We start from the raw sequence: 72,089 nt of genomic DNA on the forward strand, positions 1-72,089 counted from the left end.
AGCAGATTTTTCTGGTTTTTGTTGTAGAAGTTTACTCTTCGCAGCCGCGAAGAAGACCTGGGGCAGGAGGGGAATTGCTCTTTATGTTCACGAAGATGGGACGTGTTCGTGAAGGTTTGTCCATCAGTGTATCGTGAACGCGTGAAGGACATCGCGCTCGCGTAGAAGAAATGGATCAGCTGGGACCCCAATGGATTGTTCTACGCGTTTACGTAGCAGAGGTCGCGTTCGCGAAGCTTCAGGAATCAGAAAGTACGCGTTCGCGAGAGGACCGTCGTGTTCGCGTAAGAGGGATATTTTATCAATAAAGTTTTGTCCTACGCGAAAGCAAGAGTGAGGCCATGTTCGCGAAGAAGAAATTTGGGTAGACAGTATAAATATTTCAAAAACGAGGGTTAACAATTTTTATAAAAACTTGAGTTTGGGAGCTCCGATTTGGACGGAATTTTGAGTGATTTTCAAAGATATAAATTGGGTAATGATTCTTAACTTGATTTTGGTTATATCCCACTAATTTATCATTAATTTTATCATTTAATTTCGAATTTAGGGTAAAACATTAGAAAAAATGGAAAGAAGCTCTTCAACTAAGATTTCGAGTTTTGATTGGATTTTGAAAATGCATTTGGATAATTTTTGTACGCTTGAACTCGTGAGTGAATGGGTATTTATAATTTGTTACGTTTACCCGATTTCGAGATGTGGGTCCAGGGAGGCTTTTTGTGTGATTATTCCAATTTCTTGACTTAGCTTTGATTTCATTAGTTAGATTAGTTTCATGTTGCTATATTTATGTTATGTAATTGATTGGGCTAGATTTGGGCAATCCGGAGCCGGATATTCATGGAAAGAGCATTGTGACGGATTAATTTGAGCTTGGTTCGAGGTAGCTTGCCTAACCTTGTGGGGGGCCTCCCCTTAGAATTTGGCACTGTTTTGATATGTGAGTGCCATGTACATGAGGTGACGAGTACGTAAACGGGCTATTTGTTTTAAAACCCCGTATTCACTAAGCCATAACATATTTCTCCTTATTTGAACTACACTAGCATATGTAACTATCATGTATTAGTTAGAATAGCATGCCTACGTGTTTTAACTACCTATTTGAACTATGTGAAGCATGTTTACTGAAATTACCTGCTTTCTTTGCCTTGGACTGTCTAAAGTGTAGGTTTTCTTGCTGTAACTGTTATTTCTACTAGTTAAGGTGCATATTTCCTTTGGGACTACGAAATGGTTTTCTGAAAGATCCCCCCTATACTGCATATTTACTTTGGGACTACAGAACGGTATTCCGGGAGATCCTACAGCACTACATATTTCTTTTGGGACTATGGAACGGTATTCTGGGAGACCCCCTGCACATTTACGCTTGGGACTACGGGACGGTATCCTGGGAGATCCCCTGTTGTTACCCTTGTGTTTCTGAGCTATTGTTCTTCTATGCTTATATCATGGTTAAATTTCATTAGTTATTCTTACTGCGATATTTCTTTCTATTCAATTTTATTGTATATATACCAGTAGGGCCCTGACCTGACCTCGTCACTACTTGACCGAGGTTAGGCTTGGCACTTACTGGGTGCCATTGTGGAGTACTCACGCCCTTTCTTGCACATGTTTTTCGTGTACAGATCCAAGTTCATCGTATCGGCATCATTTTTAGTGGAAATCGATGATGCTTATCGAAGACTTCAAGGTACATCTACCCATGCCCGCAGATCCTCGGGGTCCCCCTCTATCCTTCTATGTTCATGTTTCCCTCTTTCTTTAGAAAAGATATATAAACAGTTAACATTTCTTAGTAGCTTGTGACTTGTGGTATTTCGGGTTTTGGGAATTGTTTGGGGCATTTGAAAGGTGATATTTGTACATGCCGAGTGGCATTCAGTTGTTTATTAGATATTTTCTATTGTTAGTGGTTTATGTTCAAGCTTTTATTTCATTTCTGCAAAGTGTTAGGCTTACCTAGTCGTAGAGACTAGGTGCTATCAAGACAACTCTCGGAGGGAGGAATTGGGTCGTGATAAGTTAGTATCAGAGCTCTAGGTTCATAGGCGTAGTGATTCACAAGCCGATTTATTAAAGTCTCATGGATTGATACGGAGACATCTGTACTTATCTTCGGGAGGCTATGGATCTGTTAGGAAAATTCCACTTAATTTAATTCCTTGTCATGCGAGATTATTGACTTTGAAATTCTAAACTTTTGTTTTCTATTCTCTCACAGATTGTGAGGACACGCACTACCAGAGATGACCAGGCACCCGCGCCCCCTGCTAGAGCCGCCCGGGGCCAGAGCCGAGGCTGGGGCCAGGGCCGGGGTAGAGGCCGAGGAGCATACGTGGTGTAACTAGAGAACCCGAGCAAGCTGCTGTAGAGGAGCCACTAGTAGCTCCAGTTGGAGCACAGGCACCTGATATGCCTACTACTACTACACCAGCTCTCCAGGAGACCTTCGCACAGTTCATGAGCATATACAACACTCTAGCTCAGGCAGGGTTGATTCCCCTTGATGCAGCCACATCTCAGGCCGAGGTAGGAGCATAGACTCTCGCCGCCCGCACCCCAGAGCAGCGAGTGCAGGTTGATCAGATCCTAGAGGTTATACCGGTACCACATGTAGCCCCAGTTCAGCCCAAGTGTAGGGCAAAAGCTTCAGAGGAGGAGCAGCGTAGGCTCGAGAGGTATAAGAAGTACAACCTTCCTACATTCTTTGGTCTACCATCAAAAGATGCTCAGGGATTTTTGGAGGAGTGCCACCATATCCTCCATACTATGGGCATAGTAGAGTCGAGTGGGGTTTTTTTCACTACCTTTCAGCTTCGAGGAGCAGCCTATCGGTGGTGGCATACTTATGAGTTGGACAGTCCGGCTGAGGCATCTTCCCTTACATGGACTCAGTTCTCAGACATGTTTTTGAGAGAGTATCTCCCTCAGAGCCTCAGCGACGCATGGCATGCGGAGTTTGAGCAGTTGCGCCAGGGTGCTATGACTATTTCAGAGTATGCAGTCCATTTTAGTGACATGGCTAAACATGCACCGACCTTGGTTTCTACAGTTAGAGAGAGGGTTCACCGCTTTATTAAGGGACTCATTCCTAGCATCAGGACTAGCATGGCCCGAGAGTTGGAGATGGATATCTCGTATCAGCAGGTGGTGAGTATTGCTAGGAGGGTGGAGGGCATGCTTGCTTAGGATAGGGAAGAGAGAGAGGCCAAGAGGTCTTGAGAGTCTGGCCATTATTCTAGTGCACGTTCCCTAGCTGCAATTCGTCATGGTAGGGGCTATGTGAGTCGCCCCGTTCAATAGCTCTTCTAGCCGCCATTGGTATTCCAGCTCCTCCTAGACCTCAGGAGCCTTATTATGCACCGCCAGTATCTAGTGTGCCTCCTGCACGGGGTACTATCAGCGGTCAGTCCAGCAGACTTGGCCCGAGCCAGTCAATGCCTCCACATCCTCCCAGAGCTTGTTTTGAGTGTGGCGACACTCGCCATATGGTGAGGGATTGCCCCAGACTTAGGAGGGGTGCACCACCATAGACTTCTCAGCCACAGCGTGCTCCACCAGGTCCTCAAGCTATGATTACAGCACCAGCTGCCACTCCACCTGCTCAGACAGTCCGAGGTGGAGGTCGGGGTGGTAGAAGTCACCCTAGAGGGGGAGGCCAGGCTAGATACTATGCCCTTCCTACTCGTACAAAGGTTGTTGCTTCTGATTCTATCATTACAGGTACAGTCTGTCATAGAGATGCATCAGTTCTATTCGATCCAGGCTCCACTTATTCTTATGTGTCATCTTATTTTTCCCCAAATTTGGGTGTATCTCAGGATTCTTTGAGTTCCTCTATTTACGTGTCTACTTTTGTGGGAGATTCTCTTATTGTGGACCGCGTGTATCGGTCGTGTTTGATTACTCTTAGTGGTTTTGAGACCAGTGCCAATTTATTATTGCTCAGCATGGTAGATTTTGATTTAATCTTGGGCATGGACTGGTTGTCGCCCCATTATGCTATTCATGATTGTCACGCCAAGACCATGACGCTGGCTATGCCAGGTTTACCACGATTAGAGTGAAGGGGTACCTTAGATTACACTCCCAGCAGAGTTATTTAATTTCTTAAAGCTTAACGAATTGTTGAGAAGGGGTGTGACACGTATTTAGCCTATGTGAGAGATGTCAGTGTTGATACTCCTACATTTGTTACATCCTGTACTTTAATATTAGTATGAGTCGTAGTAACTCATATGAGCTCAAAGGGATTAAGACCATTTGAATTACAATGGTCGGAAAAAATCTATAAACTCACGCTGGTAATTAATATGGCAACAATTTATTAAAGATGCAAAAAAAGGACTCAAAACGAAAGAGACATTCAATTTGATGCATAAGATAATTATGAGTTAGAATTAAAAGTGGAGTAATGATACATCCGTTAATGGAAGGATACACGTCGATGGTTATGCTGTTTGTGATAATATTATATCGAAAATAATATATATACACGTGCAACACACGTCGCGAGAAACTAGTTAATATTACTACTTTCGAATATCCTTTAAATTTTATACATATATAATATGAGAAAGTTTATGAGATTTTCTTTATGGTAAAGATAAAAATTATTTTCTCACAAAAAAAGAAAGTTATCTTTTTACCATTTTAAGAATTAAGCGTACGAAAATTTATACCTTTTAAATTGCTCTTCATTCTTAATTCTTTACTGAATTTGCTGCTTTTTCATTTGGTTATCTGAATAAAGGTTGTTCCAAAAAAAAATTGATCATTCTACTATAGTGCATAATATCTGTTGTAGGACGTTAGATTCTCTGATCTTCTCTATGGTTGCATAGGATTCTAATCCCACATGTGCGTAAGGTAATCATATTGTATATCAGAAACATATTAACACAACTTTACTTGCACGTCAAAAAGAATCTGGCTGGAGCGAATTTAACTTAAAACAAGATAGGCATTACTTGTCTTGAAATACCTTCTATTTCCTTTAATTATTTACAGTATGCATCCACATCTCTAAGTTTTTTTCTAACAATATTAGAGTTAATAGTAATAACATTTGATATTAATTAGCTGGATATAATAGGTTGCATATTCGATAACTAGATAATTTTGTTTTCAGTATGAGTCTTCTAATGGTAGTAGGTTCATTAACTAGGCAATTTACTTTTCAATATGAGATTAGAAAAATTATAAGTTGAGAAAATATATGTATTTTTATATGGATGTTTTAATAAAATAATAGTGTATTTATTTATTTTATATGGCACCATATGATCATGATAGTATGATGTATAAAGTGTATTAAAAAAATAAATATAATTTTAAGTAATTTGAGCTAATTCTTAATTACGGGGATAATTGGTTAATTACCGAATAGCGAGTATTGCCTAATTAATTAATTAATAAATTATTGGATAAATATTTTAGCCCCCAACCGTGACAGCCATATAAGTGACTCTTTTAAGTCACAATTCTAGGTGGCATGGTTTGGGAATTTTGTAGATTAGTCATCACTAAAGGGAACCTTTAAAACCTATTCATCAACTAATTCAATTCTTCTTTAGGATAGAAGACAGTAGGGAGTGAGAACGAAGTACTCTTGGATTAGTGAGGTGTTTCAACACTAGATTCAATAGTAGAGCAAAAGTAGTAATAGTTGTTTATAAATTGTAACGATTCGACCGGTCGTTTTGCGCTTTTGCATTTCGCTCGCTATTTCTTGGGCACGACTAGTCTCGTGTGCTGTATTATGACTAATGTAAATCGTCGGTTTTGGTTTTCAGGGTAATCAGAATAAATTTGGAAGATCAGTTCTCAGTTCAAAGCTTTAAATTTGAAAGGTTTGACCAAATTTTGACTTTTTAGTATTCGATCTCGGATTTGAATTTTTATGATTTGGTTAGCTCTGTTAGGTGATTTTGGACTTGGAAGCACGTCCGGAATGTATTTCTGAGGTCCGTGGTAGATTTTGGCTTGAATTGACGAAATTGGAAATTTGACATTTTCCGTTCGGCAGTGAAAATTTTTATATCGGGGTCAGAATAAAATTTCGGAAATTGAAGCACGTCCATTCTGTCCTTTATGACGTGTGTGCAAAATTTCAGGTCATTCGGACGAGGTTTGATAGACTTTTTGATCGAATTCGGAATTCAGAAGTTTTGGAGTTCCTATGCTTGAATCCGAGGGTGATTCGATATTTTGATGTTGTTTGAGCGTTCCGAAGATTGGAACAAGTTTGAATGATATTATGGGATGTTTTGGCATGTTTGGTTGAGGTCCCGAGGGCCTCGGGTGAGTTTCGGGGTGGTTTCAGACCATTTTTAGGCCATTTCTAGTTTCTGGTTTTTGGCTTCAGGGGTGTACAGTGTGTTAGCATATATCAGACTGCGTTAGCATAGAGAAAATTTGGAAAAATGGAATTGTGCTATGCGATCACTTAAGTCTTCCAGCGATCGCATAGAGTAAAATCTTTGCTACGCTGACTCGATTTTGGAATCTTATAACTCACAATCCATAAGGAATTTGAAGATTATCCAAAAATAACAGTTGTATCCCTTGATGTCTAGTTTTCAGAAAGTTAAACCAATTTTAATTTGGAATTTTTTTATAAAAACTTATTACCATTATACTAGAGGCTCTCCGGAAGAGTTGGAGAAGGCTGTTGGAAAAATTTGTTCTACGCGATCGTGGAGGAATGGCTGCGATCACATAGGGTAAAAGAAGGGCTGGAAAATTTTGTGCTTTGCTATCGCATTAGTTTGTCCGTGATAGCGTAGGGTAAATGCCTGGGGCAGATTATAAAGTACTCTATTTCGAGGATTTCGGCCATTTTTGCATTTTTGGAGCTATGGAGCTCAGATTGAGGCTATATTTGAAGGGATTTTCAGAGAATTGATTGGGTAAGTGTTCTTCACTCAAAAGAGATTCTTTCTTAACATCAAGCCTATTGGGACTAGATAGAAATGATAAGATAACTCCAACAATTTCTTTGTTTTTAACGCCTCCTAATTTCCAGGAATTAGTCACTTCAATAGCCTTCGATGGTTATACGGGTATCCAATTTTGTTAAATCTCATGATTATGTCTTGATTTTTATCATTTAATTTGGGAATTTGGGATGAAAATTGGGAAAAATGGAAGAAGGTTTGGAGAGTTGATTTTGGGGATTTGGATGGCCATTTGATGTAGGATTTTGGTGAATTTAATATGGGTAGACTCGTGAGCGAATGTGATTTCCAGTTTTGTGATTTTTATCAGATTCCGAGATGTGGGCCCGAGTTTGAGCCAATTTTGGGATTTTTGAGTTAATTTAATTATTTTCGCTTGGGCTTTATTCCTTTAGAATATATTGATGATAATATACTGATTTTGGTTAGATTTGCAGCATTTGGAGGCCGATTCGAGAGTCAAAGACATCGCGAGCTAGAGTTTGGACCGGGTAGAGGTAAGTAATGATTGTAAATGTTTGTCATGAGGATATGAAACCCCGGATTTTACATCGTTGTGCTACTTTGAGGTGACGCACACGCTAGATGACGAGCGTGAGGTTGTGCACCATTGGGGATTGTGACTTAGTCCGTCCCATACGGTTGTTAAGTCGTGTATTTGATCGAAAACTGTTTGTTATCATTGTGTTCTGGAAATTATTACCATATTTTGGGCCTCATGCCATATTTGGACCTCGTGCCAACTGTTTTGGAATCTTAGGGGATTTTTACTACTATGCCTCACTGATTTTACTTCATATTTGTACTCAGTCATGTTGTATTCTGCTGTTTTCATAACTCAGCCATATTTACTCCGTTTTGATATTTTAAATGATATTTTGGGCTTAGCATCATGTTTTACTATTGCCTAAGTGGCATGAGAGATTTTTGACAGAGCGAGACCGAAGGCCTGTGTTGTGAGGATATTATAGGATTGGGCTGCGCGCCACAACAATGTGGTACTGACATATGATTATGAGGCCGAGGGCCTGATTTGTTACGCCACGAGGTGGCTTGATATGAGGCTGAGAGCCTGTTTGATTATGCCACAAGATGACTTGATACTGCGCTTGGGCTGTAAGTGTCCCCTCCCGGAGTCTGTACACCCCCAGTGAGCACGGGTACCCTGAATGAGTGATATATTGATTATGCCACGAGATGGCTTGTTATTGCACTTGGGCCGTAAGGGTCCCTCCCGGAGTCTGTACACTCCTAGTGAGCGCGGGTACCTAGTATGAGATGTGATATAGCCCGAGGGGCTGATGTTGTTCCATGTTATTGCCCGAGGGGCTAATGTTGTTCCATGTTATTGCCCGAGGGGCAGTTCTTGATTTATGTTATGCCCGAGGGGCTGATTACGAGTGATTGTGAGGTAGCCCGAAGGGCTGGTTCTGTTGATATTATGCCCGAGGAGCGGTTTATAGTACATGTTTTGCCCGAGGGGCTATTTACATTTCTATCATGTTTACTCATTGTTTTATCACTCGTTTGAAACTATTGATAATTGTTTTTAAAAGGTTTTACCGAAACTGAGCATGGTTTACGAAGTAAATGATTTCTGTACTATGTTGGAAATATCCTGCATTTGTTGTAGCGTTTTGACATGGTTTACGTATTTTCTTACTGCTCAACTTTCATTCACTTTTATTACTTACTGAGTTGGCATACTCACATTACTCCCTGCACCGTATGTGCAGATTCAGGTATTTCTGAACCCGGTAGCAGGTGTTGATTGCTCAGTGGCAGAGTCATCGGAGTTAGCAAGGAAGCCGCTCGACGTTCGCGACCCTGTTTTTCTCCCTCTTGTCTCTTCCTTAGACTGGTTTTAGTATATTTTCAGAATCTTCGTTGCATTCAGACCATCGTAGATGCTCGTGACTTGTGACACCCCGATGTCGGGCTTGTGTATTTATTCCGCACTATTCATTTAGACTTTCATTATGAAATATTTGATTAATTAAAGACTTAAAAATGACTTTTATTATGGTTAATTCGGGAGTTGTGTCGGCTGGCGTAGTTTCACAATATGCGCCATCACGATCGGGTCGGTTTTAGGGTCGTGACATAAATGGAGATTTGAGAAGGCAATAATTTGGGATCTTAAAGAAGTGTTTACTATGGGGCAAAAGTTGGTTTTAGTACTAAGCTTGATAATACCAAAAAAAAAGCTCTATTCTGCCAATGCCAAGTTCATACGGCTAGCATTTCGGAGATGTTCAGAGATTGTATTTACAAAACATGTACACAGCACAAAATCACATATAATACAAAGTCTAGCACCACCTTTTCTGATACTCTTTGAGTGCTCGAGAATCAGCTTAGGTATGTTAAGGCTATCCCTTCCTTCTTTTTTGGGCATGATCTGTATGATACAAATGAAACGAATAAATGCACTACTTCCATAAATGGCTATATTCGTAGAAATATTAGAAATGCCTATGTTCTTGAACTCTCATATGTCTTATTATTCTATTGTCTTTTCATGGGTCTCAGAAAATACGTAAGTTGATAAAGTTTATTTCATGATATTAATTAGAGGCATAATGGTCTTATGACGTACCAAGAGATTTTATTAACATATTTCATATCCATTTCATACATTTATACATGCACATTTACTCATGACCAGATGGCGTTATATACGTGTATATATGTATATGGGATATGGAAAAAGGTTAAGGCGTTATATACGCACCACCACCTGACCAGCTGGTATACGATGATGATGTTTCCCACAGTGGCTGAAATATGACTCAAACGGCATTATATATGCGTATATGTCACGACCCTGAACCCAGACCCGGTCATGATGGTGCCTCTCGTGAATACAAGTCCAGCCGACACAATACCCAATTCACTTTTTTTAAGCAATTAAAATAACACAATTTAAGTCATTAACATGATCAAATCCCAAAGAAACAGTGAAACAGTACAATTTGCGGAATAAACACAGCCCGACATCGGGGCGTCACAAGTCATGAGCATCTATCATAAGTTTACGAGTATGAAAGAGTTTATATAGTCTATTACAGAACTAAGAACAGAAAGAAAAATAGGAGGGAGAAACACTGGGCTGCGAACGTCAAGCATCTACCTAGTGGACTCTGAATGGCCTGCTGGGAGCAATCAACCCTCATTAGCAGGACCTGAAGCTCCTGAATCTGCACACAGGGTACAGGGAGTAAAGTGAATACTTCAACTCAGTGAGTAATAACAATAAATGAAAACTGAGCGATAAGAAATCACGTAAAAACACAACAACATGCTATAAAGAGGCAGTGTAAAACCAATAAAATGCAATAAAATAGTGAAATATTATAAAACATCTTGGTTCAGAATAAGCTTCTTTAAAACACATTTTCAACAGTTAAGCAAGTAAATAAAAAGCAGCTAGAAAAGATAAACACATAAAATCCGCCCCTTGGGCACAATGTCAACAAAATCAGCCCCTCGGGTAATAACCTGGAACAACACCAGCTCCTCGGGCTATATCTCATATCACAATGGGTACCCGCGCTCACTGGGGGTGTACAGACTCCGGGAGGGTCCCCTTACGGCCCAAGAGCAATATCAAGCCATCTCGCGGCATAATCACTAGACTCTCTGCCTCATATCAAGCCACCTTGTGGCGTACAACTCAGGTCCTCGGCCTTATAATTATAGTCAGTACAACACTATTGCGGCGTGCAGCCCACTCCCATATTAACCTCACAACATAGGCCATCGGCCCTACTCAGTCAGAAATCTCTAAAAGCCACTTGGGCACAGTAAAATATGATTCTCAACCCAAAATATCATTTAAAGTATTAAAACAGAGTAAACATGGCTGAGTTATGAAAACACTATAATACAGCATGACTGAGTACAGATATAAAAATCAAAACACTAAGGAAATAGTAGTAAAAATCCCTTAAGGGTCCAAATAGTTGGCACGAGGCCCAAATATGACATTCAGCCTAAAATATGATGATAGCAAACAGTTATCAATCAAATACGCAGTAAAACAGTCATTCGGGATGGACTAAGTCACAATCTCTAATGGTGCACGACCCCAAGCTCGTCATCTAGCGTGTGCATCTCCTTAAAATAGCACTACGATATGAAATTCGGAGTTTCATACCCTCAGGACAATATTTACAATCATTACTCACCTTTATCCGGTCCAAACTCTAGCCCGCGATACCTTTGCCTCTCGAATCGGCCTCCGAATGCTCCAAATCTAACCAAAGTCAGTGCAAAACCATCAAAATATGCTAAGGGAACAAAGTCCACTCAAAAAAAATCAAATTACAACACAAATCCCGAAATTGGCCAAACCCGACCTCCGGGCCCACGTATCGAAATTCGATAAAATTTACATCAATCGACTTCTTATCTCCCCATGAGTTCATACATATCAAAAGTCCCAAAATTCGACCACAAATGGCCCCTCAAATCCTTAAGTCAAGGTTTCAAATACCAAGCCCTAATCACCAATTTTTAACCCTTAATTTCTATTAATTTCAAGCCAAATCAGTGAAATAATGCCATAGGATCGATTATTAGGTTAAAAAATCTTACCTCCAGACGTTATCCCTTGAATCCCTCTTCAAAATGGTTTCTCCAAGCTCAAACCAGAATAAAAATGGTGAAGAACAACTCAAACCCGAAGGAATTCTTTTATACTTTCTGGCCTAGGCTTTTCGCACCTGCAGTCCAAATCCCGCTCCCGCGGTCCCTCTTCTGCGATCTAGACCACCGCACCTGCAGTTTTCACTTAATTGACCATTTCCGCATCTGCGGTTAAAATATCGCACCTGCGCCACCGTAGATACGCCTCCTCGATCGCTTTTGCGGTTCTAGCTAATCTACAACTTGGCCGCATCTGCGACTGCCTTCCGCTTTTGTGGGCATCGCTCCTACGGCCTCCCAACCATAGGTGCGGTTATGACAGCAGCCAAAATGCTTCAGCTCCCAAACTCAACTCCAAACCTTCCGCCAACTATCTGTAATCACCCCGAGGCCCCCGGGACCTCAACCAAAAGCACCAACAAGCCGTATTCCACTATTCTAACTTATACCAAAACTCAAAACACCTCGAACAACATCAAATCAACCAAAACACGTCGAATTCAAGCCTAAGGTTCCAAAATTCGCTTTCGATCAAAATGTCTATCAAACCACGTCCAAATGACTTGAAATTTTGCACACACATCCCAAATGACACAACGGACCTACTGCAACTTCAGGAATCCCATTCTGATCCCTATATCAAAATCTCACCTATCAACCGGAAAATGCCAAAATTCCAATTTCGCCAATTCATGCCTAAATCTACTCAGGACCTCCAAAACAAATATTTCAATCATGCTCCTAAGTCCCAAATCACCTCCCAAAGCTATCCGAACCATCGAAACTCACATACGAGCCCTTTAACACGTAGGTCAACATCTGGTTGACTTTTCCAACTTAAGCTCACTCAAAAGATACTAAGTATCTCAAACCTTACCAAAACTTCTCCGAACCTGAGCCAACCAACCCGATAGCATATAATACAGCTGAACAATGCAATAATAAGCAGAAATGGGGGAAACAGAGCAGTAACTCATGAAACGACCGGCCGGGTTGTTACAGTATATATGTATATATATGTATATGGGATATGGGAAAAGGTTACGGCGTTATATACGCACCACCACCTGATCAGCTGGTATACATTGATGATTTTTCCCACAGTGGTAGAGATGATATGATGGGATGCCCTCAGAGTCCTGATGATGTTATTTAACATGTACATATGCATGACATGCCATTCATACACATATGCATGAAACTATAATTATTTCATGATTTACGGAGTTATCCAGACTTACAGGTTGAGTCATTTACTCTATATTTCTTCCATGTCTTTTATGTACTTATTTATGTGCCTTGCATACTTAGTACATTATTCGTACTGACGTCTTTTTGTTGGGGGATGCTGCATTCATGCGTGCAGGTATAGATAATCAGTTTGATGAGCCTTTATAGTAAAAGAGATTGGCATTAAGCGAAGGAACGGTAAGACTCCACCTCATTTGGAGTGCAGCCTAGTCTATGAGTCATCGTGTCAGAGTTTTGCTACAGACTTATGGGTAGGTCGGTACCCTGTCCCATTTGATGTCAAATAATATTAGAGGCTTTGTAGACAGGGTTTACTTTGTATAGTAACTCAGAGGCCTTGACGGCCCATATGTATTTATGTTTTAAGAACGATGGTTCATTGATACAGTGGTTGTCCACTCGCAGTTATGCACTACACGTTGTTGCCCTGTTTTCCCACGATGGTCACAGAAAGAATGAGTTACAAAATGGTTCGCTCGGGCCAGTATGGCACCGAGTGCCAGCCACGTCTCCCCAGGTTTGGGGCGTGACAAAGTGGTATCAGAGCGAGTTGTGTCCTAGGGAGTCTACAAAGTCGTGCCTAGTAGAGTCTCACTTATGGGTGTGTTGCGCGCCACATTTATAATTGAGAGGCTATAGAGCATTTAGGAAATGTTACCTTTTTTTTCCCGATCGTACCATAGAGCTGAGTCGTAAGAAGTCAGTATGAAACTTTTGCCAGATTTTGTATGCACCAGAGGTGCAGGTATCGCAGTAAAGCTTTAAGGCGTAATGTGGAAAGGAGGTTATGAAAAAAACATAAGATACGATGCGGGATTGAAAGGTTAGTAAGGTAAAGGTGAAGAAGATACAAGATACTCCAGTACAACAAGTTGTAAATAGTGCAGACTTTAGATATAGGTTGGGTTTTAGCTTAGTTTATAGAAGATACCCTAGTGAAATTTTTTGTAAATCTGTAATAGTTAACATTCGAGGACGAATATTCTAAAGGGGGGAAGGATGTTACATCCTGTACTTTAATATTAGTATGAGTCGTAGTAACCCATATGAGCTCGAAGGGATTAAGACCATTTGAGTCACAATGGTCGGCAAAAATCTATAAACTCACGCTGGTAATTAATATAGCAAAATTTTATTAAAGAATCAAACAAAGGACTCAAAACGAAAAAGACATTAATTTTGATGCAGAAAATAATTATGAGTTATATTTAAAAGTGGAGTAATGATACATACCCGTTAATGGAAGGATACACGTCGATGGTTATGCTGTTTATGATAATATTGTATCGAAAATAATATATATATATATATATATATATGCTTAAATATACACGTGCAACATATGTGGCGAGAAACTAGTTAATATTACTACTTTCGAATATCCTTTAAATTTTATACATATATAATATGAGAAAGTTTATGAGATTTTTTTTATGGTAAAGATAGAAATTATTTTCTCACAAGAAAATAAGGTTATCTTTTTACCATTTTAAGAATTAAACGTACAAAAATTTGTACCTTTTTAATTGCTCTTCATTCTTAATTCTTTACTGAATTTGCTGCTTTTTCATTTGGTTATCTGAATAAAGGTTGTTCCAAAAATAAATTGCTCATTCTACTATAGTGCATAATATCTTTTGTAGGACGTTAGATTCTTTGATCTTCTCTATGGTTGCATAGGATTCTAATCCCACATGTGCGTAAGGTAATCATATTGTATATCAGAAACATATTAACACAACTTTACTTGCACTTCAAAAAGAATCTGGCTGGAGCGAATTTAACTTAAAACAAGATAGGCATTACTTGTCTTGAAATAACTTCTATTTCCTTTAATTATTTACAGTATGCATCCACATCTCTAAGTTTTTTTAACAATATTAGAGTTAATAGTAATAACATTTGATATTAATTAGCTGGATATTATACTGTGCATATTCGATAACTAGATAATTTTGTTTTCAGTATGAGTCTTCTAATGGTAGTAGGTTTATTAACCAGACAATTTACTTTTCAATATGAGATTAGAAAAATTATAAGTTCGAGAAAATATATGTATTTTTATATAGATATTTTAATAAAATAATAGTGTATGTATTTATTTTATTTGGCACCATATGATCATGATAGTATGATATATAAAGTGTATTAAAAAAATAAATACAATTTTAAGTAATTTGAGATAATACTTAATTATGTGGGTAATTGGTTAATTACCGGATAGCGAGGTACTGCCTAATTAATTAATTAATACCTTTTTTGATAAGTATTTTAGCCCCCAACGTGGCAGCCATATAAGTGACTCTTTAAGTCACAATTCAAGGTGGCATGGTTTGGGAATTTTATAGATTAGTCATCACTAAAGTGAGCCTTTAAAACCTATTCATCAACTAATTCAATTCTTCTTTAGGATAGAAGAAGGTAGGGAGTGAGAACGAAGTACTCTTGGATTAGTGAGGTGTTTCAACACTAGATTCAATAGTAGAGCAAAAGTAGTAATAGTTGTTCATAAATGGAGATTTGAGAAGGCAATAATTTGGGATCTTAAAGAAGTGTTTACTATGGGGCAAAAGTTGGTTTTAGTGCTAAGCTTGATAATACAATAAAAAGGCTCTATTCTGCCAATGCCAAGTTCATACGACTAGCATTTCAGAGATGTTCAAAGATTGTATTTACAAAACATGTGCACGGCACAAAATCACATATAATATAAAGTCTATAGCCACCTTTTCTGATACTTTTTGAGTGCTCGAGAATCCGCTCAGGTATATTAAGGCTATCCCTTCCTTCTTTTTTTTGGCATGATCCATACGATACAAATGAAACGAATAAATGCATTACTTCCATAAATGACTCTATTCGTAGAAGTATTAGAAATGTCTATGTTCTTAACTCCCATATGTCTTATTATTCTATCATTTGTTCATGGGTCTCAGAAAATATGTAAGTTGATAAAGTTTATTTCATGATATTAATTAGATGCATAATGGTCTTATGACGTACCAAGAGATTTTATTAACGTATTTCATATGCATTTCATGCATTTATGCATGCACATTGACCCATGAACAGATGGTGTTATATACGCGTATGTATATATATATATATACATATGTATATGGGATATGGAATAAGGGGAAAGATTACGACGTTATATACGCACCACCACCTAATCAGCTGGTATACGATGATGATGTTGCCCACAATAGCTGAAATATGACTCACACGGCGTTATATACGCGTATATATGTATATATATGTATATGAGATATGAGAAAAGGTTACGGCGTTATATACGCACCACCACCTGATCAACTGGTATACATTGATGATTTTTCCCACAGTGGTAGAGATGATATGATGGGATGCCCTCAGAGTCCTGATGATGTTATGAAACATGTACATATGCATGACATGCCATTCATACACATATGCATGACACTATAATTATTTTATGATTTACGGAGTTATCCAGACTTACAGGTTGAATCATTTACTCTATATTTCTTCCATGTCTTTTATGTACTTATTTATGTGCCTTACATACTCAATACATTATTCGTATTGACGTCCTTTTGTTGGGGGACGTTGCATTCATGCCTGCAGTTATAGATGATCGGTTTGACGAGCCTTCATAGTAAACGAGATTGACATTCAGGGAAGGATCGGTGAGACTCCACCTCATTCGGAGTGCAGCCGAGTCTATGAGTCATCGTGTTAGAGTTTTGCTACAAATGTGTTTTGAGGGCTCGACTAAGTTCGTATGGTGTTTTAGGATTGGTTGGTATATTTGGTTGAGGTTCCGGGGGCCTTGTGTGAGTTTCGGGTGGTTAACGGGTCATTTTTGACTTTGCAGAGATAGCGTTTTTTTTCTGGTTTTTGTTGTAGAAGTTTGTTCTTCGCATTTGTGGAAAGGAGCTCGCATTCACGAAGTAGAGCTGGGGCAGGAAGGGAAATTTCTATTCGCATTCGCGAAGGTTTGGCCATCATTGTATCGCGAACGCGTGAAGGACATCATGTCCGTGTATAAGAAATGGATCAGCTAGGACCCCAATGGATTGTTCTATGCATTCACGTAGCAGAGATCGCGTTCGCGAAGCTTCAGGAATCAGAAAGTACGCTTTCGTGAGAGGACCCTCGTGTTCATGTAAGAGGATTTTTGACCAATAAAGTTTTTCCCTACGTGAACGCGAGAGTGAGGCCGCGTTCGCGAAGAAGAAATCTGGGCAGACAGTATAAACATTTCAAAAACGAGGGTTAGCCATTTTTATCAAAACTTGAGTTTGGGAGATCGGATTTGGACGAAATTTTAAGGGATTTTCAGAGATATCAATTGAGTAATGATTCTTAACTTGGTTTATGTTATATCCCACTAGTCTATCATTAATTTTATCATTTAATTTTGGATTTGGTGTGGAAAATTGGAAAGAATGGAAAGAAGTTCTTCAACTAAGATTTCGAGTTTTGATTGGGATTTCAACGTTGGATTTGAATAATTTTGGTACGAATGAACTCGTGAGTGATTGGATGTTCATAATTTATAACTTTTACCCGATTTTGATATGTGGGCCCAGGGAGGCTTTTTGGGTATTTTTTCTAATTTCTTGCCTTATCTTCGATTTCATTAGTTAGATTAGTTTTTTGTAGCTATATTTATGTTATGTAATTGATTTGGCTAGATTTGGGCCATCCGGAGCTGGATATTCATGGAAAGAGCATTGTGACGGATTGATTTGAGCTTGGTTCGAGGTAAGTGGCTTACCTAACCTTGTGTGGGGGGAACTCCCCTTAGGATTTGGAACAATTTTGATATGTGAGCGTCGTGTACGTGAGGTGACGAGTACGTACACGAGCTATTTGTTGTAAAACCCTGTTTTTCACTAAGTCATAACTTGTTTCTCCTTATTTGAACTACACTAGCATATGTAACTATCCTGTTTCAGTTAGAAAAGCATGCCTACGTGTTTTAACTGCCTATTTGAATTTTGTGCAGCATGTTTAGTGAAATTACCTGTTTTCTTTGCCTTGAACTTAGACTAAACTGTAGGTTTTCTTGCTGTAACTGTTATTTCTACTGGTTGAGCTGCATATTTACTTTGAGACTACAGAACGGTATTCATAGAGATCCCCATGTACTGCATATTTACTTTGGGACTACAGAACGATATTCTGGGAGATCCCCACTGCATATTTACTTTGGGACTATGGAACAGTATTCCGGGAGATCCCCCTAAACATTTACGTTTGGGACTACAGGACGGTATCCTGGGAGATCCCCTGTTGTTACCCTTGTGTTTCTGAGATGTTGTTCTTCTATGCTTATATCGTGGTTATATTTTAGTATTTATTCTTACTGCGGTATTTCTTTCTGTTAAATTTTATTGTATATATACCATTAGGGCCCTGTACTGACCTTGTCACTACTCGACTGAGGTTAGGCTATGCACTTACTGGGTACCATTATGGAGTACTCGTGCCCTTTCCTGCACATGTTTTTCATGTGCAAATCCAGATTAATTGTACCGGCCTCATGATTAGTTGCAGTCGATGCTGCTTATCGAGACTTCAAGGTACATCTACCCGCAGATCCTCAGAGTCCCCCTCTATCCTCCTCTATTCATGTTTTCCTCTTTCTGTATAAAAGATATATATAACAGTTAAGATTTCTTAGTAGTTTGTGACTTGTGGTATTTCGGGTTATGGGAATGGTTTGGGGCATTTCAAAGGTGATATTCGTACATGCCGAGTGACATTCAGTTGTTTATTAGATATTTGCCATTGTTAGTGGTTTATGTTCAAGCTTTTATTTCATTTCTGCAAAGTGTTAGGCATACCTAATTGTAGAGACTAGGTGCCGTCATGACAACTCTAGGAGGGAGGAATTGGGTCGTGACATCCCTACTTCTTTAAGCACAATAACATCAAGAGTTACCACTTATAAATGAATATTTTGCACAACAATACAACATTTTTTCCTTTCTTTTTCAATTCAAGTGGCTCTTACTTTTTCAAAACAATGCACATTTCTCCTTATTTCATTTGTTCCACTCAAAAGCCAAACCAACCACTTCGCACTTCAGCTTTTACAAAGTTCATATTAAATTCAAGTGCTCATGAGAGGTACAAGGTTCAAATAGATGGTCAATTCAAACAAATGAGTAAGGCTTGTAATGTGGTTGCCAATGAAATAGGATTACAAGCTCAAAAGGTGTTAACAAAGATTATATCACAAATAGGTGGGTAAAACATATATAACTGGCTCAACAAAGAAACGCCTCTATCACTTCCAAGACTGAACAAAACTACTATTTCGCTTTGCAAATATACGAGGCAAGTTCTGGACATCAAATGCAATGCACAGAATACATAAAACCTCGCACACACATGGCACTTAGCCCACTCAGGATCGGACTCATCAAGATACTCTAGTCAAAGCAGTTAAGCAAAGTTAAGATCACACAATTTAAGATACTTATGCAAGAGTCAAAAACTGAGCCTAAGCGTCACAACTAAGGCACTCGCTATTCTCAAGGTATAATCAAGTCATGATATATTGCTTCCAATTCAAATCAAAGCACAAGGTTTCCTACACCTAACAAAAATAAAAACTAGCTACACCCGGTTCAAACAAAACCCTTGGAAAAGAAAGCGGCGCAAAGAAAAATCAAGGGGGAATTGTTACACTACCTACAAAAGAAAATCTTTTTGGTATTTTTCTTTCGACTTTAATCCCTCAAGAAACCCGCCGAATGATATCCATCATCGAGAAAAGTCAAAATTTTTAACTTTTTATGATTTTTTCAATTTTTTTCTAACTACTAACAAGTAAAAACTAATACATATACATACAACATACAAATATCCCCCACCCCACACTTTAAGTTGTGGCATGTCCCCATGACACATAATTAAAAATTATAAGGTAGAGGAAACTTCCCTGAATCTCTAGTCGGGGTTTAAATCAAAGTCGGGCTCCATTCCACGCGCCCGAACTAGTCCACACATCCACGCAGATAGCTTCTTCTCAGCCTTTTTGGGTACACCCCACACTTGTCTTTTTCACCAATAGCAGCCTTCTCTTTCACGCCCTTCACCTTCCACTCAACACTTGTTGCTAGCTTCTCCTTTTTCACTTCATTTGCTACAATCATCTCAAAAGTTACCGTCTCCTCACCCACTCTAAGCATGAGTTTTCTATCATGTGTATCCAATATATCCCAACCCGTTGCTAAAAATTATCTTCCTAGGATGAGGGGAACCTCCTTATTCTCCTCCATATTCACCACTATAAAATCTACAGGAAATACATACTTATCCACCTGCACCAAAATATCTTCTACTATTCGCTTGGGTGTTATAGTTGTTTGGTTTGCCAACTGCAAAGATATTGACACTGACTTTATCTCTCCAATCTCCTTCTCCAGTTTCCTGTAAATTGACAATGACATTAGATTAATTGAGGCACCCGAATCACATAAAGATTTATCAATGGTAAGAGTGCCTCAAGAGCAAGGTATCGTAAAACTCCCTGAATCTCTACAATTTTGTGGGAGTTTATTTTGCAATATTGAACTGTAATGCTCTATGAGCTTGACCACTGAGATCTCTTCTATCTTCCTATTCTTTGTAAGGATCTCCTACAAGAACTTTGCATAAGCTGACTAAAGGTGTTGGTTTATGTTTAGTCAACAATGGCATGCCAATTGGAAGAGTTGGTGGAAAGAGTTGGTGTGGATGCTAGGAGGAAGCTTCCTCCTTTGATGTCACCCATGACATCAAGAGGAGGTAGTTTGATGTCACCAATGACATCAAGAGGAGGTCTTTACCTCTATAAATAGATGCACTCCTTCATTTGTAGAAACCATCCCAAAAATAATACAACACATTGTAGTGAGTAGAGAGTTAAGAGAGAAATTCTCTTAAGTGTAATTGGGAACTCTCCCCTTCCTTTGTTAATATTAAAAAGGCAACTGTTCTCTGGTGGACGTAGGATTATTTTGATCCGAACCACGTTAAATCTTGTGTTCTTTCTTTTACGTTTCCGCTAACAATTGGTATCAGAGCAACAAGATTGTTTAACGATCCAAGGAGGAAGAATAAGCAAAGATGAGTTCCATGAAGTTTGAAATTGATAGATTCAGTGGACGCAACAACTTCAATATCTGGAAGATCCAGATGATGGCGTTACTACGGAGGGAAGGTTCAATCCATGATATTGACGGAAAGTATCCTAAGGATATATCAACTCCCGACAAGGAGAAGATTGAAGGGGATGCATTAAGTGCAATCCAACTATCCCTTGCACCTAACGTGCTTTGTGAAGTGAGTACGGGTACCGAAGAGACGGCCAAACAGTTATGGGAAAAGCTAGAAGGGCTATACTAAGACCGATCAGTGACAACAAGGATGTTGTTACAACGGCGTCTTCACACATTTAAGATGGGGTCAGGTACTTCGTTACAAGATCATTTAGATGTGTTCAATAAACTTGTCATGGACTTACAGATTGCAGGAATTAAAAAGGAGGAGGAGACGCTTGCATGTGCTTTGCTATTTTCATTGACTTCAGGATATCGTGATATTGAGAATTCAATGATGTATAGCAAGGAGCCTATCAAGCTTGAGCAAGTGCTGCAGGCACTTAACTCTAGTGATGTGCGGAGGCACATTGAAGGAGATAGAGATGACCAGGCAAGTGGGCTCTTTGTGAGAGGCCGGACTAGCCAACAGGGAAAGAGCAAATCAAAGCACAGATCAAAGTCTCGTGTGAACAAGAAGAATACAGAGTGTTGGGGTTGTGGCAAGAAGGGGCACTTTGAACGAGACTGCCCAATGTCAAAGTCCAAGGAAAAGGCGAGTGCATCCACAGTTGAACAGGTACATGATTTTGATAATGATTATGTACTAACAACATCGTGTAATAATAATAGTAGTTATGGAAACAAATGGGTGTTAGACTCTGCTTGCACTCTGCATATGACGTTCCGAAAAGACTGGTTTAGCAGCTATGAGAAAAGTGGAGGAACCGTAGTAATGGGCAATAATGCAACTTGTGCAATAGTTGGCATTGGCTCAGTTCGGGTTCGCTGCCATGATGGAGTCGTGAGGACTATTACACAAGTCCGTCATGTTCCTGATCTGAAGAAGAATTTGATCTCCCTGAGTACTCTGGATGAACAAGGCTACAGGTACATGAGCGAAGCAGGAACTATAAAGGTGACTAAAGGTTCTTTAGTCATGCTGAAAGGCAAGCTGGAGAACGGCCTTTACACATTGGCCGGAAGCACCATTGTTGGCTCTGCAAATGCATCTACAGTGCAGTTATCTAATGATGACAAGGCAAGACTATGGCACATGAGACTGGGTCATATGAGCGCACGTGGACTGGAGATGTTGAGCAATCGTAAACTTTTGGAAGGTGAGAAGATCAGCACGCTTGACTTCTGTGAGCACTGCGTTCTAGGGAAGCAGAAGAAGGTCAGCTTCAGCACTGGCAAACACAAGACAAGAGGAGTGCTAGACTACATCCATTCAGATTTATGGGGTCCTTCTAAACTTCCATCGAAGGGCGGAAAGAGGTATCTTCTCATTTTTATTGATGATTTCTCACGAAAGGTTTGGGTGTATTTTTTGAAGGCAAAAAGTGATGCTTTTGAAGCATTTAAAGAGTGGAAGATTTTGGTTGAAAATCAAATGGAGCGGAAAATCAAGTATCTTCGCACAGACAATGGCTTGGAGTTTTGCAATGAAGAGTTTAATGAATTCTGCAAGGTTCATGGGATCTCAAGACATAGGACTGTCAGGCATACCCCACAGCAGAATGGAGTTGCCGAGAGAATGAACAGAACTCTTCTTGAAAAGGCTCGTTGTATGCTCCTACAAGCCAAAATGTCCAAAGTATTTTGGGCTGAAGCAGTTCACACTGCTGCTCATATTGTCAATCGATCTCCAGCATCGGCAATTGACTTTAAGACTCCGAATGAGGTATGGTCAGGTGAACCCTCTAACTATTCATACTTACGAGTATTTGGGTGTCCAGCTTATTATCACGTTAATGAAGGAAAGCTTGAACCAAGGGCTAAGAAGGCCATATTCGTAGGGTATGTGGATGGAGTAAAAGGGTACAAACTTTGGTGTTTGTCTTTACTCAAATTTATAGTTAGTAGAGATGTCACCTTCGATGAATCCTCTATACTTGATCCCCGTAAAGTTTCCGTGGAGTTTTCAGGAAACAAGAACAACGAGCAGGTGGAGCTTCCGGTGGAGCTTGCCAAGGAAAAGGATCAAGAGACTCAGGTTAAAGATGAGTCAGAAGATGTAGGCGTTGAAGAACTTGCTGTCAATGAACCATACACAATTGCGAAGGGGAGGGAGAAGAGGCAGACACGAGAACCGGAACGCCTTATAAATCAAGCAAACTTGATTGCATATGCGTTCGTAGCTGCACAAGAAGAGATTAAAGATCTGGAGCCCTCCTCGTATATTGAAGCAACTTCTTGCAAGGATGCCGCACAATGGCGGTTAGCCATGACTGAAGAGATGGAGTCTCTTCACAAGAATCAGACATGGGTCTTAGTGAAAAGACAAAAGGGGAAGAGGACAGTTGGATGCAAGTGGGTCTACCGAAAGAAAGAGGGAATTCCTGAAGTGGAAGATGCTAGGTTCAAGGCGAGATTGGTTGCAAAAGGATTCAGTCAGAAGGAGGGAATTGACTACAATGAGATTTTCTCTCCAGTCGTGAAGCATAGCTCAATTCGCGTGCTACTAGCATTGGTTGCCCAATTTGACTTGGAGCTTCAACAGCTTGATGTCAAAACTGCTTTCTTACACGGTGATCTAGAAGAGACAATCTATATGGATCAGCCTGAAGGTTTCCTAGCTGAGGGAAAAGAAGATCACGTATGCCAACTAAAGAAGTCTTTGTATGGTTTGAAGCAATCCCCTAGACAGTGGTACAAGAGGTTTGATGCATTCATGACTACACATGAATTCTCAAGGAGTGCATTTGATAGCTGTGTGTATCACAAGAAGATGTCTGGTAACTCAATGATTTATTTACTGTTGTATGTTGATGATATGCTTATTGCTGCTAACAACATTACAGAGATAAATGCTTTGAAGAAACTGTTGAGTAAGGAATTTGACATGAAGGATTTAGGAGCTGCAAAGAAAATCCTTGGTATGGAGATTTCAAGAGAAGACGGTGTTGTACATCTTTCTCAGAAGAGGTATATTGAAAGGGTTCTCAAGAGATTCAATATGCATACGTGCAAGCCTGTAAGTACACCATTAGCTCCTCATTTTAAACTTTCAGAGTTACAAATGCCTCAGTCCGAGGATGAGGTGGAGCATATGTCAAAGATTCCTTATGCCAGTGCAGTTGGTAGCATTATGTATGCTATGGTATGCACACGTCCAGATATTGCTCAATCTGTAAGTGTGGTAAGTAGATACATGTCCAGCCCAGGAAAGAGGCATTGGGAAGCTGTCAAGTGGATATTGAGATATCTCAAAGGAGCTTCTGGTGTTGGTCTGACCTTTCGAAAAAGTGGTGGAGGTATTTCAATTCTCGGTTATGTAGATTCTGACTATGCAGGAGATCTTGACAGAAGAAGGTCCACAACTGGATACATCTTTACCCTCGTTGGCAGTGCCGTTAGTTGGAAGTCGACTCTGCAGTCGATTGCCGCTTTGTCTACGACAGAAGCAGAATACATGGCAGCAGCGGAGGCGGTGAAGGAAGCTATCTGGTTGAAAGGTTTAGTAGCGGAATTGAGTTTGGTTCAGCTGGAATCAACTCTTAGATGTGATAGTCAGAGTGCTATTCATCTAATGAAAAATCAGAGATTTCATGAGCGCACTAAACACATTGATGTCAGATTTCATTTTATTCGAGATGTTGTTGAAGAGGGAACTATCAAGGTCGTGAAGGTTATCACAGACGATAATGCTGCAGATATGTTGACCAAGATAGTCCCACTCGCTAAGTTTGCACACTGCAAGGACTTGGCGGGGGTGTGCATCAACTGATGCAACTCCGAAGAGAACAGTTGTTAGGTGGAGGTGGTATGTTCAACAATGGTTTGATTCTTCTTGTTTCTTACAACGGGGTTGCCCAGTAAGCTTAGAAGTTTTGGCCAGAGTTGTTCACACGCACGCTCGAAACGCAAACCAAGGTGGAGATTGAAGGTGTTGGTTTATGTTTAGTCAACAATGGCATGCCAATTGGAAGAGTTGGTGGAAAGAGTTGGTGTGGATGCTAGGAGGAAGCTTCCTCCTTTGATGTCACCCATGACATCAAGAGGAGGTAGTTTGATGTCACCAATGACATCAAGAGGAGGTCTTTACCTCTATAAATAGATGCACTCCTTCACTTGTAGAAATCATCCCAAAATAATACAATACATTGTAGTGAGTAGAGAGTTAAGAGAGAAATTCTCTTAAGTGTAATTGGGAAATCTCCCCTTCCTTTGTTAATATTAAAAGGGCAATTGTTCTCTGGTGGACGTAGGATTATTTTGATCCGAACCACGTTAAATCTTGTGTTCTTTCTTTTACGTTTCCGCTAACAATTGGTATCAGAGCGACAGGATTCTTTAACGATCCAAGGAGAAAGAACAAGCAAATATGAGTTCCATGAAGTTTGAAATTGATAGATTCAATGGACGCAACAACTTCAATATCTGGAAGATCCAGATGATGGCGTTACTGCGGAGGGAAGGTTCAATCCATGCTATTGACGGAAAGTATCCTACGGATATATCAGCTCCCGACAAGGAGAAGATTGAAGGGGATGCATTGAGTGCAATCCAACTATCCCTTGCACCTAACGTGCTTTGTGAAGTGAGTACGGGTACCGAAGAGACGGCCAAACAGTTGTGGGAAAAGCTAGAAGGGCTATACCAAGACCGATCAGTGACAACAAGAATGTTGTTACAACGGCGTCTTCACACATTTAAGATGGGGTCAGGTACTTCGTTACAAGATCATTTAGATGCGTTTAATAAACTTGTCATGGACTTACAGATTGCAGGAATTAAAAGGGAGGAGGAGACGCTTGCATGTGCTTTGCTATTTTCATTGACTTCAGGATATCGTGATATTGAGAATTCAATGATGTATAGCAAGGAGCCTATCAAGCTTGAGCAAGTGCGGCAGGCACTTAACTCTAGTGATGTGCGGAGGCACATTGAAGGAGATAGAGATGACCAGGCAAGTGGCCTCTTTGTAAGAGGCCGGACTAGCCAACAGGGAAAGACCAAATCAAAGCACAGATCAAAGTCTCGTGTGGCCTCTGATTTGCATCTTCAGATAACTCATCTAAAATAATGACTATCTCCTCTAGAGTTTTTTTCATCAACGGGCTTCCAGCTGCATTGCTTAATGTTCTACGCGAGGCTGGTGTCAATCCATTCCAAAAATCCTAGAGTTGCATCCAAAGTTGAATTTCGCTATGTTGACACTTCCTGACTATCTCCTTAAACCTCTCCCATGCTTCAAGCACAATTTCAGTTTCATTCTGGCAGAATTTATGTATTTCTCTTCTGAACTTGCTCGTTTTAGCTGAGGAGAAATATTTAGAAAGAAATTTTCTGGTCATCTCCTCCCATGTTCTAATCGATCCCTGGGGCTAGCTTCTAAGCTAGTGCTTTGCATCATCTTTAAGTATGAAGGGGTATGCCCTTAGATAAACTACATCTTGTGACATACCTGCTTCCTCAACATCCCAACCAGCTTTTTCTCTAAGTTGGGCTACCTCTTTCGCAGCCAAATCTACATTATTATTATCTCCAGCCATATTTTCTTTGGTTAAGGACTGCCCAACCTTCTTTATATTCCCGGGGAGATTCCTTTCCTTCTTCAACTGTCACAGTTGTTTTTCGATTTCTGGCTCGTATGGTTGCACTTCTTTCCCAGAAGATCGAGTCATGCACCAATCTAACCTGTAGCATGCGCACAGTCAAAGAACACCAAACATAAAAAGAGAAAAATAAAATAAAAAGAAAAATTCTTGAATTAGCACTACAAACGATTTCAAACACTATTCATTGCCAATCCTCGGCAACAGCTCCAAAATTTGACAAGCGCATAAGACACACTAAAATATGCTCTCTAGTCGAATATAGTAAATTATAATATCATATCCACATGTATTGGAGTTAAACAGTATTTTCGTAGTTTATAGCTCAATTTCTATCCAAGATAATCAACAATGGAGATTTAGGTGATTTAAACTAAAATTTACTAACAGTCTAAACTATTGACTAGTGACAAACAATGCAAGTAATAGGCAAAGGAAGATATCAATGGGGAGAGAATAGGGTTGATATGATAGATGCAAGACAAATGTTTGGGATTTAACTGTAGATAATTCACTTCTAATGTTCAAGTGAGTCTCTCAAATTCACTTGGTTGTTAGTTCAATTGATTAGTAGAAACTCCTCTCTCGATTAACTCTCAACTTCACAAGATGAACCAATTTTGAGTATGTGAAGCTATGCAAAAATTCATAGTGGATTGGTCTTTAGGAGAACCTCTCTCGATTATCCTTCTAACTAGGTTTAATCAATAATTCAACTAGCCTTTTCCGATTACTAAGAAGAATTAATGAATTAACCAACAAAATATAATGCAAAAATATCACAAGTTATGCCTCTCTAGATTACAGTAACAAGTGAATATAGATGCAACGTTTAAAACATCCAAAACGATTCAATACATAAAAACTACAGTTAATATCCACAAACAAGTATCAATACACCAAATCTATCAAACCCTAAAGAGAACTACTCCATGAATATGTAATAATTCATCATAACAATGTTTAAGTTAAAGGAATACATAAAACAATCCAAACCCTTGTCTTGAGCTAGGATTGAATGATGAAATCCTTGAGCTTTTGCTTCTCCACCTCCTTCTTAGCTTCCTTAGGTCTAAGATGTGTCAAAAGTCCTCAAAATAATATTTTTACATGTATTTATATTAAGTAAGGTTGGGCCCAAATGAAACCATCTTTTCCTACGCAAAATTAGATTGGGACTCTATAAATATTGCACAGGTGTGCTGCATGGGGCGACGTGCCACGCCGTGTGGTAGTGGACTTTATTAGAGAGCGTGCAAAATTGACACTGGCAGAAAAAGGGCGGCTGTAGCGCGCCATGCGCCACCCCACGCATCGTGGCTGTGGTGGATTCTTAGAGCTAGGCTTTTTCCTTGGTTTTTGACATCTGGATGTGGTCCTCGACCCCCTAACCCGATCCTAGCTTAATCTCTTGGGCTTTTACTCAGACTTTAAAGCTCCAAATAGCTTGAATTCATTCCATGACATCTACATAGCTCGGAATCATTTCTACAAGGCACAAAACATGCAATTAGTGCAAAATACTAGCGATTAAAGACCAAACTCAATTAAAGTGCAGTAAATTAGAGTGTAATAAGCGACTAAAGCACGAGATTATAGCCTACCATCATGTACCCTGGGAAAATATGATTCTTTATGTTGAAAAAGAGATTAGGGGGTGGAGACCCTATGTCTAAGGATAAAATAAACTAAGAAGTGGAGACCCTATGTTAGAAAAGAGACTAGGGAGTAGAGACACTATGTCTAAAATAAAATTAACTAGGGAGTGGAGACCCTATATTGGAAAAGAGACTAGGGAGTGGAGACCCTATGTCTAAAACTAAAATCAACAAGGGAGTGGAGATCCTATGTCGGGAAAGAGACTAGGGAGTGGGGACCCTATTTCTAAAATAAAGTCAACTAGGGAATGGAGACCCTGTGTTGGAAAAGAAGACTAGGGAGTGAAGACCATATGTCTAAAATAACATCAACTAGGGAATGGAGACCCTATGTCTAAAATAAAATCAACTAGGGAGTGGAGACCCTATGTTGGAAAAGAGACCAGGGAGTTGAAACCATATGTCTAAAATAACATCAACTAGGGATTTTAGACCCTATGTTGGAAAAGAGATTAGGGAGTGGAGACCCTATGTCTAAAATAAAATTAACTAGGGAGTAGAGACCCTATGTTAGAAAAGAGAGTAGGGAGTAGAGACCCTATGTCTAAAATAACATCAAATAGGGAGTGGATACCCTATGTTGGAAAAGAGACCAGGGAGTGGAGACCCTATGTTTAAAATAAAATAAACTAGGGAATAAAGACTCTATGTTGGAAAATGAGACTAGGGAGTGGAGATCCTATGTCTAAAGTGACATCAACTAGGGAGTAGAGACCTTATGTTGGAAAAGAGAGTTGGGGATTGGTGTGCCCTATACTACCATGATTTGGAACTTTCTTTCTTTTTTTTTCTTTTTATTAAGAGAATGAGCAAAATGCGGGAAATAATTTGGAAAAGACTTCCCTTTTTGGGATTGTTGCTGTTGTAGAGCTATTTTATCCTCTGCGCGGTTTCTTTTGGTTGCACCTGCTTCTTGTAAGGTTGCTTTTGGATTGCATATGTTTCCTATTTTTCAAACAAAGAACAATTTGTCAGTTTGAAATAATGGTTGGTTTTGCATCCTTGAGTATTTCACTCACTTGATTTCGGTCGGCTTCTTTGATGATGATTTCAACCGCAACTGGTTGTTTCCTAGATACCAGTTGCCTTTTTGGTCCTGGAGAACCTTTGTCTTTTCCAAAACATTACCATGATGGTTGGTCGCGTGGGACTTAACCTTTTCAACTTTATTTTGCCTCTGTAGGCATTTCAATTTGATTTTCTTCTTTCGAGAGTTTTTAATTTCAAAACATACCCGCCACTGCCAGTCAGGGTTGACTTGATGCCCCTGCCGAGTTTGGGTGCCCTTTTTACATATTAGCTTGTATCAAACGAGAGCCTTGTAAATCAGTCTTGTCGTCCCTTCTTTGCCTTAGTTTTGTAACAGAGTAACATCGAAAGTGATTAAAAGAAAAACAAATAATGGAATGGACAATGAATTAAGATAAAAGGTATCCCTTTCGGGGAACATAAAGAAGGACTTATATATGGGAGTACATGCAGTCTTCAATGAACATGACATACCTTTTGGAATGGATGCCTGATCTATGTAAACCGTCTGACTCTCAGAAATTCATCACAACTTTTGCCTCGAAACTAAGAAACCTTGCGCAGAACTATGTCGATGCCAATGGTTATGATGATCCTCTTTTCAATCAGTGGCGCCCTTTGCGGGTTTTCACCAACTGATCTTTCTTATTTCACTTCTCACCATCACCTTATAGTGATCTTTGTGAGTTTTCACTAACAAGACTCTCATTTTTACATTCTCAATTCCTTATCGTCTTACGGTGCACGTAAAGGTTTTTATCAATAAAACTCTCTTATTTTATTTCTCTCATTTGGTTATATCAGATCCAATATCCTCCAATTCTTGAACATTCCCGTCGATTGATCGGAAGGACTTAGAAAGGATTTAGGCAGAAGGATTTTGGATTGGGTTACAACTTTGGAACCTTTCAAGCGAAAACATCACCGAACCATTATAACATCTGCCCTAGTTTCAACTTTTGGGGGGATGTAATTTTTTGTTTTGGTGTGACTGAACCCTAGAGAGAGGCTACCTATGTATCATTTCGGGATCAAGTCGAACGTAGTTCAATGAACTTTGTTTTTTATTTTCTTTTTAGTTTTTCATTATTTTTATAGTAACTTCCATGTTCCAAAGAGGATAATCAAAGAAAGGGAACTGGCTCTACGGGTTTACAAAGGGTTGATAGTGTTTGGAGAGTGAGAAAGAAATCCTTCATCATTCCAATCAAAACATGTTAAAGCTGTGAAAAAGGGGTGAAACGTAATACCTTTTGACCTCATCTGCATTGACAATTGTCTTGTGGTCATTTCCTTTGATGTCTCCCAATTACAGCGCTCCCTTTGGCAACCTGTTTTTATAATGTACGGCGTTTCCAGTCTGGAGAAAATTTCCCTTTAGCTTCTTCATGATGCGGGAGAATACGTCTCAGAACAAATTGCCCTACTTTGAATTTTTTTGGGTTGCACTTTCTTGTTGTAGGCACGAGCCATTCTTTGTTGATACAATTGCCTGTGGCAAACTGCGGCCATCCGCTTTTCATCAATCATAATCAATTATTCCAGCCGGGTTTTGACACATTCATCATCCTCGATCTCGGCTTCAACAATGATCCAAAGAGAGGGAATCTCAACTTCTGCAGGTATTACAGCTTCAGTGCCATAGACCAATAAGTAGGAAGTGGCCCCGACTGATGTGTGCACGCTTGTGCGATATCCCAATAATGCAAAAGTCAACTTGTCATGCCATTGTCTGGAACCCTGAATCATTTTCCTGAGGATCTTCTTGATGTTCTTGTTTGCCGCTTCAACAACGCCATTAGCTTTGGATCGATAAGGGGTAGAATTACGATGCGTAATTTTGAATGATTCGCACACCTCCCTCATCAAGTGGTTGTTCAAATTTGCAGCATTGTCCGTAATGATAGTTTTAGGAATACCAAAATGGAAAATAATGTTGGAATGCATTAAGTCCACCACTGCTTTCTTGGTGACGGCTTTGAAAGTGACTGCTTCGACCCACTTTGTGAAATAATCAATGGCAACCAAGATGACTTTGTGCCCATTTGAAGCTTTAAGCTCGATTGGCCCAATAACATCCATGCCCCAAGCAAAGAATGGCCAAGGCACTAACATATGATGTAACTCTGAAGACGGTGCATGAATCAGGTCACCGTGTATCTAGCACTGATGGAATTTCTAGACAAAACTGAAACAATCCTTTTCCATGGTCATCCAGTAATAACCTGCCTGGAGGATTTTCTTTGCAAGGACATACCCGTTCATGTGAGGCCCACATACTCCCGAATGCACTTTGTTCATGATCTTTTTAGCTTCTCGGGAATCTACGCACCTCAAAAGATTCATATTTGGAGTTCTTTTGTATAGGACCTCTACACTTAGAAAGAAACCGCTTGCAAACCTTCTAATAGTTCTCTTTTGATCTTCACTAGTATGCTCGGGATATTTTTTTGTTTTCAGAAACCTTTTAATACATGATATAGCTGAACATCTGGCTCCATTTCAATTGCGTTACAATAACCATTCCTTTCTCGAATTTGAATCTCTAACGGGTCAATATAAACATTACCCGGGTGCGACAATATTGAGGCCAAAGTAGCTAGTGCATCAGCTAACTCATTATGGAATCGGGGAATATACTTGAACTCAATGGACTTGAATTATTTGTTGAGATCTTCCACATATTGCCTGTACGTGATGAGTTTGATGTCTCGAGTTTCCCACTCACCTTAGGCCTGCCGAATGATTAAATCAGAATCCCCCATGATTAATAATTCCTCTACATCCAGATCAACTGTCATATTCATGCCCATGATGTAGGCTTCATATTCGGTGGTGTTGTTTATACAGAAGAACCGTAGGCAGGCTTTGGCCGGATAGTGTTGAACTATGGGCGAAATCAGAATTGCTCCGATCCCGACACCATTTGCATTTATAGCCCCATCAAAGAACATTTTCCAGGCGTTAGTGTTCTCTGGAAATACCTCAATCGAATTTACTTCCTCGTCAGGAAAGTAAGCGCTTAGGGGTTGGTATTCATCATCAACTGGGTTCTCGGCCAAGTGATCTGTCAAGGCTTGAGCTTTCCTCGTCGTGCGAGTGACATAGACAATGTCGAACTCGGTGAGCAGGATTTGCCATTTTGCTAACCTTCCCATGGGCATCAGTTTCTGGAATATGTACTTCAAAGGATCCATCTTGGTTATGAGATATGTTGTGTAAGCCAGCAAATAATGTCTGTGTTTTTGGGCGATCCAAGTTAGGGCGCAACAAGTTCTTTCCATCAAAGTGTGTTTGGCTTCACAACTGGTGAACTTTTTGCTAAGATAATATATGGCTTGTTCTCTCTTCCTAGTTACATCGTGTTTCCCCAGGACACAACCAAAAGAATTTTCCAAGATTGTCAGGTAAAAAAATAAAGGTCTTCCTGTCTCAGGTGGAACCAGCACTGGCAGATTTGACAAATATCCTTTGATTTTGTCAAAAGCTTCTTGACACTCATCTATCCATTTGATTTCCGCGTCTTTCTTTAATAGCTTGAATATGGGCTCACAAGTGGTAGTAAGCTGAGCGATGAACCCATTGATGTAATTCAACCTCCATAGCAGACTCATGACCTCTTCCTTACTTTTTGGAGGCGTCAAATCCTTAATAGACTTTTTCTTTGTCGGATCTAATTCGATACCCCTCCGACTGACTATAAACCCCAGGAGCTTCCTAGACGGAACTCTGAATGCACATTTAGTTGGTTTCAATTTCAAATCATGCGCAGACGCTCAAAGAATTTTCTCAGATCCCGCACATGGTCTTCTTGTGTTCTGGATTTAACGATCACGTCATCCACATATACCTCAATCTCTTGATGCATCATATCATGGAAGATGACAGTCATAGCTCTCATGTAGGTTGCCCCGGCATTTTTCAGACCAAATGGCATGAACCTGTAACAGTAAGTGCCCCAAGGTGTGGTGAAAGCAGTCTTTTCTGCATCTTTTTCATCCATCAAAACCTAGTAATACCCAACATAACAATCCACGAAAGACTGTATCTCATGTTTAGCACAGTTGTCAATAAGAATGTAGATGTTTGGCAGTGGAAAGTTGTCTTTGGGACTCGCTTTGTTTAAATCCCGGTAATCAACACACATTCGGGTCTTTCCATCTTTCTTCCTCACTGGAACAACATTAGCCAGCCATGTAGTGTATCGGACTACTCAGATCACACTAGCTTTCAGTTGTTTTGTGACTTCTTCCTTGATCCTATCATCAGTTTTGAACTTTCTTTGCTTCTGTTGGACGGGTAAATAACCAGGATAGGTAGGAAATTTATGTACCACCAAATCAACGCTCTACCCTGTCATATCACCATAAGACCATTAAAACACCTCTTTGAATTCAAACTAAAGTTAGATCAAAGCATCTCTAGTTCTTTCTTCAGCGTGAATGCTTATCATGGTTTGTCGAATCTCTTTTGAACCGCCCAAATTAACTGGCTCGGTTTCATTTAAGTTTGGCTTAGGCTTATTCTCAAATTGTTCCAATTCTCGATTTATTTCCCTTAAAGCCTCATCCTCATCATATTCTGGCTCTTGATTCATTATTTTAAATTTAGCATTTTAGGATTTGGGCATGAAGTCTGCAAGCATGTCATGCTATTAAAGTCCTCCATTATTAGAGCTGAAAAGAAAAACATAAAAAAAATAGCAAAATCAGAACAAAAGAGAAGAGACGTATATGGACGATCAAATATTGATTCCATTTCATTGAATTGAAGATATGAGGGTTTACATCTGAATTAAAATATAATAAAGTAAAATCATTCGAGTTACACCCTGAAATAACTCGTAGCATAAAAGAGATGGCAAGACTGAACTACCGGGACTCCTGCCTGACAGGGAATGGGGTAGCTTTCCAATTCTGGAGCTTGAAATCCGGCCCCATATACTGCACCTCGACATTTCTCGTGCCTTCCCCTAGCTGGACCATGTGGGAATCATATAGCATTTGTTTCAAGGCTTCACAAATATCATCAATTTCTTCAGCCGTGAAGGCCTCTTCTTCGTCGTCCACATATTTTGGCTTGACAAATGATTGGGAGAGATATGGAATGGGTTGGGATAGGACCCACCCTTTTTCTTTGTGCTTAGCCCATGTTCTGTCGGCCTCTGTAGCTCGAAAACCCACACCGAAACACTTTTCATTGGCGATTGGTGTAATAGGCTTAGTGATGCCCTACAGAGATACCCCGAGCCCCTTTCTGGGCTTGTACCCATTTCGTATCATTTGGGTGGTGACCATGACTAAAGCATTAGACAAGCAAGGTTGAGGTAATGGGGCCCCTTCTTCAAATTGGTCGGGGACCATAATTTCGAAAGCTTGGTATACAATATGCTCCCTACCTTCCCTAGCTTCAAGACACGGGACTGAAGGGTCCCGGTAAATGGATTGGTTATCTTTTCATGGACAACAATCTCTTAATTTCATATTCAAACTTTACCATTTGGTGAAGAGTGGAGGGAATAACTCTGACAGCATGAATCCATGGTCTACCTAGGAGGAAATTGTATGAGGTTTCCGTGTCCAAAACCTGGAAGGTCACCTTAAAATCTACGGGGCCAATAGTCAGAATCAGATCAATTTCTCTTATTGTATCTCGTTTGACCACATCAAAAGCTTGCACGCAGACGTTGTTAGCTCGGATTCTTTCTGCTACAATGTCCATTCTCTGGATTGTTCAGAGAGGGAAAATATCTGCACCGGAACCACCATCTAACATCACTCTGTTCGCATAATATCCCTCACATTTGAAAATTAGGTGCAGGGCTTTGTTGTGGGCAGCTCCCTCTAGGGGCAATCATCGCGGCTGAAGGAAATCTTGTTGACCTCAAAAAATCTTTCGGCCATTCTTTCCAATTGTTCGACAAAAGTCTCAACCAAGACATATGCTTCATTTAGCATTTTGAGGAGCACTTTCTGGTGTTCATCTGAACTCATCAACAAAGATAAGAGTGAGACCTAAGAAGGAGTCTTCCAGAGTTGGTCAACTATTGAGTATTTAAGTTTTCATATTTCTAAAGAACTCTTCTTCTTCCTTATTACTTAAGAGGCTTCTTGGGTGGCATCCGTTTATCCCTGTTTGGTTTGGACTTTTTCAGCTCTTCTGGGGTATGATACCTCCCAGACCGATTCATCTCGTTCACCTCTCCTATGACTTCTTTCCCTTTATATGTAACCATGGTTCTATTGTAGTTCTAGGGGACTACGGTTGGATCTTTCATAGGACTCTATGGTGTGTGGCTGATAACCACGGGCTCAGTCAGCCATGGTGAATTTACCCCCCCTTCCCCCCCCCCCGCGCCATATAGGTCCCCATTGGTACATATAATCTTGGCACATTCAATATAGCCTTCCTTTCATCGGATTTCTTGGGAACGTTGAGGATGAGCTGTTCTTTTCTCGGGGCCTTAGGAACATAGTGAATCACGTTCTTGGCAGGTGCTGGCCCATTTTTTGTTTCAATAGCTTGAGGAACTGGAGTAACTTTATTTTCAGCTTTGGCTAGTTTCACCGACACTTTAGGTATTGCCTCTAAATTGCCGATGGCAACAATGGCCTTCAATGCCGAGTCAAACTCTTTGTCATTACAAATCATACCAATGACCAATCTATTATTGTGAGCCGATAATGGATTGTAGGTCACATTAGGAATCTCCTTGTCCCTCAGCACAATTTTTTTTCTTAGATCAGGGTTTTGACTGCCCTTTTGAGGGTCCAACAGTCTTTTGTATCATGGCCTTCTACTTTTGAATGGTATGCACATCTGGTGCTAGCCCTGTATGATGGGGATTCGAGATTTTTCTGATTGGGAGGCACCGGTTGCAATAGACACAGTTAGATTAACTTCTGAAATAGACTGGAGTAAGATTCACCAATAGGGGTGAAATTGTTTATCCTGGGATGCTCACGAAGGTGTGGATTATGTTGATGTGTGTTTTGTGGTGGATGAGGGTTATATGGAGCTTGGTAGGGATGGTTATTTCTAGGAGGTGGAGCTCGAGTTTGGTTGTAATGTTGTTGGGGCCATGTGTAGGGTTGGGCATTCATCACCGCATAGTGAGGCGGTGCCACGACATAAGCTGCATCTTGATGTGGGTAATAGTTTTGTGGGGTTACTAGTGGCTTGTAAGAGTGGTTAAATGATCGGCGATGCCCGGAAGCCACATGGCTCCCTCCTCCTTCTTTTTTGCGATTAGCCAAACCCCTAAGCCATTCTGGATGGCTTGTGATGTAGCTTGACTCAAAATCCGTCCCCCTTTCAGACTGTTCTCTACCATCTCCCCTATCTTGATAGCCTCAGCAAATGGCTTGGCCATGGCGGACATCATATTCTAAAAGTAATCAGCCTCTTGGGCCTGTAGGAAAACTGTAACCATTTCTGCTTCATCCTTCGGAGGTTTTACTCTGGCGGCTTGCTCGCGCCATTTGATAGCATACCCGCGGAAGCTTTCCGCAATTTTTTTCTTCAAATTGGACAAGTAGTTTTTTTCTGGAGCGATGTCCATGTTATACTGGAATTGTCTGACAAAATCTCGGGCCAAATCGTCCCATATGTTCCAGTGGGTGATTTCTTGATCCATGTACTACCCCGAGGTGATTCTTGTCAAGCGTTCCCCGAAGTAGGACATCAAAAGCTCTTCTTTCCCACCAACCCCTCTTAGCTGATTGTAGTGTCTCTTTAAGTGAGTGATTGGGTCCCCGTGCCCATCATATTTTTTGAACTTTGACATTTTGAAACCAATAGGTAGATGAACGTTGGGAAACATGCACAAATCCGAATAGGAAACACCTTTTTGGCCGCTCAAGCATTGCATGTTTTTCAAGCAATGTTCCAAGCTTCTCATCTTCCGAGCCATTTCTTAATGCTCGGGATTTCTAACCATTCTTTCTTGATTAATTGGAGACTAATACTGCGGCTGTTGGGCATACGAGTCTAGAGTGACATAAGTCATAGCATGTTGAAATTGCAGGCCTTGGAAGGTGAATGTTGTAGGTTCAAATCATGGCCTAGGCATGATTAGTTGTGACATGGTGAAGATCGGTGGTGTGGAGAACAATGTTGAAGGTACCCCTGAAAATGGTGCCTGGGGGCGGACCTCAGAAGGCATACCGGTAAAGTTGGATGATATATTAGGGTATCCAAACGGGACAAATGTGTTGGTCATGGGGATGTTGGTGGTTCCACCCGTTCTTGGGATCAACTCGGGGAATCCAGGGATTGCAGTTGGTGTTTCTCTAGGCATCCCATATTTCAAACATGCAGAGACGTAGCCTCTTATTTTCTTCGACAGTGGCCATTTCCAGTTGTGACATAACTGGTATAGGGTTATCCTCAGGATCGACAATGCGGAGACTGCTTTCTGAAGACATTGGAACCCTTCCTTTGGATCTTGTAAAATAGGGGTGAGAAGCCAGATTACCAACAAAACCAACCACCTGAATAGAACCTGGATTATTTACACACACAATAACCTTGTCAGTTTTGAGACATTTAACATATAGGGAATCGCACATTGGGGACGCAATACACCTGAACAGTTAAACACTTCTAAAATGTTTTTGTAACGTCTGCGTGTTTCATCCCAGCTTTCACTTTTTTTTCACTCTGTAATTCTTTTATTTCATTTCCACTTCCTTTTCGCTTTTGTTTTATCATTCTTGGATTTCACTTTTGTTTTTATCACATTTTCTTCCTTTTCTTATTGTCTCTCAATTTTCTCTTTTTTTATTTATTTTCACTTAGATTAATTATGGTTATGATCGCATCCGATAGAGATTGCCTACGTATCATGATGTCGTATGAACCAGACCATTATATAGTTCAGGGGAGTAAATGCAAAATGAAAGAAAAGAAAATTTTGGGGTTTTTCAATATTTCATTGATAAAATCTTTTTCGTTTTTTCATTACAAAGACTCGAAGATATTAATAATTGACTTAAGAAGGAAACATACAGACTCAAAACAAATAACAACAGACTCGAAATGGATGAAAGGACAAACAAACTTGATGTGAGAAAAAGTAAAATACAAACTCAATGACTTGAACAACTAAGAACACAGATGAGCCTCAAACGTTATTCCGGGGGACTGCGGGACATCAGTCGGTCTCAGCGCGGGCCTGCATGTAAGCTCTTCCTGAAGGAACTCCAGATCGACCATGACCTGGCGGGCAAAACACAGCACTGAAGCAAAGAACATAGCTCTAGTCATATTTTCACACTCATGGCATTTCATTGCAGTGTAGTCAGCTATTTCCTTAATTCTGAGCTTAATAGCGCCTTTTTCCTGGAGCAATCGCCCAATCTATTGTTCCCGAACTTCTATTATTTGCGTGGTCTCATTGTTTTGGTCTTGCAACTGCAGCACCCTCTCTTCCAATTGGTTAATCAGTTCATGACAATATTCTCATTCTGCTTTGAAGTCCTTTACCTGCTGACCCATTTTGTTTTCGAGGGTGGCCAGTTTTTCTATAAAATTGCAACTTCTCTGTCATATCTTTGCTTCAACTGGCGGGCTGACCTTTTCTAGTCTTCTGCATATTTCTCCACCCTTACCCGAGCTTTTGCTAAATCTCTCTCGGCCTTTGTCAGGTCAGCCGCATAGTTATGCATTTTTTGCCTCAGGTTACTTATGATTTTTTCGTCCCTCTCACTTCTTACCAGCGTTTCGGTAGCTATTTTCATTTCCCAGAGCTAAGCTTGGAGGGCTTAATTTTTCCAGGCCAACCTTTTCTTTTCTCCCTCACCTTCAGCGGCTTGCAACCCACTTTCAAATTTTGATGGTTCTGACTTGATTCTCTAATTTGCTTATGGTAGCCCGATATTCCTGCTCTTTGGCTAACCAGACCCACTGTTCTAGTGCCCCGTAAAGTGAATTGTTGGACATGGGGCCCTTTGGCGGGATGTTCTGGTTCTTGATTGACCTGGGCTCTCTTGCCATACCATGTTGTGTAGTTAGACTCTACTTCACCAGAGGATAAATCCCGCACCTAAATCTGTGGCTCCAGAAACCTACATTGTTGCCAAACCTAGCGAACCTTTTCTTCTTGGAATGCATCCCTTGGGCGTAGCTCAATAACCTGTGCACTCAAATTTTCGTCGTGAGGGACTATTTGATGCCTTCCCAACTGGCATAGAACCCAATGAGGAGCATATGGCTGAATACTCCGAAGACCCATCAATAACAGAAAACATACGTCGGCAGACATGTAGATAACCTCATTGACCGGGAGCCAACTGAAAGTTCACTCAATTTGCTTTATGGTTAAAGAACCCAGATGTGTGAACCATGCTTCAGTACCTTCCGGCAACTCATAGCCGTTTACCCTATTTTTGTATTCTTCGATGCAACTGAGCCAATTAATCTGTAGTTCATGTATATTGGGTGATGATAGAGATGCTCCACCAGCCACATTTGCAAAAGCAGATTACAACCCTCAAAGAATTTGCACCATCTTGACAGGCAGCTAGGGCTCGATAGATCTTCACGAGAATCATTGGCACAATAGTACCGTTGGCCTACTTGAAAAGAAAGTCAGCCATCCCTGCAAGTCCCAACTCTATGTGCCCGTCACTCCTTGGGCATATCAGAGCGTCGAGGAATGCGACTACAAAGGATAAACCTCGGCATGCTTCCCACTTATTTTTCTTCCCTTGGTGACTCAAACCAGTGTCTATAGCCTCAAATCTGTATGGGTCTCCATACCAGCTATACAATAAGTGGTATCTACAGAAACTTTCGGCCAAATTTTCATTTTTAACTTGCCAATTAATGCTCAGAAGGTCCAACAATTTGTGTGGGGTCACAGTTCTGGGTACTACTGGATATTGATGCCTAAAACTCCCATCAAAATCAGCATAACCTGCTATCTCCCCTAGCGTAGGGGTCAATTCATAATCTGAAAAGTAAAAAACATTGTGTGTCGGTTCCCAGAATGGTATCGGTGCCTCGCTCATATCAACCCCGGGCTTAATTTTCAAAAGACCGGTGAGCCCATATATTGCCTTAGTCATAGAACAGTTACTAACCTCCCCTAGGTTATTTCACCACATGTGGAGTCTTAGTGGAATCTCATCTACAACCCGAAAAGGTATATTCTCAACGGTGCTCATTCTGTATGCAAATTAAGGACAAATGATCAAAACGACACATTTTCCAAAATCAAAAAATGGCTAATTTTAAAAATACAATTCAATAAACTTAGTACTAAAACAGGGGTTGTTTTTGCAAATACGATCCTTCAACACTTGAAGAAAGTATTTAGGGTTGTTTCTGCCAACTGGTATTGATTACAGGGAAAAGACTGACTTGGGTTGACATTATGGCTATTCTTGCGAAAATAACCTTCTGGCATAACGTTTTAAGGTTATTTTGACAAGAACGGCCACGGGTGATGACCATATTTCAAAAAGGTTCTTATTTTGGTCAATTTTGCGAAAATAAGGTCGGACCTGGTAGGGGTTGCCTATGTATCTCACATCTGGTGAAAATCAGACCCGCGAGTTTGGTAAATGTTGACACAACAGAAAAACATGTCTTTTTGAAAACATTTGACTTGTTTTGAAATTATTTTTCTTTTTTTTCAAAATTTCGGCAAAGTTTCAGGAATTTCAAATATCCAGATTTTTAGGAACCAGGTAAATTTCTCTCTCTTGCCTCACTCTTGGTTTTTTTCCCTATTCTAGCAGCCGGTCAACATGCAAACCGCAACAAACATATGCACAAGTAGCATGTAAAAATACATTTGGATTGCCTTTTATATCGGGTACACTTTCCCTAGATGGACCCAACTCCTGTGTTAAGTCCCAAAATCAAATGCACGTGATGCAAACAAACGTTCCTACTAAGGATCCGGCATGAGGCTATGTTATTCTAGGTTTAAATCCTGAGTTTGGAGTTCTAGACCCGGCTTACCCGAGCGGACAACTCAAACCGGGGGGGGGGGAGGGGAGGGAGGCAATGTATCGGGAATACAGAAGCTTCACCGGCTTTGCAGCTTGTCCAATTCTCATTCTAAAATTAGGGGTATGACTCTAACAGAAAAGAAGTCACACGAAGCGCACGCTTCCTAGAAGATATAGAAGACTCTGAGAGAAGTTGGGTGCCGTAAAAGTTTTATATACAATTCAAATAATATTAAAACGGTAAAAAATGACATTTAACACATTAGGCTCAAACACGTAAAAAAATCAAATAATAAATAAAAGCCAAGTATAACAGTTATCTAAGCTCAAATTCTGAATCCTAAACCAGATATTCTGGGTTCAAGTCCCCAGCAACACTGCCAGAGCGGTCACACAAGTTTTTCTAATTAAAGTGATATTATTTGAAATGAGATTATTTATTTAGTTTAGAGTCGCTACTTGGAATAATTGTTATGGTGTCCCAAGTCACCGGTTCATTTTAAAATCCCAAATCGAGAAAATTGACTCTATTTTTTATGGCCCGCGAATACAGAAGACCGAGTAAGGAATTCTGTTAACCTCGGAGGAGGTGTGAGGTACTCCCGAGTCCATAGTTTTAGCACGGTAGCTTAACAATTAATAGTTGGCCTAATTATCTGATTTATTACATGTTTTAAGACTTATGTGCATTTTACCTTCTAGACGCTTTTGATTAAATTGTAACCTCTTTATAGTATTTATGGAGCTATTTTTGAACAAGTTAAGATGTTGTACATTTGTCGTTTTGGTACATATTGCAAAGCGCGCCACGTGAAACGCACCAAGGATTTACAATATATTTATTATTATTATTATTTGAAGTTGTGGTCAAGTCGCGTGAAACGCACACTTGAATTGGGGTTTATGTATTGTAACTACGCCACGGGAACTATACTCATAATCATGATGATTTATTTAAACACGCCTAAAGCAGACTAAGAATGTTTATGAGTTGATTAATTCTCAAGTTTGAGATCGTGTGTGAAAGTCCCAAAAAAAAAATGGAATTTATAAATAAAAAAAGAAAAGAAAAAGAACACATGTATGTTGGTAAATTGTCAAACACCATGTGGGCATCGTAATTCTTTGTGTTAGTTTTTGTTTATCAACAAGCAAAGTGGGCTGGAAAATCATTTGGTCCTGAAAGTCCACGGACTGCTAGATTCACTTTCAAATCATGGTATAAGCGATCTCGACTAAACAAATTTACAATTGGCCACTCCTAATTACATTCAAGAAATGCAAACGTGATACTGTATTATGTGACTGCCTATTGTGAAGAGAACCAAAAGATTTAAGAGATTAACTATGAGACACCTCAATTACGTGGGCTTTAATTGAGCCCATGCATATTGGGTTCATAATGTCCAAAAACCGGCTTAGCTTATCATTCACACAGTCATTGACTCTGTCCATTTTATAAACAAATTGGACCCTGACATCTCTTTAAGAAAAAAAATGTGTCCCAACAATTCTCACGGAGTTTTAAACATGATCATAATTTAGACAACCAGCATGCTTTGCAAAAATTTAAAGGAAAAAGATCACCAAGAACAAATACTAAAAACTTAGATTTCCCAACTAAAGGGATATACTATGGGAAACCTCATATTATACGAACAGCCATTAGCAACAAATCAATCCTATTAAGCCTTATTACACATACAACCATTCTATCAATTAACAAACAGCCTACTTCGTAAATTCAATACATGTGTGAATCCCTATTATTACAGATTTAACTTTTAAAATGAATCATCAAGCCATGGATCAGCTTCACAGAAGTAAATTAAACTAAACTAAAAAAACCTTAATCAAATTAAACTATTATACTAATGACCACCTCTAGGCCTGTTATCACCCAGATCTATCGCTTTTGTTCAAGACTTGATGATGATATTCTATAACTCCAAAAGTGAATGAAATTTAAACTCCAAATCCTTACTTTAATCAAGCAATGCTCACACGTTAGCACATGAACATATTAATCCATAAGAAACAAACAATATAAGGTTTCAGCAACTAATTTCACGAAATAATATTATACATGGTTCTATGTTGTATTTCACATATAGAAGTAGTTGAACCAAATCAAGTTTCATTTAACATGGAGACATTTATCATACATAAATAACTGATTACAACAAACTTAACAGCATTACATCAAAATAACACCCATGTATTTGAAAACAGGATTCGTACCTTAATCAGCAAGTAAACAAGAAACCAAAACCAATTAAAGGTTTGAAGAAAAACGATAGGAATCTTAGCAAAAACAAGCTTAGCACAGAGCAACTTCAATCTCCAGCCAACAAACAACTCAAAAGAATCCCAGAAAATGTGAAGTAGGACCGGTTAGAAGAAAAGTAGCTTTAAATCTTCTTTTTTTTTTGGTTTTTCGAATTTTTGTTTTATGTCTCTAACTTGAACTTTCAGCTTTGTTTTTTAGGGAAAATCAGCATGGATGAGGATATAAGTGTGAGGTCTTTTTGCAGAGAATTAGTATATGTGTGTGAGGGAATGTGCGTTCTCTTATATAGAATATATATGTGCTATATAAGAGAATGAGAGAGGGTCTAGAAGAGAATTTGTCAGCCTCCTAAAATTTAGAAAAATTGCATCTTTTTTAAGAGAAATGGACAGTTGTCCAATTAAAATGATTCTATCCTATTTTTATCCCTCCCCTTAACTTCTATGTTTTACACTTAAACCCCAACCCAGAAGCTTCTAGTAATTACAAAAACATTTTTCGAAGTTAAAAACTTGAAATACCCTCCCATCCCCTGTTAATTACCATTCAACAAACCAATTTCTTGGGTTGTTTACCCAACAAACCAGCCACGCTTAATGGGCTTTCATACTCATCAGGCCTGTCTATCAAACAGGCCCAAATTCATTTCAACTGAATCAAACAAGATGGTGCACATGAAAACCACCTAATTTATGCTCTAATTTAGTAATTCAAGTGAAAGTGATTCAATTTAATTAAGCACATAACTGATTACCAATCTAGAGCAGAGCATGCAGAATTTAAACCTACCCAATTATAACAAAGAGAAAAATTATGATTAATTCCAGAAGGAGAAACAATATGTGAAAGAGAAAAAGGTGTGGGATTTGGAGATTTTACCCTGCAATGTTCAAATGGGGTCGAGCGTTGTAGAATTTTAGAACGGCAGCGGCTATAGGAGAGATTAGAACACTGGCTGATAAGTGACGATCTGGTCGGATTCCGACATCTTCGAGATAAGCCAAAACTAGTGTTAATCGAATATTCTCGTTGAGAACAAACGATTAACACAAGTCTCAGGTCAAATCAATTCTAAAATCAACTGAAAGAAACGGCAAAAGGCGGACTAGGATTTTTGGAGTTTTTTAGATCTACTGTAACTAGAGTTTCTAAGGGATTTGAGGGATGAGGATAAGGGCTTTAGAAAGAGGGGATGCTGAGGATCATAGGGTAAAAGTTTGAGGCCGTTTGTTGTTCAACCACCGCCGAGAGATGATTTCGGCGACGGGTCCGAGAGAGCATGAAAGAGATGAGGGGAAATGGAAGTGTTTAGGGGCGAGTTCCTAACCGTCGGATGATGGAAAATCAACGGTTGAGATTGGACATTACCAAAACGATGTTGTTTGGTTATTGGGGGGAGGGTGTGGACCGGATTGGATTTTATGGGGATTGGGCTGGGCAGGCGTTTGAAGATAGCTGGGCCGCCTGGCTTGTTTGGCCCAGTTATGAGAACAAAACAAAAGATGACCTTCTAACTTAAGCCAATTTCCAATTAAATCCGATATTTTGCACATTTAGCTAATTTCTCGATTTTTCCTAATATTAAACTAATAGAAATATGAATCAAACACATTAACTAATTAACTAAACCTAAAAATGATTAAAGCACTTTTCTTTCTCTTTTTTTTTTATGAACAAGGCTTTTAATATAAGGTTAAAACCTAAAATACAACTAAAATCCTAAAACATACTAAATAATGATAAAATATTTTTTGGTGATTTTTATGACTTAAAAACATTTCTAAATATGCATGAACAATGCGAATAAATGCTAAACCAATAAAGAAAAACATTCCTAAAATCTATAAGAGTAATTAAAATGATTTTTGGACTATTTTAAGAGTAATGTCATGTGGCGCAAAAATTGGGTGCTCACACACACAAGTGTATTAACATCATATAAACTTGCTCGCTAATTCAAATTATGAAAACTCAAAATTTCAACATTGAAATTTATTTTTCCAGTTTTTCACATAATGCGCAGAAACGCCCTCGGGTCACTTGGGACCCAACCGAACATGCGTACAAATTCAAAGCTACCATTCGAACCTAACGGAATCATTAAAATACAGATCCGAGGTCATTTACTAAAAATATAGACCGTGGTCAACTCAGCCTTATTTTAAGATTTCACATGCAAACTTTCAGAAAAACTATACAAACCACACATGCTATCATAAATCATCAAATTAAGCTAGGAAAGGTCCTGGAACACAGAAAAAGGAGATAGTGCTCAAAACGACCTATCGGGCCGTCACACAATGGACTGCTTAGCTCGACCCGTAGTTTGAAGTGTTTATTTTTAGGGGCATTTACGAGAATGAACCATATTTTACAATTCTTAACAACAGTTTAGCCATAGAATTTAAATTTTTTGGCCAACAAAAAGTTATTAATAATATACAAACATACACAATACCTCAGAAAACCTTTTTTAACTCCATGGGTATGGTTGAAATTCCTTAAAAACACTTATACGAGGTAATATATAAAATCTGAGGGAGATTTGATGTAATCTAAACTGATTTAGAGTCAAAATTCTTGGTTAAAAATGAGTTGGAAAAGTATATTTGCAGATACATGTATATCACATGCAAATATACATGGATACATATCAGATATATAAGTATACACATCAGATACATATGACATGCTCAAAGAATACACATATATACAGGATAAAATACACAACTCATATTCCTTTTTTTGGTAATTAAAAGATTTTATTTATCAAGTATAAGTATTTACATACTATCAAAATCTAGGACTAGCTTTCTATCAAAACTCCTGCTGGACATGAAGCCCTAGCTGGGAGATTTCTAGCCTTACTACAATTCCTTTCCTACTGCTTTTTCCACCTAGACTTCATCCGGGTACCAATTCAGTGCAATCATATATCTATCTAGCCTAGGAAACATCTTGGCTCTAACATGTATTTCTTGGATGATTAGTTTGAGAATAGCATTTGTAGTTCTCCTCTTCTTCTGGAAGATGACATTGTTCCTTTCTTGCCAAATATGGTAAACTGTTGCTGCTAGTACCATCCTACATACTGCTGCTCCTCCACTTTTTCCTTTAGCCACCTTTTTGATCCATTTTAGCTCTTCCTGCCAATCTTTCTTTGTTCTCTTAATGCCTTGCCAGTGTAGAAGATTCTTCCATATATTTGTTGACATTTCACAATAAAAAAATAAGTATTATATAGTTTCATTTTCTCTTTGACAGAGGGAGCATGTTTTGTTTTCTATGATCCCCCATCTTACTAGACTTTCTTTTGTAGCTAACCTATCTTGTATTGCCAACCTTAGTATGAATATCCACTTTGAAAGTCCATGGTTATTACAAACTAGTCTCTTTTATGACACCTTATGAAATTCCCCTTGCATAGCTTTGTACATGTGATTCACAGAGAATCTCTCCATCTTGTTCACCTCCTCTTCTATATATCCAGCACCCTCAAAGTGTCTTCTTGTCTTGAATATCTTTTGGATAACCCATTGGTTCAGATCATTGTCCTCTCTTGATTTCATTTGATTCAGTTTGTGTTCCTATAAAGAAGAGTTTCAGATTTTTAAAGTTTTGGACAGAACATGAATCCTTTAAGGCAGTGGTACATGAGAACTGAAAAGCAGATTTCTATGTAATCCTTTCATATTGTTTAATCACAAACTCAAGAAACTGAAGAACGCTCTATCAACATGGAGCAGGGCTACTTTTGGTGATATTTTTCAGAAGATAGCTAGCTTGGAAGAGGTAGTTAGAGTTCATGAAGCTCAGTTTGAAATTAATCCTACAGTACAAAATAGAGAAATATTGCAGAAAGTGCAGGCAGAATTAGTCAAAAATCTTGCATTGGAGGAAAAGTTTTGGAAGCAGAAAGCTGGAATGCAATGGTTCAATGATGGAGATAGAAATACGAAATTATTTCATGCACATGTGAATGGTAGGAGAAAGAGGCTACAGCTTAAGAGAATCCAAAACACAACCGGTGTTTGGATAGAAGATAATGAAGAAATGGCTAATGAGGCAGTACAAAATTTTCAAAAACAGTTTCATGAAGAAGTGGTTCCTACTACATTTGATATCATTGAACATGTACCACACATGGTGGATATGGAACATAATCAAGAACTGCTGAGACAACCTACTACAGAAGAGGTCAAATAGGATGTGTATGGTCTGAATAGTTATAGTGCTGGGGGTCCTGATGGATTTAATGGCTGTTTTTTTCATAGTTGCTAGGATATAGTTGAAGAGGATGTGGTGGAGATGGTGAAGGCCTTTTTCAATGGACAAGATCTTCCTAGGTTTATCACTCATACAAACCTAGTATTACTACCTAAGAAGAAAGAGGTGATCACATTTTCAGACATGAGGCCTATTAGCCTTAGTAATTTTATCAACAAAGTATTTTCAAGGGTTATTCATGAGAGATTAGTTGGGCTCTTACCTAATATTATATTTGATGAGCAAGCTGGCTTTGTGAAAGGGCAGAAGTATTATAGAAAATGTTCTATTGACACAAGAGATAATCACTGATATAAGGTTAAGGACTAAGGCAGGACCAAATGTAGTAATTAAGCTGGATATGATGAAGGCCTATGACAAACTTTCATGGCTGTTTCTGACCAAAATTCTGAGGAAAATGGGCTTTTCTGAAAGATTCATTGGTTGGGTGTATGGTTTGGTCTCTAATAATTGGTATTCTGTCTTGATAAATGGCCAACCACATGGTTTTTTCAAGTCCACTAGAGGAATTAAACAGGGAGATCCCTTATCTCCTACTTTGTTTATACTGACAGCAGAAGCATTATCAAGAGGATTGAATGTCTTGCATAATAATCTATATTTCTGTGGCTTTGGCCTGCCTAAGTGGAGTCCTAAGATTAATCACTTGGCATACGCAGATGACACCGTTATCTTTTCTTCTTTAGATGAAACTTCCTTGCAACTGATAACGCAAGTTTTGTCAGCTTATGAAGCAGCTTCAGGTCTGTTGATTAACAAAGCAAAATCTGCAGTCTATATGCATCATCTTACCAATGAAACATTGTTTAGCAAGGTTGAACGAGTGTCTGGGATCAGGAGGCAGGAGTTCCCATTTACATATTTGGGATGCCCTATTTTCTATTCTATGAGGAAGATGGAATATTATAATGGTCTCATAAACAAGGTGCTGGATAAACTGCAGTCTTGGAAGGGTAAAATGTTGTCTATATGAGGCAGGTTGTGTTGATTTCTCATGTTATTCAGAGTATATCTATTCACTTACTGTCAGCAGTTAATGCACCAGCCTTTGTTATCAATAAATTGCACAAACTCATGGCAAGATTTTTCTGGAGTAGTTCAATTGAAGGAGGTAGCAGGCATTGAGCTTCTTGGGATACATTATGCTTGCCACAAGAAGAAGGAGGGATTAGTTTTAGATCTTTACATGATATCTCTAAGGCATTATTTTGTAAGTTGTGGTGGAACTTCAGAACCAAACCATCATTGTGGAGTTCATTTATGAGCCAAAAATACTGTAAGAAACTAAATGCCATTGTTGTTCCATGGAGAAGAAATGGCTCTCATATTTGGAGGAAAATGTTAGAATGCAGAGATAGTATTGAGCATCAAATTCTGTGGCAGCCTAAAATGGGATCTGCATTATTTTGGTTTGAGAATTGGACTGGTTTGGGGGATCTTTATTTCATAACACCACCAGACTTCTTCTGTGATGAGTCAGTTCAAAATGTAAATGAAGTACTGAATGGGAGGAACTGGAATGAGCACAAACTAAGGGAACTATTACCTGAGGATCTAGCCAATCATATATTGCAGAACATCAAACCACCAGGTGAAAATATGGTACTGGACAAGCCTTTTTGGATGTTGGAAACAAGGGGTGAGTTTACTATGAGGTCAGCTTGGGATTATATCAGGATAAAGAGGGAACGTTGCAAAGCTTACAAGATGATATGGGTGAAAGGGTTACCATTTAAAGTGTCTTTCTTCATGTGAAAGGTTTGGAAGAACAAAATACCTCTAGATGATTTTTTTCAGAAGATTGGGATACCTTATGGCTTCTAGATGTTGGTGCTATATTCTACCACAAGAAGAAACCTTGGCACATTTGTTTTTCAAATCCTATACTGCTAGGAAGGTGTGGATATATTTCTTATCAGCTGTAGGTATTAATATTGATGTACTCACATTTCATCAACCTGTGGTGAAGTGTTGGACTACCCAGGTGATCCCAAGGATACAACCAGTACTACAGGCATTGCCGTCGATAATAGTTTGGAAATTATGGAAGAGAAGAAATTCATACAAATATGGAGATGCAGTCTCAGGTAATAGAGTTATATACCAGGTATCAACCACACTTCAATACCTAGTCAAATTCAGAAAACCAAGCTTGAAAAATGTACCACATAAATGGCCTGATTTGATGCAATTACTGGAACAATACACACCCAAGTTGAAATATACTAAGGTGTTATGGGAGTTACCTGAGCAAGGATGGATAAAGGTCAATACTGATGGAGCATCTAGGGGTAATCTAGGTAAGAGTTCCATAGGCTATGTGTTGAGGAATGAAGAGGGGAATGTAGTTTATAAATGTGGTAAAGAAATAGAGGATGGTACAAATACAGAAGCTGAGGTGAAAGCTATTCTTGAAGCCTTAAGGTACTGTGTTGAGCATGATTACATTCTTATTAACTTGCACACTGATTCAATGCTAGTCAAGAATGTACTAACAGGGGAATGGAATGTACCATGGTCTGTTGTAGTATATGTGGAGGAAATAAGGGAGCTGATGGAAAGATGCAACTTGAGGATATCTCATACAGTGAGGGAAGGAAACCAGCTAGCAAATCATATAGCCAATTATGTTTTGGATATTGGCCCAATAGAGTGTACTGGATTTGGAGATCTGGATGTCAAAGGGAGGAAAATTGTGAATAGCGAAAAATTACAATGCCCATACATTAGATTAAAGGTCGCAAGAACCTAGGAGAGGAGGAGGAAAAGAGTAGTAGGAGCAGGAGAAATTCTGGGATGCCACACGCTCATCATACTCAAATCCATGTGGAGGAGAGTATGGCAAATTTGTTTATTACTAACCTAGTTTTCTTTTTTGCAAGGAACGCTACTGTGGTCATGCCCCAGCTTTTGAATAACTCTCATTTAGTGGTATTAGTACTATGTACTCATTCCAATGGGAGGGAAGCAAGGATGGGCATAAGCATGGCATGGGATTTACACAATAAAAAACTGGGCTACTATGTGTTTATTGAGGAGCTTTGGCATGTTTCTCATGATCAAGGCATCTTATTGATAAGGAATGTAACATGCTCATCAACAGATTGCAGAATACAAGATAACATGGATACAGCAGGATACCAGACACAGTCACACTCTAACTTTAGATGGGTACGACTATGTGACCAAAGGGACTACACAAGAATAACAGGATGGCAAACATATAGATGCTATATACATACAACATTACTGATACGCAGGCAAGATAATCCTAGAGGAAGTTCACACATAAGGGCAGGGTTCAAACTGCAATTTTGGTCACAACAGACCAAGTCCAACATAATTCCCAGGTATCTATGGTCGAGAATGTGTACTTTAGAGGCTTATATGGGCTATGACAATGGGACAACAAGGGGTTACATAACAAGTACTTCAACTATGACAAACAATGAATACAAGATAGGGAAGAACTGGATATCAAACACAAAGAACATCTGTGAAATTTGGAAGCAAAACAGCTCAGTTACTAGGAGTTCAAATCGATGGTTAGTTCAGAAATGGATATTACTTTGGAAGCTCTAGCAAGCTGCAGATTTTCAACAAATGACAGGGATTAATCAACAGCTACAATCATCACAAGGCCTAGAATTTTCATAAGACATAGCCAACATGACATGCACGCGAGTAGAAGTTGGAAATATGGCCATTTTTCCATTTCATAGTACAATATGTGATATCAATTTTGAGTCTACTACTCAAGATTGATAATAGGGATTATGTAAGTACAATAGGTAGCCATTTACAATTCTTAGCCACATTGACATTATGTTTTCACTTTAGTTTAGATATATATAATAATTAGCCACAGACACCTCGCCTAGTGGATTTAAAAAAAAGAGTATACCACAGCGGTACTCAGTAAGTGTCAAGCCTAACCTCGGTCGGGTAGTGACGAGGAAGGTCAAGGCCCTACTGAGGTTAAATAAAATATAAAGATCAACAGTAAAGAACAGAACCGTATAAATAAGTACGGCAGTAAAATAATACAGGATGTACAGGACATCAACAACTACACAGAAACAAGGTAAACATGGAAAGGAAATACAGCTTAGCACCAATAATAACAATCGGGGATCTCCCAGGATACCGTCCTGTAGTCCCATCTGTACATGTCTAGTGGATCTCTAGGAATCCCGTCCCGTAGTCCAACTCATAGTGCGCGAGGATCTACCGGAATCCCGTTCCGTAGTCCCAAATATAAATACCTAGTATTGGGGGAATCTACTGGGTGCATTCCCGTAGTTCCATATAACTCTGCAGGGGGATCTACCGAAAATCTAACCCGTAGTCCCAAAGTAAATGTGCAGGGGGATCTACCGGAAATCTAACCCGTAGTCCCAAAGTAAACAGACAATGGGTAGCTACCGGAATCCCACATCCGTAGTCCCAAAATAAATACACAGCAGCAGCAGAAAAATATACAGAAATGGCAAAATTTCATATTGAGGCAATAAGTGATTCTAACCTAGCATGCTGCACAGAATTCAAGTAAGGTAGGTTGAATCAAATAAAACAATTATGTCACTTAGACATACTTTCCTAAGCTAACAACAGGTTTAATAGTGCAAGTAGTAGAAACAGGAAAGGAAACATACTACTAATTACGTAAAGAAAATTGGATTTCCAACAATTAGCACAAGTACGCACTCGTCACCTCACGTATAAGGCATTTCAATTACCAAACATTCCAATCCTAAGGGGAAGGTCCCCCACACAAGGTTAGACAAGTCACTTACCTCGAACCAGCTCAAAATCAACCCAACACCACGTCTTTGCCATGAGTACTCGACTTTAAATGGCCCAAATCTATTAAATTCAATTACATAATGTAAATAACACTTCAAGTAACTGATTCTACAATTAAATTCTAAGCTATTATGCGAAATTATGTAAAATACGAAAATGTCCCTCGGGCCCACGTCTCAAAATTGGGTGAAATTTACATTTTCAGAAACCTCGTACTCTCACGAGTCTATACATAACAAGAACACTGAAATCGAAGTCCAAATGACCCCTCAAATCCTTATTCAAAGGTCTTTTAACTTAAGCCCTAATTACCCATTTTTCCCAAATTTTTCACCACTAATTAGGTCCTTAATCACATAAATACGAGTTATGAAGTCAAGGATGTTACCTCCAAGTGATTCCCCTTTGTTTTGCTCAAAAATCTCTCTCAAAAGCTTCTAACCCGGATGAAAATGGTGAAAGAATAGCTCAAATTCGCGAAGGCAACAATTTATATATTCTGGCTAGTGATTTTCGCATCTGCGGATGCGGTCCCGCTTCTGCGGAAACTATGTCGCATCTGCGACTTTTACTTAAATGCCATCTTCTGCATCAGCGAAAGTCTAACCGCAGGAGCGGTTGCACTTCTGCGAACATTTCACCGCATCTGTGGTTCCTTAGGAATTCCCAAATTCTGCTTTTGCGGTTCCTATGCCGCTTCTGCGGCTCCGCAAAATTGCAAATGCGAAAATACCAGAAGCAGCAAAAATACAGCAGCTGCAACATGTTTCTCAATTTCTCGTTAACCATCCGAAATCACCTCGAGACACTGGGACCTCAACCAAAAGCACAAACATCACCTAATAGCTTATTCAAACTTGTACCAATCCTTAAAACACTTAAAACAACATCGAAACCTCGAATTAACCAAGGATTTAAGCCTAAGAACTCAAAATTTCCTCAAAATACACTTTCGATCAAAAAGTCTATCAAACCTCGTCCGAATGACCTGAAATTTTGCACACACGTCACATTAAATAATACGGAGCTACTCCAACTTCCGGAATTTCATTCCAACCCTTGGATCAAAATCTCACTATCGGACCGGAAACTTCAAAAATTCAACTTTCGGCATTTCAAGCCTAAATTAACTACGGACCTCCAAAACACAATCCAAAGACGCTCCTAAGCCTGAAATCACCCAACAGAGTTAACAGAACCATCAGATTTCCATTCCGGGGCCATCTTCACACTGATCCAACTACAGTCAACTTTCCAACACTTAAGTTCTCATTTAGGGACTAAGTGTCCCAAAACTTTCTGAAACTCGACACCGAACATCCCGACAAATCAAAATAGCAGAATTAAACTTAGGGAAAGCAGTTAATAGGGGATCGAGGCGTTAATTATTAAGACGACCGGCCGGGTTGTCACATCCTCCTACACTTAAACATTCGTTGGTCCTCGAACAAGCAAGGAGACATACCTGAAGTAGTGAAAAGATAAGGTAATGGCTGCGCATATCCTGCTCGGTCTCCCAAGTCGCCTCCTCGACCGGCTGACCCCGCTACTGAACCTTCACTGATGCAATGTTCGTTGACCTCAGCTTTCTAACCTGCCTATCCCATATTTCCACTGGCTCCTCAACATAAGATAGATCCTTGTCCAACTGGACTGAACTGAAATCCAACACGTGCGACGGATCATCGTGATACCTCCGGAGCATAGAAGCATGAAATATCGGATGAACTCCTGCCAATCTGGAAGGTAAGGCTAGCTCATAAGCAACCTCCCCAACATGCCTCAATATCTCAAAAAGGCCAATAAACTTCGGACTCAACTTCCCTTTCTTCCCAAATCTCATAACACCCTTCATAGGCCAAACCCGAAGCAGAACCCGCTCTCCAACCATATAGGAAACATCACGAACCTTCCGGTTTGCGTAACTCTTTCTGTCTAGAATGGGCTGTGCGGAGTCTATCCTGAATCACCTTAACCTTCTCTAAAGCATCCTGAACCAGGTCTGTGCCCAACAATCTGGCCTTACCCGGCTCAAACCAACCCACTGGGGATCTATACCATCTCACGTATATAGCCTCATACAGTGCCATCTGAATGCTGGATTCATAGCTGTTGTTATAAGCAAACTCTGCCAATGGCAATAACTGATCCCAAGACCCTCCGAACTCAATCACACATGCACGGAGCATATCCTCAAGAATCTGAATAGTGCGCTTAGACTGTCCGTCTGTTTGAGGGTGAAATGTGGTACTCAACTCCACTCAAGTACCCAACTTATGCTGAACGACCCTCCAGAACTGTGATGTAAACTGAGTACTACTATCTGAGATGATGGACACTGGAATACCATGCAAACGAACAATCTCCCAAATATAAATCTCCGCCAACCGCTCCGAAGAATAAGTAGTACACACAGGAATAAAATGAGCGGACTTGGTCAGCCGATCCACAATCACCCAAATAGCATCGAACTTTCTCAAAGTCCGTGGGAGCCCAACTACAAAGTCCATGGTGATCCGCTCCCACTTCCATTCCGGAATCTCTATCTGCTGAAGCAACCCACCCAGTCTCTGGTGCTCATATTTCACCTGCTGACAGTTGAGGCACCGAGCTACAAATCCAACTATATCCTTCTTCGTCTGCCTCCACCAGTAGTGCTGCCTTAAATCCCGATATATCTTTGCGGCACCTGGATGAATGGAATACCGCGAGCTATGGGCCTCTTTTAGAATCACCTCTCGAAGCCCATCAACATTGGGTACACAAATCCGACCATACATCCTCAATACCCCATCATCACCAATAGTCACATCTCTGGCATCACCGTGCTGAACCTTGTCCTTGAGGACAAGTAAATGAGAGTCATCATATTGCCGCTCCCTAATACAATCAAATAAGGAAGACCGAGAAACCATGCAAGCCAGAACCCGACTAGGCTCCGAAAGATCCAATCTCACAAACTGGCTGGCTAAGGCCTGAACATCTATCGCCAAAGGCCTTTCCAATGCTGGTAAATAAGCCAAACTCCATACAAAATAGTGATATCATAGTCCTTCAGCAACTTGAACCACCTCCTCTGGCGCAAATATAGATCTTTTGCTTGAACAAGTGCTGTAATCTCTGATGGTCAGTATAAATCTCACAAGGCACACCGTATAAGTAATGGCACCAAATCTTCAGGGCGTGAAAAATGGCAACTAACTCAAGGTCGTGAACAAGGTAGTTCTTCTTATGAATCTTCAACTGTCTGGATGCATAGGCAATCACCCTACCGTCCTGCATCAACACCGCTCCGAGGCCAATCCTCGAGGCATCACAATAGACCGTATATGACCCAAACCTGTAGGAAATATCAAAACTGGGGTTATGGTCAAAGCTGTCTTGTGCTTCTGGAAGCCCGCCTCACACTCCTCCGTCTACTGAAATAGAGCACCCTTTTGGGTCAACCTGGTCATAAGGGCCGCAATCGATGAAAACCCCTCCACAAAACGACGGTAGTAACCCGCCAAACCAAGAAAACTGCGGATCTCTATAACCGAGGGTGGTCTGGGCCAAGTCTGCACGACCTCTATCTTCTTCAGATCCACCTGAATACCCTCACTCGATACCACGTGGCCTAAGAATGCCACTGAATCCAACCAAAACTCATATTTAGAGAACTTAGCATATAACTTCTTCTCTCTCAAAGTCTGAAGCACAGTCCTCAGGTGCTGCTCATGATCTTCCTGACTTCGGGAATATACCAGAATATAATCATTAAAGACAATGACGAATGAGTCAAGATACGGCCGGAACACACTATGCATCAAATGCATAAAGGCTCTTGGGGCATTGGTCAGCCCAAATGACATAACAAGGAACTCGTAATGACTATACCGAGTGTTTAAAGCAGTTTTCGGGATATCTGGTTCCCGAATCTTCAACTGATGGTAACCTCAGTGCAAATCAATCTTAGAAAACACCCGTGTGCCCTGAAACTGGTCAAATAGATCATCAATATGAGGCAAAGGATAACGGTTCTTCATTGTAACCTTGTTCAACTAGCGATAATCAATACACATACACATAGAACCATCCTTTTTCTTCACAAACAAGACAGGTGCACCCCAAGGTGATACACTGGGCCGAATAAAACCCTTATCAAGCAATTCCTATAAATGATCCTTCAACTCCTTCAACTCAGGAGGAGTCATACGATACGAAGTAATAGAAATGGGCTGAGTGACCGGCAATAGATCAATGCCAAAATCAATATCTCTATCAGGCGACATGCTTGGAAGATCAGCTGGAAACACATCGAGAAAATCCCGTACTACTAGAGCTGAATCAATTGAATGGGTATCAATACTGAAATCTCTCACATAAGCTAAATATGCGTCGCACCCCTTCTTAACCATACGTTGAGCTTTAAGAAAAGAAATAACTCTACTAGGAGTATGATCTAAAGTACCCTTTCACTCAACACACGGTAAACCTAGCATAACTAGCGTCACGATTTTGGCGTGACAATCAAGAATAGCTTAATGGGGCGACAACCAGTCCATGCCCAAGATAATGTCAAAATCTACCATGTTGAGCAACAATACATTAGCTCTGGTCTTAAAACCACTAAGAGAAACCAAACACGACTGATAAACGCGGTCTACAATAAGAGAATTCCCATAGGAGTAGAAACATAAACAGGGGAACTCAAAGAATTCCGAGATATACCCAAATGCGGAGCAAAATAAGAAGACACATAAGAGTAAGTAGAGCCTGGATCGAATAGAACCGATGCATCTCTGTGGCAAACCAATATAATACATGTGATGACAGAATCGGAGGCAACAACCTCGGTACGGGCAGGAAGGGCATAGTATCTGGCCTGGACTCCCCCTCTAGGGAGACCTCTACCTCCCCGACATCCACCTCTAGTTGGAGGAGCAGGTGGGGTAGTAACTGGAGCTATAACTATAGCCTGAGAACTCTGCAGGGCATGCTGTGGCTGAGAAGTCTATGGAGGTGCACCCCTCCAAAATCTGGGGTAATCCCTCACCATATGGCATGTGTCGCCACACTCAACAAGCTTTGGGAGGATGTGGCACTGTGACTGGCTCGGGCTAGGTCTGCTGGACTGACCTCTGAAAGCACCCCGCGCAGGAGGTGCGCTAGATGCCGGTGGTGCATAATAAGGCTCCTGAGGCCTAGAAGGAGCTGGAATACCACTGGCTGTTGGAAGAGCTGAATGAACAGGGCGACTCATATAACTCCTACCATGACGACCTGCAGCTGGGGTACGGGTACTAGAATAATAGCCCGACTCTCGAGACCTCTTGACATCCCTCTCCTCTCTCTCCCTAGCATGCATACCCTCAATCCTCCTAGCAATGCTCACCACCTACTGATAAGAAATATCCATCTCTAACTCACGAGCCATGCTAGACCTGATGCTGGAAATAAGGCCCTCAATAAACCGACGAACTCTCTCACGAACAGTAGAAACCAAGGCTGGTGCATGCCTAGCCAAACTAGTGTAACAGACAACATACTATGAGACAGTCATAGCATCATGGCGCAAATGCTCAAACTCTGCGCGCCATGCGTCCTTGAGGCTCTAAGGAACATACTCCCTCAGGAACAAATCTGAAAACTGAGTCCAAGTTAGTGAAGCAGTCTCATCTGGACTGTCTAACTCATAAGTGCGCCACCACTCATAGGCAGCAACTCAAAGCTAGAAAGTAGTGAAGGAAACCCCCGCTCGATCCTGATATACCCATGGTATGAAGAATTCGGTAACACTCATCAAGAAATCCTAGAGCATCATCTGATGCTAGACCACTGAATACAGGAGGCTTGTACTTCTTGAACCTCTCAAGCCTCAGCTGCTCATCCTCGGAAGCCGCTGCCCTATCCTCGGGCTGAATTAGTACTACAGGTGGTACAAGAATAATCTCAAGGACCTGCTCAACATGCACTCGCTGCTCAGGAGTGCGGGCGGCGAGAGTCTGTACTCTTCCCCCAGCCTGAGATGTATCTGCAGCAAGGGGAAGCAACCCTGCTTGAGCCAGAGTGGTGTACATGCTCATGAACTGTCCCAAAGTCTCCTGAAGAGCTGGGGTAGTAGTAGCAGTAGGCGTGTCAAGTTCCTGGACTCTGGCTAGAACTGCTGGTGGTACCTCGGCGGCAGCTCGCGTAGGTGCTCTGGATGCACCACGTGCACGTCCTCGGCCTCTACCCTGGCCCCGGCCTCTGACGGCTGCAATAGGGGGCACGAGTGTCTGATCATCTCGAGTAGAACGTGTCCTCACCATTTGTGAAAGCATAGAAGACAGAAGTTTAAAATTGTGATGTCAAAATATCGCATGACAAGGAAATCAAATGAAGTGGAATTTTCCTAACAGTTACATAGCCTCTTGTAGATAAGTACAGAAGTCTCCGTATCAATCAACGAGACTCTAATAAACCGGCTTGGGATCCATGACTCCTATGAACCTAGAGCTCTGATACCAACTTATCACGCCCCCAGTTCGCCCTCCATGAACTGTCGTGACGGCACCTAGTCTCTACGACTAGGTAAGCCTAACAAGTGCGGAAAATAAACTAAACTTGCGGAATAAACAATCAAAAGCTGAAAACAACCGAAAGAAAGAAAATATTTAAATGTTGCTCGGCATATACACATAACTTCTCAAAATCTGATACACTATCCCAAAACCCGAAAACTCACGGATCCACAAGCTGAGAAAAACACTATATAGCTCTAACTTCGGAATGTCTAATAAGAATAGGAAAGTACAGAAGGGTTAATTACTAAAAGCATGAATAGAAATGGACTTCTCGGTCTGTGGATGTGGAAGATGTACCTCGAAGTCTCTAACCAGTCGCCCCTCTCAAGGATGGTAGGCCTGAGTAGCGGTACCTGAATCTGCACATGAAAAACATGCGTAGAAGGGGCATGAGTACACCACAACGATACTCAGTAAGTGCCAAGCCTAATCTCGGTTGGGTAGTGACGAGGAAGGTCAGGGCCCTACTGAGGTTAAATAAAATATTAAGATCAACAGTAAAGAACAGAATAGTATAAATAAGTACGACAGTAAAATAATACAGGATGTATAGGACAAGAACAGCTACACAGAAACAAGGTAAACATGGAAAAGAAATACAGCTTAGCACCAATAATAACAATCGGGGATCTCCCAGGATACCGTCCTATAGTCCCATCTGTACATGTCCAGTGGATCTCCAGGAATTCCGTCCCGTAGTCCAACTCATAGTGCGCGAGGATCTACCGAAATCCCGTTCCATAGTCCCAAATGTAAATACCTAGTATTGGGAGAATCTACCGAGTGCATTCCCTTAGTTCCATATAACTGTGGAGGGGTATATACCGGAAATCTAACCCGTAGTCCCAAAGTAAAGGTGCAGGGGGATCTACTGGGAATCGAACCCGTAGTCCCAAAGTAAACAAACAAGGGGGAGCTATCGGAATCCCTCATCCGTAGTCCCAAAATAAATACACAGCAGCAGCAGGAAGATATACAGAAATGGCAAAATTTCATATTGAGGCAATAAGTGATTCTAGCCTAGCATGCTGCACCGAATTCAAGTAAGGCATATTGAATCAAATAAAACAATTAAGTCACTTAGACATGCTTTCCTAAGCTAACAACAGGCTTAATAGTGCAAGTAGTAGAAACAGGAAAGGAAACATACTAGTAATTACTTAAAGAAAACCGGATTTCCAACAATTAGCACAAGTATGCACTCATCACCTCATGTACAAGGCATTTCAATTACCAAACATACTCCTAAGGGGAAGGTCCCCCACACAAGGTTAGACAAGCCACTTACCTCGAACCAACTCAAAATCAACCCAACACCACGTCTTTGCCACGAGTACTCGACTCCAAATGGCTCAAATCTATTAAATTCAATTGCATAATGTAAATAACACTTCAAGTAACCGATTCTACAATTAAATTCTAAGCTAATACGTGAAATTATGTAAAATGACCAAAACGCCCCTCGGGCCCTCGTCTCGGAATCAAGTAAAATTTACATTTTCAGAAACCTCGTACTCTCACGAGTCTATACATACCAAGAACACTGAAATCATAGTCTAAATGGCCCCTCAAATCCTTATTCAAATGTCTCTTAAACTCAAGCTCTAATTACCCATTTTTCTCAAATTTTTCACCACTAATTAGGTCCTTAATCACATAAGTATGAGTTATGAAGTCAAGGATGTTACCTACAAGTGATTCCCCTTTGTTTTCCTCAAAAACCTCTCTCAAAAGCTTCAAACCCGGATGAAAATGATGAAAGAATAGCTCAAATTCACGAAGGCAACTATTTATATGTTCTGGCCAGTAATTTCCGCATCTGTGGCCCTGGGACCACATCTGCGGTCCCGCTTCTGTGGAAACTATGTCGCATCTGTGACTTTCACTTAAATGCCAACTTCCGCATCTACGGAACTCTAACCGCAGGAGAGGTTGCGCTTCTGCGAACATTTCATCGCATCTGCGGTTCCTGAGGAATTCCCAAATTCCGCTTCTACAGTCTCTACGCCACTTCTGTAGCTCAACATCTGCGGTCCCCAAACCGCAAATGCAAAAATACCAGAAACAACAAAAATACAGCAGCTGCAACATGTTCCTCAATTTCTCGTTAACCATCCGAAATCATCCCGAGGCCCCCCAGACCTCAACCAAAAGCACAAATATCACCTAATACCTTATTTAAACTTGTACCAAATCCTTAAAACACTTAAAACAACATCAAAACCTCAAATTAACCAAGGATTTAAGCCTAAGAACTCCAAATTTCCTCAAAATACGTTTTCGATCAAAAAGTCTATCAAGCCTCATCTGAATGACCTGAAATTTTGCACACATGTCACATTGAACAATACAGAGCTACTCCAACTTCTGGAATTTCATTCCGACCCTCGGATTAAAATCTCACTATCGGACCGGAAACTTTAAAAATTCAACTTTCGGCATTTCAAGCCTAAATTAGCTACAGACCTCCAAAACACAATCCGAACAAGCTCCTAACCCCAAAATCATCCAACGGAGCTAACGAAACCATCAGATTTTTATTCTGAGGCCGTCTTCACACTGTTCTGACTACAGTCAACTTTCCAACACTTAAGCTCTCATTTAGGGACTAAGTGTCCCAAAACTCTCCGAAACTCGACACTGAACATCCCGGCAAATCAAAATAGTAGAATTAAGCTTGGGTAAAACAGTTAATAGGGGATCGGGGCATTAATTCTTAAGACGACCGGCTGAGTCGTCACAATTGAATCCTGCTTAACATTCTATCAATGAGGGGTTCACACTGCATAGCTATCAGCTTCTTTGTGCTCAATGAGACCTCTAAGTACCTAAAAGGTAGTTCTCTATTAGTGTAACCTAGCATGTCCATAATATGCTGTTGTGTCATATTGTTCACTCCTCCAAAGTAGATACATCTTTTATTGGATTTGCAATTAGCCCTGATGCTGCAGAGAATATTTGAAACTGTTGGCGCAGGATCTTGAGTGATTGTATGTCTCCTCTACAAAACAGAAGTAAATCATCAGCGAATACCAATTGTACTAGATTGACTTTAGCACATTTTGGGTGGAATTTCTTGTTCTCCTTTAGTGGCTTTACTAGTTTGCACAGATACTCCATGGCCATCACAAATAGTACTGGTGACAGGGGGTCTCCTTGTCTAAGTCCTTTTCTTGTCTCAAATGGCTTAGTTGGCTCGCCATTAATTATAACAGAGTAAACAACTGCACTACTATATACCATTATCCACTTCACAAATTTTTTAGGGAATCCTAGCAGTTTCATCACTTGCTCAATATATACCCATTCCACAAAATCATAAACTTTCTGCATATCGATCTTGAGCATACACCTTGGCGATATGTTCTTCCTCCCATACCCTTTAACCAATTCATGACTCATAATAATGTTATCAGTACTCATTCTTCCTCGCACAAAAGTTGTTTGGAAATTATCAATTAGGTCTGGCATAACTTTCTGTAATCTTGTTGTTAGGACTTTTGATATTATATTATAGAGCGCAGTGCAACAAGATATAGGCCTGAACTCCTTGATGCTAGTTGGGTTCTTTACTTTAGGTATCAAGGTAATTATGGTGTAGTTAATGGCTTTACATATTTTTGCATTTTCAAAGAACTCCATCATTGCTGCAATAACCTCATCACCCAAAATATGCCATGTCTTATTGAAGAAAAATAAATTTTATCCATCACATCCCGGTGCTTTATTATCATCAATGTCCAGTATTGCTTTCTTTACTTCTTCTCTAGTGATTGGCTGGATTAGCTATAATTTTTGCTGCCTGCTCAACATATAGCCACTCTTCATGATCTCTGGGATGACCACTGGTAGTTGTGGAGCTACTGTACCAAGTCACTTTTTGTAGAAGTTCAGTATTTCCTCTTCTACATCATTTGCACTTTGAAGTATTTGCCCTGCATTGTTGATTATTCTGCCAATATGATTCTTTGCTTGCCTATTTTTCACACAGGCATGGAAGTATGATGTGTTTGAATTCCCTAGTTTGAGCCATTTGATTCTCAATTTCTTCTTCAGTACACTCTCCTCAACCTTTAGCGATTTAGCCAATTCAAGCTTTGCAGCCTTTTCTTTTACTATTTCATCATTGTCATTCCCTGGAACTATCATTTGAGCCTGGATACTTTCTAGTTTGTTCCGTTCTACTTGTATTGTTTGCCCTATACTGCTAAATTCTTGGTTGTTCAGCTGCTTTAGATCTACCTTTATCATTTTGAGCTTATTCCATACCTTTAGCATTGCAATTCCCGTTTGCCTCTTTTTCCAGCAGTGCTTAACTGTGTCATCAAAGTCTTTATGATTTGCCAAGCAGTTGAGAAACTTGAAAGGTTGCCTTTTTCCTTGGCTAGTATCATCAATAAGTAGGCTCAAAGGACAATAATCTGAAAAACAGGGTTCATAATAATCCCCTCCATGGCATGACACTTTTTAAACCACTCTGCATTTACCAATATTCTGCCAATTCTACTGTGAAGATGGTTATTTGTCCAAGTGAATTTTGTCCCCACAGCTCTGAGTTCATCTAATCCAGCATCCAGTATGAATTTTGAAATCTCTCACCTCTATATCTTTTACTGCATTCCCATGCACTCTATCCTAACTAGATATAATAGTATTAAAATCACTCATTATTAAGCTCGGGCCACTAATTCCATTTATAGTTCTCCTCAGATCCTCCCATAGTGTCTTCTTGTCTTGTATAGTATGCATTCCATAAACAGCCCCAAAGTTAAACTTGATTCTATTTTGGTTCATGGTCACTTGTCCTACAATATATTGCTCATGTACTTGATATACCTCAAGCTCCACATTTGTTCGATCCCATACTACCCATATTCTGCCTCCTAGAGCTGCATCATAATTTGCTTCCCATTTCCAGTTATTAAATACCTTCTTGATTATTGAATCAGCAGTAGGTTCCTTGACTCTATTCTCTAGAACAGCCATTAGTACCACATTATTCTCTCTACTAAATTTTTTGAGTTCATTTTACTTACCCCTAATATTTCATGATATGATATTCATCATCATATAGTAAGTATTTTATATTCACCTCCTCTATCACTTCCACTATGCTTCCCTCTTTTCTCTTGAGCTTCAGAAAGTTGCACAATCTTCTGTGATGTATCAACCAGAGCTTTGAAAACATTGCCAATGTTTACTTCATTCTCACTTATAGCTCCCATATTCTTTTTTATTGCAGACTTTCCTTTAGCCAGTTGCCATTGTTCTTCATTTTTTTGCTTGAACAACACCTCATCACCTTCTGATTCCATTTGCTCCAAAAATCTACCATGTGCATTAATTTTATCCACCTTAGGATCAAGCATCCTCACTATTCTTCATTCTTGTTTTTACTTCTGCTCTAGAACTCTTTGTTGTCTACCTTCCTGGTTCTGCTTCTTTTGGTCTCTACATGAATGGCCTATTTGACAGCATGTCTGATGGAATTGAGGCTTCCGATCATATTGTATCATCTGTTCAATCACCTTTCCCTTGGGGTCATATAATTTAATTGATCCTGGTATTATCCTAGTAATATCCATTTCAATTAACACCCTAGCATATGAGACTCTATCAGCCAATGTAGTACATGCATCAGCATATAAGGGCTTTCCCAGACCACTCCCAATTTTGCTTAGGACATGGTTACTCCAATAGTTCAGTGGTAGCTTGGGGAATTTGACCAATAAAGGAATTGTTTTAAGTACTTCCTCATTGAAATCAAATCCTTCTGTCCATGGCCTAAGTATGATTGGTTTGCTATTAATAGTATACAGATCATTCATTAACACTTCATCCCTCTCTTCACAGTCATTCATCAAAATTGTGAAATACTCATCATTATGAAAGAGTACCTTAGGTTTTCTCGCCTTACTTCACTGGCCTGCTATGAATCGTTCAATTGCCCCAATAGTTGGAGTATTTCAAACCACGTACATGATTATTGCTCGGTTCCACTTTTGATTTTCCTCTGTTATGTCCTCTTACAATAATTGCACTGCAACTTTCTCGTCCTGTATCACCGGTGGAATGTATGATAAGTTCATCCCTTTGCTACAAATTTGTTTTCATGGAACAAACCTGCCTAGGATCTTCCCCCATTTCCAATATGTACTGCTTTCTTCTTATGCATGTGTTTCTCAGTGTGGACTTCAGCATTTACTGTTCCATTGCTCTGTTCCTTTGGCAAGTTTGTATTTACTGTTCCATTGCTCTATGCTTTGCTCGTACTCGCACCACCAATTTAGGTCATCGATACAGCTAGTCCTTTCATTCCCGAGTTCACTTTAGGCGTCAATTGAGTGACTGGGCTCATCAGTGTTGCTAATTTAGTTCGATTGCTACTCAGATATGGCCAATTTAGGTCATTATCACTTTCCAGAGCTAGATCTTCCTCTTGCATTTTCTCTTTAGCTTTTGCATTTTATTTTTCTTGCTCTCGCGTGATGATATCTGTTAGTTTCCGTTCTACCACTGATGTTTTGCTGGTGTTTTTCTTTGATCTCCCTCTTCCTCCCATTTTCGGTGAAGGCGCAGGTTAGTTAGCACCTAACGTGCACCGATAGAAAAAGTGATTCTTCCCGGAGAAATAGTTTACTTCTTAGTTCTGTACTTTCACAACTCATCTTCGTTCATGTTCTTCGTCGAATATGCCTTTGAACTTTCGCACCATATAAATTAGCTCTAATGGAGCTCAAATGTTAGTATAAGTTTCACATATGTGTTATCAACAAGATTTTTGAACACTCACTTCGAATTACAATATTTTTCTGATTTCGAGTTTTAGCTTTGAGATCTTCAAGCTCAACAATAATAATATTGCTTCCATAACTATTAGATTTTCTGAGAGATGTACTAGGAACGACTAGAAATTTTTTAAGAGTAATAAACTACGACAAGTAGTAAATTGCAGACTATTTTAAGGAATTTTTACATTCCTATGCCATACAGTAAACTATATTACCCTCAATGTTTAAGGTTTACTATAATTACATTTAGTATACCTAATTACCATTTATATACCATTATGTGTAGTAATGATACATTAATTGTACCGTATATTCCTCCAAATCCCCCCCTACGTTTCTCTCTCCCAAACCCACACCCTCACCCACGTTTCAAACCCATTATTTCCTCTGTTAAAACTAGAGAAACATATGTAACCCCACCATTAACGTCCAATTTCAAGTTTTTTCTTCTACAACCCGTCAAAATTGAAGTCAAATCTTCAAAGTTCATACACACATTTACCTTCAGTTTCAAATTTTATCAATGAAGAAGAATAAACTTTCAAATTACAGCCCTAAAAAAGCTAGAGAAACTGATATACCTTCTTTCGATTTGGGTGTATTATCACCACATTCACCCAAAAAGCAAGGAAAATCTGCACATGCAATTGTAGATTAGAAGCATAGTCTTTCTCCGCGTCAAATCAGGGCTGAAGCTATAACTAAACAAAAACATGATTTCGATGCTGGAGAATCTTTGATGCCAATCAAACAAGCAGAAAGGAAACGAAAAGAGATAGTGTTCAATGATGATTTTGTAGAAGATGTGCCTATCAGTAAACCTGGAAAGAAAGCGAAGGTGTTTTCTAGTTCAAAAACTCCCAAAAAGAAGAAAAATTCAAAAAAGCCCCTAGTGTTAAATCTCCTAAAAATGTTTGAAAACAGTCATTGGTAAATGTAAGAATTAGTAATTTCTTCACTAGTTATTTCGTTTGTTTTAGTTGTTAAAAATCTACATAAGTGTTTTTTCTGGTTTGTAAATTTTTTGTAGGAATTTTGTATATAAATTGCAAATGTATCTATATTTTTTAAGCACTGAATTAATTTGAGATTATTTTTATTCATTTTGAAGATTAATTGCAGCTTTATTGATTTGTTTAAAATTGTTGATATTTTGTATATTTTTTGAAGTTATTTTGTAGATAAATTGCAAATGTATCTATGTTTTTAAGCACTGTATTAATGTGAGATTATTTATATTTTGTGCATAATGGACATTTTTTTGCATCCCATAATGTTGATTATGGGGTGCTTAGATTCCAGACATTATGTGATCCTAGCATTCCTAGCCAAATTAAAGAGGTTTTATCTCCAAATGATTTGAAGTTATTCGAGAAGACATGCTTTGGTTATTTACTGTCATTTCCTAATTTATGCATGCCAAATTAAGCTATTCATCTTCTTATGAAGTATGAATTAAATTCATCTGATGCTTCCTATTTTTCAGCTGAGTTAAAAGGTGAGAGGTTAAATTTTGAATTGAGAAAGTTTTCATTAATAACTGGTCTTAGATGTCATACCGAGGTGACAGACTTTGGTTACACTCCTAATTATGTCAGTAAGATAATGAGCAGCTACTTTCCAAACAAGGTAAAAGTGGAGAATACATACCTAAAATAGATTATAACCAACAAAATCTGGGTAAATGATGAGGATGCAGTAAAGTTATGTATTCTATATCTCATAGAATTCTTCATTTGTCCTTCAGAGAGAGACCGTATTGGGTAGGTAAATCATTTTAGGTTTTATTTGGTGGAATCTGGTCAGTACGAGACATTTCCATAGGGTATTCAGTCTTACAGACAGTTGATTGAATTAGTTAGGCACATGCTAAATCCTTTCGTTCATTCTTATCTCATTCGAGGATTACCACTAGCCATGCAAGTATGGTTGTATGAGTGTTGCTCCTTCGTCAATACTGATATAGCTACAAGGATTTCTAATTCAATCCCTCGCATACTTAACTGGTCAGCTAGTAAGGGTTAGATTTGGTTAGCTGCAATTGAAGACAGAATGATCAAGCCTGAATGGATAAAGGTAAAGGGTTTTTATTTATGATTATAAAATTTACCTACAAAATATCTACAATTTGTATACATACTTTGCCTTAATCAAGCTAATTTTTTTTCCTCATTCAGTTCACCAACATAAATAAATCACCTGAAGAGCTTTCAGTGATGTCTTTGTCTGATAAAGTTGACTACATAATTGAAAAGGTTGAACATGTTTCTCAGGATCCCAAAGTTGATGCTCCTCCATTGGAACCCAAAGAATCAATTGGAAAAGAGGACAAAGAGTCTATTCTTCGTAAAATAAGAAAGTTAAAAAGAGGTCTTGAGAAGGTAACATGTATTCCTAAACAACATTGTGATGTATACATAATAGTGCATCTGTTCTTTAATGTATGTTAAGACATATTGTGAAGTTAACTATGTATTTTTTAATATGTAGGTCGATGAAAAGCTTGAAGATTTTAGGAAAAATGTCTTTGAAGAACTAGGTAGCCTTCGAGTGCTAATAAATGAGTCAGTCAGGACTGTTTTACAGGTGATAAACAGTCCAAATGATCAAGTTGATGCAAAGGTAACATTTGAATTTTATTCATATTAACAAAACTATTTATGTCACCTCTAAAATATATATCCTAACTAATATAAAACTTTTAGTTTGCTGGGAGTTCAACCAAAAATACTGACCAACCAAAAGACAAGAACAATCAGCAATTTCAGTTCACTAGTGAAAAATCAGTGTAGGCCAGCACCAGCAAAACAGGTATATACAAAATAACTCCACTTTATCTACAATTATCTACAAAATATCTGCAAGTTATCTACAAAATATCTACAATTTGTCTACATCATATATACAAATTATGTATAAATAAATACAACATATTAACACAGCTCTACAGATTTATGTAGATCTTATAACACACCTACATATCTTCTTAAAATGTTAAGCCAGTACTATCCAGTATGATTTTACATTTCTAATGAAAAAAATAGAACATGTTGAAGGTGCACTTGGTCAAGAAAATCATCCAGCACGTATTGATTTATATACACATTTTGAAGGTGTAGTTGATGAAGAGAATGTAGGTATGAAATCGTATTCAGAGATATTTGCTTTATGTTTCAATATTTTTACCATTCTATTAAGCTAGATATACATGGTGTTACAGAGAGGGAAGATGTGCATGCACAATCTCCAATTCACGGAGTGACAGTAGCAGCTCAAAGAGAACAGCAGAATGAGGAAGATGACAATGTAGGTGAAGAGGAAGAGTATGTGAATGTAGGTGATTCAGAGGACTCTGGAGATGAGAAGAAGGAGGTTACACTTGATGATTTTGAGCTACCTGATAACTTCTCCCAGTTGGTTAAGTTAGGCGAGCTTATACAAGATGAAACAATACCCGTGCATCAAGGTAGAACAAGGTAGCCGGGAAAGCATGCCCGATTACCATTTCTCCCTTTATACAGTTCTGGTGGCAGCACCTCGGTTGAACCTCAAATTTTTCACCTCAAGCACCCATTTACTAGTGTTATTGGTCAAAATGTAGATCCTGAGTTGTTGGATCAATTCCACAAGTGGTTATACCACGGTACCGACACAGGTTCAAAGAGGTTAGTTTGCACAATTTGATACTTTTATTCTAGTATTCATCTTTTACACATCCACTTCATTCAACAATTTAATTTTAATTTCTATTTGTTTATATAGGAATAAGGCTCCATACTCTATAAAGGGTAACCAAATTAAGCCATGGTTAGATCTTAGAGTGAAAAAGGTTGACAAAAAGGAGTGGTTCTTTTCCCTGGCACAACTCGGACAAGTCTCAATGACTCGGTAAGATTCAATGTATTTGATTTGTAGATAATTTGTAGATAATTTGTATTCTGATTGTAGATAATTTGTATTCTGATTGTAGATGAATTGTAGTAATTTTGTAGTTTTGTGTAGATTATTTGAAGATAAATTTTAGTATGAGTGCGATCTATTTTTGTTGCAACACATTAATGTTATAATGTATTACTTGAGGAAAAGAGGCATGTATGGCCCCCACAACAAGACCAGGTTTACTACAACAATTGTTTGTTCAAGACTAGGATTGATCAAATTTACGAAAAGTTCCAAAATTCTCCTCAAGAAAAGAAGTTTTCTGTTGTCAAACCCCAGGACGTTGTAGCAGAATATATATTGGGGTATATACTACTGGAAAATATTGCATGGGATGAAGTTGATTATGTTATCATGCCCGTCAACATTGTAGAAAAATTTCATTGGGTGTTGGTTGTTTTTGACATTGCAGACAGGCAACTTTATGCGTATGATTCCATGATCTCTTCACGCAATCACCCTATTGTTGAATCTTGTGTCGACAAGTTTTCTGTTATTATTCCTTTGTATTTGTCATGCACCGATTTTATGGGAAGCATAAAGACATCAACTTCAAGAATACAAAGGCATACGTTGAGAAAGCTGTTACCGACCCTCTTAACATTCAGTGGATCGTCAGAGAGATACCACAGCAAAAAGAAGGATCACTGTAACAAAAATCTTCTTTCTTTCTATTCATTTAACCTTTTTTTTCTAATCGTTTGGTAAATATTAACATTTTTTTATCTTTGCAGTGATTGTGGTGTATTTGTTGCTGCCTTTGCAGAGTATGTTAGTCTTGGAGAGTTATCAATTCCGGCAGAAGACCTTTCTGATATTGACAAACATCGTAGACGCTATGGAGCACTACTTTGGGACTATGCGAGAAAGAAGCAGGAGCATGAGACAATTAGTGAAAGTGAGGTGACAGGCAAATTGGCAAGGAGAAAAGGTGAACCAACTTTGAATGAGAAAACACGAGTCCAGAGGAAGAAGAAGTAGTTGTAATATTTTGTATTGAACATGTGGTACAATTGTTTAGTTGATGCCAGTTTAGAAGAAAGATGGTAGACAAGTTTTTGAACAATATTGTTGTGTTTTAATTGTAGCAGACTTGCGCTACAATTATAGTAGCCTTTTTTTTATCCAGTATAGTAGTTCAAATGGAAACATTATGTTGGTTTTATATTCACTTGTTGAATCTTTACAGTACTTGATCTTCATTATTTTAGCATATAAATCCTTTCCAACTGAATTTTTATACAGTTATTCTGTCAACGCAAAAATATGTAGTTATTTTGTTGTTTTATGTAAATAAAGTGTAAAAATCAGTAACTAAACATTTTGTTGCTTTTACATTCAATTTGTTGAATGTAAAAAGTACATGATCTACATTATTTTTAGAATATAACTTCTTTCTAGATGAATTATAATCTAGCTATTATGTCAGCTCCAGCTATTGTAATTTTTTTGTAGTTGTCTTTGTAGATAATTTGTAGAAAATATTTAACAATGTGTTTTGTTTCTTTTATAGTCATTTGTTGAACGTAAACAGTACTTGATCTACAATATTTTAGTATATAACTCCTTTCCTACTGATTTATAATGTAGTTACTCTGTAAATTCTAGTTAATGTAATTTTTTTGTAGTTATATTCTAGATAAATTGCAAAAAAAACATTAACAAGTATGTAAAGGATGCTAAAGATAGTAAAAAAGTGGTAGATTATATATATAGAAACTATTCACAAACAAATCACTCTATGAAAGTATTATCTCAATACAGAAAAATTATAACTAACTACATTATGATCTTAAAAAACCTCAACAATTACACATCAAATTCTGTTATCCTGAACTCACCAATAATTTTTATGAAATATTCTGTTAGCTACATAAAATTTTATTTCTTTTTGGGTGTATTCTTCAAGATCTTTTGTTATGCCTTTCTCCTCCGCAGTTGCCACATGAAACCTTGTACTTCTTTGAATTTATTTCATCATATGTTTTGTATCTTTCTTTTTGAGGTCTTCCTGACTGCCTTTTCCCTCCTGTAGGTGGATTTACTACTTC

At 39.3% G+C, this 72,089-nt stretch overlaps 2 protein-coding genes, 1 long non-coding RNA gene and 1 other non-coding gene across 4 annotated transcripts in view; 1 reads left to right on the plus strand and 3 right to left on the minus strand.

The window, feature by feature from the left end:
- Nucleotides 1-26,317: 26,317 nt before the first annotated feature.
- LOC138876627 (small nucleolar RNA R71) lies at nucleotides 26,318-26,424 on the plus strand. Its single transcript, XR_011401971.1, has one exon. It is a non-coding gene; the product is annotated as a small nucleolar RNA R71 (small nucleolar RNA).
- An 11,917-nt stretch (nucleotides 26,425-38,341) lies between these two features.
- LOC138876427 (uncharacterized) lies at nucleotides 38,342-45,075 on the minus strand. The gene is made up of 2 exons (XR_011401699.1): nucleotides 43,622-45,075; nucleotides 38,342-40,589 (listed from the first exon to the last, which is right to left on the minus strand). It is a non-coding gene; the product is annotated as an uncharacterized lncRNA (long non-coding RNA).
- A 19,626-nt stretch (nucleotides 45,076-64,701) lies between these two features.
- LOC138875451 (uncharacterized) lies at nucleotides 64,702-65,169 on the minus strand. Its single transcript, XM_070154280.1, has one exon. It carries the CDS (start codon nucleotides 65,167-65,169, stop codon nucleotides 64,702-64,704), a length of 468 nt encoding a protein of 155 aa, XP_070010381.1.
- A 6,773-nt stretch (nucleotides 65,170-71,942) lies between these two features.
- Nucleotides 71,943-72,089, minus strand: part of LOC104210258 (uncharacterized) — a 6,079-nt gene continuing 5,932 nt past the window's right edge. Inside the window, exon 6 of the mRNA XM_070154281.1 lies at nucleotides 71,943-72,089. This exon is cut by the window's right edge and continues 174 nt beyond it. Coding sequence (XP_070010382.1) covers nucleotides 71,943-72,089 — 147 coding nt within the window.

Source organism: Nicotiana sylvestris, chromosome 8 (genome assembly GCF_000393655.2).
Source record: "Nicotiana sylvestris chromosome 8, ASM39365v2, whole genome shotgun sequence".
Lineage (NCBI taxonomy): Eukaryota > Viridiplantae > Streptophyta > Magnoliopsida > Solanales > Solanaceae > Nicotiana > Nicotiana sylvestris.

Bases quoted from the DNA above. Each gene is read 5' to 3' on its own strand.
- LOC138875451 (XM_070154280.1), bottom strand. From the start codon at position 65,169: ATGAATGACTGTGAAGAGAGGGATGAAGTGTTAATGAATGATCTGTAT.